At 51.7% G+C, this 70,150-nt stretch overlaps 2 protein-coding genes across 8 annotated transcripts; both read right to left on the reverse strand.

The window, feature by feature from the left end:
• Window positions 1-3,093: 3,093 nt before the first annotated feature.
• On the reverse strand, window positions 3,094-30,049 carry TMEM268 (transmembrane protein 268). 7 transcript variants are annotated; one of them, XM_041762925.1, is made up of 10 exons: window positions 29,982-30,033; window positions 29,509-29,654; window positions 25,332-25,509; window positions 20,948-21,075; window positions 18,339-18,446; window positions 16,680-16,829; window positions 12,912-13,022; window positions 10,741-10,821; window positions 8,913-9,098; window positions 3,094-5,334 (listed from the first exon to the last, which is right to left on the reverse strand). In XM_041762925.1, the coding sequence occupies exons 3-10, from the start codon at window positions 25,438-25,440 to the stop codon at window positions 5,155-5,157; spliced, it is 1,053 nt and encodes a 350-aa protein (XP_041618859.1). In that variant the 5' UTR covers window positions 25,441-25,509; window positions 29,509-29,654; window positions 29,982-30,033; the 3' UTR covers window positions 3,094-5,154. The 7 variants fall into 7 exon arrangements, with proteins under 7 accessions (XP_041618859.1, XP_041618858.1, XP_041618857.1 ...); XM_041762924.1 differs by lacking the exon at window positions 29,509-29,654 and having other exon boundaries at window positions 29,982-30,049; XM_041762923.1 differs by lacking the exon at window positions 29,982-30,033 and having other exon boundaries at window positions 29,509-29,836.
• Window positions 30,050-37,893: 7,844 nt separating this feature from the next.
• Window positions 37,894-47,201, reverse strand: ATP6V1G1 (ATPase H+ transporting V1 subunit G1). Its single transcript, XM_041763767.1, has 3 exons — window positions 47,029-47,201; window positions 43,054-43,154; window positions 37,894-39,673 (listed from the first exon to the last, which is right to left on the reverse strand). Exons 1-3 carry the CDS (start codon window positions 47,108-47,110, stop codon window positions 39,500-39,502), a joined length of 357 nt encoding a protein of 118 aa, XP_041619701.1. The 5' UTR covers window positions 47,111-47,201; the 3' UTR covers window positions 37,894-39,499.
• Window positions 47,202-70,150: the final 22,949 nt, after the last annotated feature.

Consider the following 70,150-nt stretch of genomic DNA (forward strand, 5'->3'; position numbering starts at 1 on the left):
GAAGCTATGATGAAAGAAGCTGCGCCACGGATTCCAGATGCGCCCCGGACGCCCACGCAGGAGAAGCATGAAGGCAGCTACCGCTGGATGCGCAAAGCACACCTGGTTTGCTTCACCTGTGAAGCCCAGAGCCCAGAGCCAACCGGAGCAGCAAAGGGACGGACAGCTGACTTGGCAAACACAAGCAGTGAAAGCCAAAGACATCTTCCAAAGGTGGTGGGGTGGGTCTTTTGTTTGTGTTTTGACATCTTCCAAAGTTTTAAGGAAAACAGCTGTAGTGCCCTAGAATTCCTGACATACCAAAAAGATCTTTCAAAATTCAAGACAAAACAGGCTTTCTGACGGACAAACCCTCAAATCTGTCACCAGAGGACCTGTATCAGAAAGAAAAGGCCAAAAATAGTTCTCAGTGTACTGAATACTATCCTATCCTACGGACAAATTCCAAAGGTAGTTCCAGGAAAAAGAGAGCAGTCATGGATAAACGTGGAGAAACGCAGGAAGAGATGAAGAGTAATAAAAAGTAAACGGGATAAATTTAAATGAATGCTGGCTATATAAAGCACGGATAATCACGTCTGTTGTGGTTTAAGATAGAGAATTGAGGGCGCCTGGGTGGATCAGCAGGTTAAGCACGTGCCTTCAGCTCAGGTCACGATCCCGGGGTCCTGAGATCGAGTCCCACGTCGGGCTCCCCGCACGGAGCCTGCTTCTCCCTCCTCCTGTGTCTCTGCCTCTCTCTATGTGTCTCTCATGAATAAATAAAATCTTTTAAAAATAAATAAATAAAATAAAAAGCAGAGAATTGATTCTTTCTAATTCCCCTAGTCCACAGGAGGGGTGCCTTAAATAGAAAAACTCAGATAAACTGAAAGTAAAAAGGTGAACCAAGGTAAACTGTGGAATCCCTAAGCCAGAGACAAAGTCGGTCTTAAGGCACTCGTCCTATAGAGTAAGAAGGGACACTTCACAGATACCAAAGGGCCAACCCATCGGGAAGTTTTAACCATTTGAAGTTTGCCTGCGGGCGACAACAGGCGACACTTGTCGGAAGTGAACTAAGAGACACATTCACACAACAATTTACCTGCGATTGTTCACAGCAGCATTATTCACAGGAGCAAGAAAGTACAAAGAAGGAGGATAAGCACAATAGGATATGTCCATGTAATGTCATATTATTCAGGAATAATAAGGAATTAATAATCAATCATGAAGGATAATGACACACGCTACAACGCGGATGAATCTTGAAGGTACTATGTTGGTGTCAGAAAAGGCAGACACAAGAGGACACCTACTGTATGATTCCATGTATACGAAATGTCCAGAACAGGAAAATCCAGAGATAGAAAGCACATCAGTGGCCGTCAGGGCTGGGGAACGGGGCGGGGATGGAGGGTGGCTGCTAATAGATATGGGGTTTGAGGGGAGAGGGGCAGGGAAGGTGATGGAAATGTTCTGGAATTAAATAGTGTGACAGTCATGCAATCCTGTGAATATACTAAAGCCACTGAACTGTATACTTTGAAACTGAGTTTTTGGGGGCACCTGGGTGGCTCAGTTAGGTGTGGTTAACCCTTGGTTTCGGGTCAGGTCACGATCTCATGGGTCCTGAGATCGAGCCCCAAGTCTAGCTCTGCACTCAGCATGGAGCCTGCCTGAGATTCTTTCCCTCTGTCCCTCCCCTCACTCACACGTGTGCACTCAGTCTCGCACACGCTCTCTCTCTGGAATAAATAAGTCTTTAAAACAGTGAGTTTCCTGCTCTGTGAATTATATCTCAACTTTTTAAGAACTATGTAATTAAAAAAATGTGTCAAAAGTAAAAGGCAAAAACAGAAAATCTACAACCATACTGGGAGATTTTCCTCCCCTGGTCACTGATAGAAAAAACAAACAAACCAAAATCGGTGAAGATGGGGATCTGAACCAGGCAGGTGTAAGCCTGCACTGACATGGGGCACCTGGGTGGCTCAGTGGTTGAGCGTCTGCCTTCAGCTCAGGGCCTGATCCTGGGGTCCCGGGATCAAGTCCCGCATCAGGCTTCCCGCAGGGAGCCTGCTTCTCCCTCTGCCTGTGTCTCTGCCTCTCTCCATGTCCCTCATGAATAAATAAAATCTTTAAAAAAATAATAAGCCTGCACTGCAGACACGGGTAGCAAACAGCATGCAACAGCAGCCGAGAAACGCAGTCACTGACGGAGCTGACCTTTACACCATACTGTGGACCAGACCTTGTACTTCCCATGCACAACACCTCAGTTAATGCCCCTATTCTCACACCCTCCCTTATAGGTGAGGAAATAGAGGTATAGGAGGAGGAGAGAGGGTGAGCCTCTGGCCCAGAGTCACCAGCTTGCTCTTGACCTCCCTGCTCACCATCTCCGGGTCCTGAATTTCAGAGAGACTTGGACCAGGACCTTTATTCACATAAACACACCCCATGGTGCTGGAGTAACTGAGGTCTGATGCAGACTGAATAAATATTAACTGTCAATGACCTACTACATCAATAAATATATATCCTGGGCACCTGCAGAATAGAAGACAGAGTGAGAGATTAAAAAATATATATATAGCAACAATCCACTGCGTTCTTACTCAAGCCTGCAATTCAACGTTGCAAGGGCTTTACCCTTCATCTTCACAACACCTGCCAAGGAGGTACTCTTGCCCTCGTTCCACACTGAGGAGTGCCACCCAAGGATGGGAAGGACCACTCCCCGCACCACGACCTGGATCTGAGTACGTCTAGAACCTGAGCTCTGAGCTACTCCCTCAGCGCCCACTTCAAGACACTGCATCACCTGCCAGGCCTCCACGCCTGTCCTCGACACAGAGCCTTTGAGCAGAGTGCGGGTCCATGTATGGAATCTGATCCTCACACAACCCTGGGAATGGGGCAAGGCAGAGATCACGGAATTTTTGAAATGAGGAAACCGTAGGGCAGACGCAAAGGAAGTCCCTGGGGGCGCACCTGAACGCTGCTCCGCCCACCAGGTGAGACCACTGGAAACTCCAGAGAGCAAAAGGCTAGAAGGAACACCTGGAGGAGGGTCTGTAAGCAAGCCTTAAAATGGAAAAACAGCTGTTTTGTCATTTAACATACACATGTTTATTCTGTTTGAGACTTACCAGGGTTTTATGGCTGGGTGACAAATACGGGCTTCTACAGGTCCCACTCACAGCGCGCATCTCCTCTGTGGCAGGTGAGAAGACAGCGACTGCCTCCAGGAACTACTCTTAACTAAGCACAGCTGCCCGCAGAGAAATGGCTAAAGAAAAAGGTCTAAAATGGCCATTTCCAAGGGTGGGTCTACGCACATGATTTCTCTTCTCTGGCCCAGAGAAAGCAAATGAACAGACTGGTCTCTCACGAGCAAGTCACCCGCATGATTACCTGTCATGTTCACCAGATCTGTTTGTTTTAGAAAGGAGTCAACTGGAGCTCGGACAGGGTAAGTGACGTAGCCACGCTCATGCTTCTAGGAAGCCGAGTATCTGGGATGAGAATCCAGGTCTCCCGCTCGCAAGGCCCCTGTTCTATCCAAAGGCCCATCAGGGCTGGGACATCCCGGTCATGTGAGGCTAGAGGACCCTTCTACATATAGATAAAAACATAACAGACAGGCCAAGGGCTAGCCTGGAGCGGAAAAAGCCAGAACTTTGGCTATGGAAGGGCAATTAAGAATCATCCATCCTGGCCACTCTATACCCATATATATAAAGATGAGTTAACTGAGAACTGGTCCAAGTTGCACAGCTAGAAATGTCAGGCGGGACCAGAGCCCAGGTCTGTGCTAACCTCATCATTCAACGGAGAACACAGCACAATCTGCAAAAGTTACTACGGAGATGACAAAGCACTCAACCCACTAGATTTTTTTTTCCCCCTAGCAGGTCCAGGCCCATGCACAAAAATTATAAGGTGCGATCTTTGTCCTTGAGGAGCTTTAGTCTAGCTCGAAAAACACACATGTGCCCAGAAAAACACAATTAGTAACATAAAAACCTCCACAGATGTAGCAGCTACGTTAAGAATTTAAAGGAGGCAGAGAAGCAGGGCATGGTCTATGTCGAAAGGCTTCCTGAAGGAAGGGGACATAAAGCTGGGCTTTGAAGCGTGCACAGGAGTTTGATAGATGCAACGGAACGAGTATGTTAGTCCAGGGAAGTGTTTCAACGTATCGAGAAGTTTTGTGGGAGATGAAGCCAAAATTACAGAATGGGGGCTGGGTCCTGGAGATGGGGGAGACTTTATATGCTCGGCCAGGGCTTTAGGATTTGGGCCTTTGGAATAATTGGGCTTCAAACTAGCTCAGGAGCAGAAGACCTGGAAGCCCCCAAGCTCTTCGAGGAACACCACGAGTGACAGATGATGCTCCACTCCGGGACGGTAGTAGTGTCAGAACACAGGACCGTGGCTCCAGGCCTGAAGTGTAAAACCACAACCACAACCACAAGCATGCATGCCTCTGCACAAAATACAGCCTCAAATCTGCCAGAACCGGTCTTTTCCAAACAGTCCCACCCATTATCAGCTACGTGCTGCTGGTCTCGTTCTCCTGTCCCCTGGAAGCCTGTGAGCTAGCAAGCAACACGGGGCCATAGTTTTTCATATAATATAGGGCAGGAGAAACTTAAAAGTGAAGAATGTTCTGAAAATTTGCTTCTGTCCTCCATATTAGGAATTCTAGAGGCCCAAGACAAGGTACAAAGAACAGAGTCCTCTCCAAGGCTCAGTTTCCCCATCCAACACGAAGTAGCTGAGGACGGGAGCAGCATCTGAGACCGAGCTTTGGACACGTGGTTGGGTCCTCTTCACATTTCCTGGGTTCCGCACACAATGGAAGGCATGGGAGGGTGGCCTTCCATCGGTGCTCCCGGTTCTAAGCAGCACAGAGAGTAGTTTGGAGCGGGACCAGCCTGGCAACCAGCAGCTTCTGGGGTCAGGGGTCAGCATGGGATGTCCACAGGCATTTCTGTGCAGAGTCCTAGAGTGAGCACGATACCCCCGCTGACGTGACCGACGCTCTTCAGAGAACTCCCAGATGCCTCTCTCCTCACCTGGGGCTCGCCTTCAGCCACCTGGGGCTCCCAGTCTTCCCGATGTCTCACCTTCAGGCTTGCAAGATGCTGGGTCCTCCCTAGGTCACCTGGCCAGGAATGGGCAGCACCCGGTACCCAGGATATGGGCTTCTATGAGCTGACAAGGGCAGGGAATCCTTGCAGAGTCTGTGTGTCGTATCCCCACGGCCTGGGGGAGCTGCGAGGTCACCAGGAGCCGGATGTAATAGCCACCAAATACCGCCAGGAGCTGCTGGGCCATTTCCTGGAAGAGGCAGGGGAGCGGAGTGAGGGCCACAGAGAAGCATCTAATGCACGAGGGGAAAGCCAAGTGGTCCTCACACCCCTGGACCAGCAGTGATGCTCACTGGGAAGAACCCTGCCAGGTCCTCCCCTGGGGCTCTTGGGAGACGCCTGGACTGACCCCCAGCTCTGCCACTCATCCCATGGGCAGCCTCAGCTTCCCCACCTCCAAGGTGGGAGACCTAACCGCTCGTGGGCAACAAGAATAACCACAAAAAAGCTATGGGGCCTCAAAGCTAGAGAAGTTACCACTGATCTATACCAACCGATCACACACATACGTGCACTATTTCCAGAGTCAAATGACCACAAGGCTATAAAGTGCATGAGGTCAACATAATACACTTGAATAAAAATCATTAGTAAACAGGGGTCGTCGGGCAGCCTGGGTGGCTCAGCGGTTTAGCACTACCTTCAGCCCAGGGCATGATCCTACGGTCCCAGGATCAAGTCCCATGTAGGGCTCCCTGCGTGGAGCCTGCTGCTCCCTCTGCCTGTGTCTCTGCCTCTCTCTCTCTCTCTCTCTCTCTGTCTTTCATGCATAAGTAAATGAAGTCTTAAAAAAGGGGGGGGATGGGCTGAGGGATCATCCCCATGCTGGCACCTGCTGGATTTCTTTAGACAACTACTCCTACCATATTAAGAGTTTGCTTCTAAAAAAGCAGATTTAGCACAAAAAAGACAAATACTGTATATACGAGTCTCCTTATCTGAAGCAGATAGAGAAGTAAATTCACAGAGACTGAAAGTAGAACGTGATTTCCAGGGGCTGGGGAAGAGGACAAGAGGAAGTTCCTGCTTCGTGAGTATGGAGTTTCAGTTTGGGAAGATGAGAAGGTTCTGGAGATGTCTGCTGCTGATGGTCGCACAACAAGGCGAGCGTACTGAAGGCCCCTGAGTCATACCTTTGGAAATGGTTACAGTGGCAAATTTTCTATTATATGTATTTTAGTGTAGTGAAAAAAATTTTAAACAGTAAAAAGAATTTAAAAAAAAAGAATTTAAAAAATTAGATTTAATGCACGCTCTTATCAACACATTTGTCCATTCGTTAGACTGGCGGTTGGGATTCCAGAGATGCTTCAGCCCCGTGGCGTGGCACTGACCGTTTTTCACAATTCCTTGTGTCCAGTGTGAATGTAATAAAAATAAGGTGTGGGTTATATCAGGCTGTTCACGTCAGGGGGGTTACGGATTAAGACCAGGCTTGCAGGGACGCCTGGGTGGCTCAGTGGTTGAGCACCTGCCTTCGGCTCAGGGCATGACCCCGAGGTCCTGGGATCGAGTCCTGCATCAGGGTCCCCGCAGGGAGCCTGCTTCTCCCTCTGCCTGTGTCTCTGCCTCTCTCTGTGTGTCTCTCATGAATAAATAAATTATTAAAAATAAAAAATAAAAAAAAAACAGGCTTCCAAATCGAAGGGGCTGACTGGGAATTTCCACCTGGCACCCTATGGCAGACCCTGACAAGTTACTTCACCCTGCCCTTTTCTTCAACAGTAAAACAGAGAAAAATCACAGCACCTAATCAACAGAGAGCCTCCCCACCTTGTGCTCAGTGTCACTAATATCATTATTATTATCATTACTCTAGGAAGCACAAACCACCTCGCTCTGTAGGACTGGCGCCTCCGCTGAGTCATCCTTCGTGCTAGAAACACACTGAAAACCTCAGGTAGTCTTCTATTCCCTAACTCACATTGGCCTCCCGGCCAATCTACTCTAAAATCAAGAGCGTGGGCAGCCCGGGTGGCTCAGCGGTTTGGCACCTGCCTTCAGCCCAGGGCGTGACCCTGGAAACCCGGGATCCGGTCCCACATCGGGCTCCCTGCATGGAGCCTGCTTCTCCCTCTGCCTGTGTCTCTGCCTCTCTCTCTCTCTCTCTCTCTGTGTCTCTCTCATAAATAAAGAAAATCTTTAAAAAATAAAACATAATAAATAATAAATAAGTAAGTAAATAAATAAATAAAATCAAGAGCATAAGAAGCAAAGAGCCAAGGCGAGCAAAGTGTACTTAGAACCCGCAGGGCTGCCTTTTGCCCGTGGCTTTGCCACATTCTCCCTTTGCTCTGTGACCTTGGGCAGGTCAGCTGACTTCTTATTTCACCCAACCCAATGAAGAAGGAAAAACCGTCCCTACCCAGGAGGGTATGCCGACGGACTTTATGCAAAAGAAATCGGTTACAAGGTAAGAGGGGATTATAACTATTTCTCTGTCTTTCACAGGTGCTGGTTTCCTCTTGAAATATGACGGTGTGTGGCCCATGCTGAGACTCCGGCACTGATTGCATTTTCCCCAGCGAAGTTATAAAGGGCAGCGGCTTTAAAAACATGCGCACGCACACTTGATATTCATGACAGGATATTATATCGCCATCGGTTTGAATGAATTTGAAAAAAATGATTTAAAAAACCCATCAGATTTAACAGGCTATGTCACATAAACCCGGGCATGCCACAATAAAGTACACGATCTTATCAATCTTTTCTGCTCTTTAAAAAAAAAAAAAAAAAGTTAGCGGGGGCGCCCGGGTGGCTCAGTCAGTTAAGCATCTGCCTTTGGCTCGGGTCATGACCCTGGGGTCCTGGGATCGAGCCCTGTGCTGGGCCTCCTGCTCAGCTGGGAGTCTGTTTCTCCCTCTCCCTCGGCTCCTCCCAGCTCCCCGTGCTCTCTCTCTCTCACTCTTTCTCTCTCTGCCTCTCAAATAAACAAATAAAATCTTTAAAATAAATAAAAATTAAAACGCTCGGTGGGATTCAAGTGAAGAGATTACTATATTTATCATTCTCTCTTTTGATGAGTCCCATTTGCCTGCCGGACCCCCTTCCTCCCCACCAAGGCAAAAGGGAAAGTCTGGGCTGGTTTGGGCCTTTAATCCTCAAATCTGTTGGCTGAAAAGAAAATGCAGGTGCTCCCCTGCATCACAGAACGCCTGAGGTCACGCCTTGGTCTGTGTCTCCCAGTCAGTCTGTCCTCATGGAGGACACAGACTGAAGAAATAAAACACCATGCTATCGGGTATCTGGTCTACCAGCACTTGGTCCTACCCAACGGAGAGCAGGGGCTCTCTGTGACGGGGCTCTGGGGCTGGCTGGGGACACTGGAATCCAACAGAAATGCACACGACACTTATCTATCCGACTGCAATTTAAGTAGATGGATGGACAGAGGACAGACTGAGAAAGAGATTTTTAGAATGACGCAAATGTTCACCAACACATTCACGGGTAGGCAGGCTATGACCCATCAACATGCAACTAGATATCCCATGGAAGGACCAAGAAGAATATCCAAAATATTTTTTTAAATGGGGAGGGGAAAAACCCAGGAAGTAGAAAATGATTCCTATAAACTGCTTTTTAAAGTGCTGCAAGGGAAAAAAAATAAATATGTAATGAAAACTAGCAGGCTAGAAGCTGTGTATGGCCTCTACCAATCAGTGAAGTCACATTCCCTGGGATTTACAACCTGAGGCCCCGTCCGGACTCCACAAACACCCCAGGGAGAGAAGGGGGCCCCCGACCAGCCCAGCTGCCCCTTACCCCCGGCTCAGCCTCGGGGATAAGCTGGCGAAGCTCAGTCTGCATGAATGGCCTCTCCTCGGGCTGAGGGCCGCCGGGAAGGAGGGGAGCATCCTCCAACAGGTCCTCGGGCCCCTCGGCTGTCTCGGGGCTCACCCCGGTTTCCATGACAACACACAGCTGGCTCAATCTGCTTCTCAGCAAGGACTGCAAAAGAAAGAGAGAGGGGACGTGGATGGTGTCCCTTCAGGTTGGGGGGGATGTCGGAGGCCGAGCCACTTCCTGGACTGGGATGCCAGCCTCAGGAGAGTCGGGAAGAGCCACATTCGAGGGGTCAGGTCATTGCCTACAAGGTCCCCCACAGCCTCTGATAGCTTCTAAAGCACCTTCCTTCCATGTTCTCATTTGCCCTTCGGGGCAGCCCAGGTCACAGGTATCTTTTATCTACATGGTGCAGATGAGCACGTACAGCTCAGAGGCCTTGCCCAAAGCCACATGGGAATGAATGGGCTGGGACAGGGACAAACTGCGATCTTGACTTGACCCACTCTACAGCACTCGCAGGGCCCAGGGGAAGGCTGATCCCAGGGAAGGAGCCCAGGGCTCCGAGACAGGAGGCTGCGCTGCAAACCCAGCATCACCTGCGGGCCCCGTGGCCACAATTCGGGTGGCATGGGGACTCCTCAGAGGCTGTTTCCCTGTGTGGGGGATGGAGTAAGAGCAGGCTGATCATAAATGGCAGGAAGGCCTTCTGGACAAGAGAGTCGTCTAAATACCTGGTACGTTCCTCTGCCAGAATCTTTTTTTTTTTTTTTTTTACTGGAAACAAGTGAGAAATGAGAGTCCTAAAGAATTGTTCATTTTTTAATACTGAGTCTTTGAGATCTCTCCATGATAAATGTATTATTAATTTTTTTTTAATTTTTTTTAATTTTTTTTATTTATGATAGTCACAGAGAGAGAGAGAGAGAGAGAGAGAGAGAGAGGCAGAGACACAGGCGGAGGGAGAAGCAGGCTCCATGCACCGGGAGCCCGATGTGGGATTCGATCCCGGGTCTCCAGGATCGCGCCCTGGGCCAAAGGCAGGCGCCAAACCGCTGCGCCACCCAGGGATCCCCAGAATCTTTACTAGTATTATTACCATTAATCGTCAATATAATGGTCGTGTTATCCATAAATACGTGAGCACTCTCAGAAATGTGGAAAATGCAGTTAGTTGAAAAGGAGCCTAACTGAAATCTAGTGAAGAAGTAATAATTTCCTAGGCAAAAACCACCGCTGATTCCACATAGATCTTCTTCCTTCCAAGTAACTTTTCCTTAGCTATTTTTCCAACATTGAGAAAATGCCATCTGGGGACGCCTGGGGGACTCAGTGGTTGAGCGTCAGCCTTCGGCCCAGGGCGTGACCCCAGGGTCTGCAGATGGAGTCTCCCAGGAGGCTCCCTGCATGGAGCCTTCTTCTCCCTCTGCCTGTGTCTCTGCCTCTCTCTGTGTGTCTCTCACAAATAAATAAATAAAATCTCAAAAAAAAAAAAAAAACTACGATATTGCTTATTTTTTCATGTAACTAATGACCTATCTTTAACAATTAAAAGTATAATTGTTGGGCAGCCCGGGTGGCTCAGCGGTTTAGTGCCGCCTTCAGCCCAGGGTGCGATCCTGGAGACCCGGGATCGAGTCCCACATCGGGCTCCCTGTGGGAAGCCTGCTCCTCCCCCTGCCTGTGTCTCTGCCTCTCTCTGTGTCTCTCATGAATAAATAAAATCTTTAAAAAAGAAAATGCAGCCTGTACAATTTGGCCCCTGGTTTATTTTTGTTTGCTTGCTTTTTCGCTGACGGTCTCTTACCTCTTGGCTAGTCTTCATCTCTTGAATGTGGTCAGACAAAAACTGCACGCAGTCGTCCAGGTCGAAGTAGACAAACCAGAGCTGGGGAGAGAAGCCACGCCGGCTGAGGCCCCAAGCCAGCCCGACCTCGAACCCTCCGTCCCTGACACCATCTTCCACCTCCGGCCTCGTCCCCGGAGGTCCGCCCTTCTGAGGACGAGCTAATTTTCGCTGATCTCTGGTGGGACGATGCATTCAGCCCCCTCCCAGAGTCCTCGTACGCAGCAACGCCTCCTGCGGTACAAAGTGGCTTTGTGCGCCCACCTGGAAAACGTCAAACCCCGTTCAGAAGAGGGTTCGCTTCCTACAAGGCACTGAGCATCCCAGGGAGATGCCACACCATCCTGGACACCACGTACCCATCCCGGGCTGCCACCTTCATCCTCGGGGGCTGGGGTGCCCTGCTGCCTGGGACCCCTACATGCAGATGGGTGAAACCCCTTCAGTTGCTCACCGCCGCCGCTCGAGGCCAGGCAGGCGCAAATACAACTTGGGTGCTGTGGGCAGGGGTGGGGGGACGGGGTAAAAAGTCACCTCACTGTTACCTCCCCTTCCTCCTCAATCTTGACGGTCCCCAGAAGGTCAGGGCCAACACGGCCAGGCCAAAATGCCCCATGTTCACCCGTTACCTCCGGCCAGGTCCACACAGGCCACACACATCACAACGGAAGTTCTGTACGTATGACACTGGTGGCCGTCGCCTCGCGCCCCCAGCCACCGACCGCATCCTCTGGGCCCAGATCTCCGTCCTCCCGGCGACTGACCCAGGAGGCCCAAGGTCGCATCCCTTCTGCCAACTAGTCTCTCCCGGCGTCTCAGCCCCAAGGGAAGCTTTTTATAACGAATTTCTTTTTTGGCTTTTTATTATGAAATTTCCCAAACATCTACTAAGTGGAGCAAATGAGGTCACTGGCTTCGAGCTGCCCCTCATCTTGGGGCGACGGTTCTCAGTTCGTGGCTCCTCTTGTTTCACCGTCACTCACCCAGACACCTCCACCCTTCCCCTTCCCCACCCCAGATGTTATAGAAAATCCAAGATACTGTAACTGCTCACCCTAGGATACTATTTGGAAACTGAAGTTGCTTTTTTAGTTATTTATTTTATTTTATTTTATTTTATTTATTTTTTTTTTTTTTTTTTTTTTTTTTTTTAGTTATTTATTTTAAAAGATACTCCCCATTATTTCAAAGGATGTGCCTATTCCTTAGTCACCCGTGCATTCAGCGAACACTTGCGGAGTCACCCTTACATGCCAATCCATAAAAAGGATTTGAGAACAAATGAGGCTAAAAGGATGATGTCACACTTGAACTGCCAGAAATCTTGTGATGTCACGGAGTTCAACACACACACACACACACACACACACACACACACACACACACAGTCTCAGGCAAGATCCCCTTGTGCCCTACACCATCTCGGGTGTGCTGGAGCCCATAACCCAGGGATCCAGGTAGGTCTGTGCCCTGGGGCGGCCCCAGGACCTAGAATAGGGCAGGCCTGGCACATACGAGGCTCCCCATAAATATCTATAGGATGAACTTGTGCACAAGGAGCTTCTTCCCAGGTCCCGCCCACACGCCCACCCCTGGGCTCCAACCAGGAGAGGGGCCCGGTGAGAACGCAGATGTGGCTCTGAGATCCAGCAGTCCCACCAGGCCAGAATAGGAGACCTGGGCCCCAGCTGTGTCCCAGATCCACTGTGTGACCTCACACTTGTCACTGAAGATCTCCCCAGTGCGCTTGGAACAAAGAAAACAACGGAGCCAGGTGGACGAGGCCTCAGGATCTGACTGCCTCCCCGGCCACCTGGCCGGGGCTCCTCACTGCCCATCGAAGGCTCCGGCACAGAGGAGGCCCCTTCTGTTTGCTGAACAAATGCTGACTAAGGAGCGTGGCTTAGACGGTCTCCACGCTTCCTTCCAGCCCCGCCCTGGGCAGGTCCTAGGCTGCGGGTTGGCACCCCAAGGAAGCAGCACTGGGGCAGAGAAAGGGAAGGGCTGCCCTCACCGGCCTCATTAGCAGACCCCAAGACACCATGCAGACTGGGGGATCCTGGGGCCACCTGTCCCCATCAACCCAGTCCTCACACGGGCCCCCAAGCGGAGGGCGCCCCCAGACACAGTACCTGAATCACGCTCTGGCAGCCTTCCACCGTGTCCGTCACCCCCAGCAGCACCCGGTGTCTCAGGAGGGCTCCGTTGGCAGCCGCCAGCCTAAGGTCCGTGTTGGTGTTGGCCTGCAAGACAAACGCCGGCCCCGTGGCAGACGCCCAGGCTACCAGGGAACTCGGGGGCCCTGACAACATCCACGCACTGTCCCACCGCTGGACGCCACAGGGCGATCCTGGCCTTCGAGACATGTCCATCACCTCCCCTAGAAAAATGGGACTGCAGGGTTTGGAGACAATAAATTCAATAGTGTCAGAAAGCCCTGGGTTGAGGCCCAGCCCTGCTACCTCCCAGCTGCGTGGCCCTGGACAAGTTATGCTCCTTTCCCGAGTCCTGCTTTCTTCAGCTGCAGCATAAAGATCAAGAGCATCCCTGCCACCCGGGAGCGTGGTGGGCTTGAGCTTGACTGTGTGTGTGAAGCACTTCACCCAGCGCCTGGGACGCAGCCCGGTGTGCTGACAGAGGCATCTGCAGGAGGGGCGGGGGGGATGGGTTCGAGCACGTAGGGTGTAAATACAGCACCTACTTCCCAAAGCACTGAGTGCAGCGCCAGGCCCACGGAGGGGGACTCTGGGAATCCATCTGCCTCTTTTCCTACCCAAACCAATCAGACACCATGGACCCGGTTGGCGAAGTAGATGCTAACTATGCAGGCTGGGGTGGGCAGGAGAGAGGAAGGGCGGGAGGAAGGGTGTCAGGACCCAAAGGGCTGGTTTGGGGAAGAGACCCCATCAGGATTTAGAGATGCAACTAGATGACAACCCATTCAAGGACCATCACGGTCCCCGGGAGGGCAGGACTCCTGCAGGGAGGCTTTAGGACTGTGAGAAGACCCCATGGTTGTCACAGGGATGGGACGGGCACTGGTGGCACTTAGGACGAGGCCCCGGGATGTCTTCTGCTGAAGGCCGCGTCCCATGAGAGACAGTCCCACCCTCGGAAGGGCAGTCTCCCCACCTCTCCAGGCTCCCCACTGGGTGTGAACGCAGGTGAAAAGTCTACCTACGGTTCTGAGCAGCCAACCCTGGCTCTGTTTGACATGGAAACCTGAAGTGGTTTATTTGTTTTGTTTTGTTTTGTTTTTAATGGGTGTAAAATATACTGAATTTTCCAGGGATGCCACGACCAAGAGAACAGGGGGTGATTCCATTTTGTTTTGCCCGGAGCCTCGGGAAGGGCTGTGCACCCTTTCTGAAACCTGCGCCACCAGGAGTTCAAACCCTGGCTCTGCCTCCCACCACCTGGGAGCCTTGGGCAAATGCCCCCCCACCTCTCCGTCTCCGTCCCCTCGCCTCCAGAAGTGGAGCAAAACCCCTCCTCGTAAGGACGAAAGGAGTCGACGCCCATAGAGCACTAGAAGAAAGAACCTGCAGTGCCCGTCAGCTCATGGCATCAGCTCAGAGATGATACGGAGCTGACAACACCGCTTTCCCCTGCGCCTCGTTGGCCACAGATAGTGTTAGGGACTTCCCTCAGGCTTCAGCAACGTGCTTTTCCTCTGTCTGCGACACGAGGCCGGGTCTCGTGTGCCTTCTCCAACCTTCCAACCCTGAGAAAGGGGAAAACAAGGCAGTGCCCGCAAAGTGCTCAGGCTCCCAAGGATGCTGTGAGACGGCAGGACAGGAAGAGGGACAATGTGGTCAGGAAGGGGGGCTGAGAGGTCCCGAGGGATGAGGCGCCTGTGTGGCCACAGACGGGCTGTCCTGAGCTTTGGCTGCCCCACCGGCAAACTGCACCAATAATCCCAACAGGTAACGCTTACTTACTGCGCGTCTCCGTTACACCAGGTACTGTTCTAAGTACTCTGCACGGATCACGTCATCCAATTCCCCCAATAATCTTATGAAGGAGCTACACCTTCTTTTTTTTTTAATGTAAGTTCTAGGCCCAGTGGGGCTTGAACTCACGACCATGAGATCACAAGTCACGAGCCAGCCAGGCGCCCCAAGGGGTTAACTAGTAACCCACCGCCGGCGGCAGAGCTAGCCAACCCCAGAGTTCTTCCTCCTTGTCTGGTTGGCGGCCACGGACAGCAGGTGCCGAACGCAGAGCACACAGTAGGTGCTCGTGAAACGCTTAGGATCGGGCAGCCCGGGCGGCTCAGTGGTTTAGCGATGCCTTCGGCCCAGGGCGTGATCCTGGGGTCCTGGGATCAAGTCCCACGTCGGGCTCCCTGCATACAGCCTGCTTCTCTCTCTGCCCCTCTCTCTCTCTCTCTCTCTCTCTCTCTGTGTGTCTCTCATGAATAAATAAATAAAATCTTTTAAAAAAAAAATAAATGCTTAGGAACAAGGAAACTCAGGGTCCCTGAATGAGCAAACACTGACGACAGCAGGACCACTGCACACCTGGGGCCCCCGGCAGCACCTATGAGTAAAGACACAGGGTCTTATTCACCTGTGTGGCACGAACACCAGCTGAACAGGCAGCGGGGGAAGAGGGCAGATGGCCCCCACGGACATTCTCTCAACTGCATTAACGACATCTGCATCCTTGAAGCACCTGAGGGGGCCCAGGGATGTCCCTTGCTCCTGCTAAGGCCGGACACTCTGCTTTTTCCCCTCCCCAAGAGAAGTGGCTTCAAGGCTGCAGGAGCAGCCAGTTTATTATTATTATTATTTTTTATATGCCAAGCACAAGAGCCACGGAAGCTTCAACAGAGCCCAAGGGCAGCCTTATTTCGTCAGCCTCGCCTCAAAGCCCAACAAAGATCTTTTCAGGATGATTAAGCCATAAAGTTCCTATTTGTCCCTGTGAGCACAGGAACTAAATAGAATTCATACCCCAAAGCCTGACCACATTTCCCAGCATCCCTCTCCTCCTGCGTCGGGCAAGAACAGACTCTGTTCCAACTCTGTGCGGGGGGCTGGGGGAGCCTCGGCAGCGGCTGGGGAGGCAGCGGCGGTGTGGAAGGCAGAGGTGCGGCCTCAAGGCGCCTAAGTCCTGCTCCCCGGGACCAGTGACGACACCACATTCCATGGCAAAGGAGAATTAAGGTTGGAGGTAGAATGGACGCTGCTAATTAGCTGACCCTTAAAAGAAAGGGAGATGGTCCCAGATAACCCCAGCAGCTCAATGTCATCACAAGAGGCCTTAAAAGCCAAGAAGGAGCCAGAAGACTCAAAGATGTGGGGAGAACTAGCCCCGCCATGTCTGGCTCTGAAGATGGACAACGTGGCATCAGCCCAGGGGTGCAGGTGGCTCCCAGGAGCTGGAAGAGGCAGGACATACGTTCTCCCCTGGAGGTTCCAGAGAGGACGCAGCCCAGAAGTATGGAGCTCTAAGCTAAGCCACCACCCCGCTGCGTCAGGTTGAGCCACTACGTGTACGGTCTTCCACACGCAGACCACCGGTGCCCTAGGCTGTTGGCTGAGAACACGGCTGGGGATCCAAGCGCCCTGGTCTTGAATTCCAGCTCAGCCATTTCTTAGTGTGAAAGGGCTCAGTAAACCCCAAGTGCCCTCCTCCCCGCCCCGTCCCAGACTCTCTCCAAGCACAGCTCGCTTCCAGAAAAACAACCCACAGGGATTAGGCAAGAAAAACAGAGAGGAATCACCACACACGTGATTTCATTTCTTTTAGTCGCTGGGCACATGGGCCTGCGTGAATTTTCATGGTTGGAGTAATTCTCGGAGGCAGAGAAAAGAGAAAGATGGGACCTGGGATTCTCCAGCCGGCATGCCCTTCCCGGAGGGAGCACGGCCGGGGTCTCCGGATCATCTCACCTTCCTCTGGTGTCTCTCGAAGATGAGCACGAGGGTCAGGGTCAGGCTCATGGCGGCCAGGGTCACGAGCAGCACACCCACCCAGTGGTTCCCCAGGGCAAACATCTGGCTGGTGGAGTAGATGTTGGCCCACACCACCACGTAGAAAACCTGCAAGAGGCCAGAGACAAGCACGATCAGGAATTCCAGAGCTCGAACGAAGCAGCTCCATTCAAAGGGAGACAGCCTTTGGGTGCATCCGGTGCCCTCCTCAGAAACGCAGCTCACAGGGCCAGGAAGGGACAGACCAGGGTCTGTGCGGAGCCCTTGCTCCTCGTCCATAAGCAACAGTAGAGGAAACAGGTCAGGATAGTTACTCCGAATCCTTGCTTACCCTGATTTTAAATAAAACAGAAAAGGGCAGGGGGCCTGGGAGTGAGATAAATTTGATTCAGAAACCCACACTGAGGGGCACCTGCGTGGCTCAGCGGTTGACCATCTGCCTTCGGCCCAGGGCGTGATCCTGGGATCGAGTCCCACATCAGGCTCCCTGCATGGAGCCTGCTTCTCCCTCTGCCTGTGTCTCTGCCTCTCTCTGTGTGTCTCTCGTGAAAAAATAAATAAAATCTTTAAAAAACAAAAAAGAAAGAAAGAAAGAAACCCACACTGATCCTTCAACAGCCATGTGTGGCGTTGGACAAGTTATTTTTTTTTTTTTTAAGATTTTATTTATTTATTCATGATAGAGAGAGAGAGAGAGAGGCAGAGACACAGGCAGAGAGAGAAGCAGGCTCCATGCACCGGGAGCCTGACGTGGGATTCGATCCCAGGTCTCCAGGATCGCGCCCTGGGCCAAAGGCAGGCGCCAAACCGCTGTGCCACCCAGGGATCCGCGTTGGACAAGTTATTAGCAATGCTCTGAGCCTCCATCTCCTCTTCCATAAAATGGGGACACTTACCTGCTTCGCAGGTTGTTATAAGGGTTAATCAGACAACAGGTGTAACAGCCTAGCACGTGTTAGAGGATTAACAATGCCGGTGGCCACCCGTTTTCTGTCCCCGGCAGCAGACGTGGGAGTCAAAAGTTCTGTGGGGCCACGTATACGTGCAGAGACGGAGCAGATGGGAGTAGCTGAGAGCACAGATGCTGAAACCAGACTGCCTGGGCTCAGATATTGGCTCTGCTGCATGTACCTAGGTGCGTACGTGTGTGCGCACACGTACACACATAGAGGTGGATGTGGATGCTCACATGTATGTGCCTTCATGGGTTCACATACACACACGTATGTTTACACACTCTCATGTATATGTGATCAGAGCGGAAATGGACCTACCCGTGGAACAGATCGGGGACCCAAGTCCCAGAGAGAAGACAAGTCTTTCCCCAAGCCAGACACTGAGTCCAAAGTCTCAATGGTGGGTCCGCAGATTCCGAGCCCCAAGCTCTATCCTTAGTAAGCTCCCCCTCTCGCCCCGGACATAGGGATCTGGTGGCGACTCTCTCCCCGCAGCCGCCCTACACCAAGTCCAGGTCCACATGGCCTGCTCCACCCCAGGCAGCTGGACCACAGGCCACAAGCCCCTCGGCCACACCAGCGGGCCCCAGAACACAAGGCCAGATGGGCAGCAGCACGCGGGGCCGCAGCAGGGTGGGCGTGCAGCCCCCTGCCTCCTTACCACGGCAAAGGCCAGCCGCATAGGCCTGGAGTTGTAGATGATGTATCTTCTCACTTGGGGCTCCAACAGGGCACTTTCGGCCAAGCTCCTGTACTGGTCGGCAGGGACCTGCTTGGCCATGCGAGGGAGAGACACCAATCAGCCACGGAGAACCACTCCCACCTCCTTCCTGCACGTAATCATGTCATTTCCAGTTCTTGTGATGATCATGTGGATCCAGACTGCCCTGGAAGGCAGGATGAGGAGCTCGGAGCACTCCAAGAGGCGATCACCGGACACAGCCCTAGGCACCCGGAAGGCTGGGCGCCCCTGAGGAGGTGGGACAACTCGAGATCCAGGAGGACAGCCCCGGGGGAAGCCTGCGGCCCAAGGCTCAGGACCTCACAGCGGGCACATGGCAGCCTAACAGTTAAGGTACAGGCCTTGGGGTCAGTAGCCTGGGTCCTAACCCTGGCCTTTCTGTTCATGTCCCATGTGACCTGGGGCAAGGACCCCCACTTCTCTGAGCCTCAGGTTCCCCCTCTGTCAAACGAGGGTAAGAATACCTACCATGTAGGGGCGACTTGCATGTTAAATAACGTGCCACATGTGCGGTCCTAATGTATATACTATAAAGTAAGTGTATGCATAACACGTACGCACACACGGGCACCTCGGGGGGACCTCTGTTCCTCTACTCCAGCGGCTACGTGTTACTCTAGCAGACGTGTGCATCTCAGTGTATGTGCACACAGGCCCGGTGCACGCTCCGTAGTGAACACCTGATACACGGGAGCTGTTGCCAATACTGCGTTATCAAGGACTGTAAATGCAGCCCAAGGTACTGAAAGCTCCCATCTTCCTGCTCCTCTCCCCAACCCCCCAGAAGAAAATGGCTTAGCAGATAAAGGCTCTGCAAGAGCAGGCTGCTTAAGAAAACAGAATTTGACCATTAAAGACAATATTTAGGAACATGATAAAAGAATATGTGAACTGTTCCCCGGTTAAAACCCCACCCGAAGACTATTTAAGAAGAATGTTCTGGGCACCAGGGTGGCTCCATCAGTTAAGCGTCTGCCTATGGCTCGGGTTATGGTCTCAGGGTCCTGGGATCGAGCTCTGGGTCAGGCTCCCTGCTCTGGGGGGAGTCTGCTTCTCCCTCTCCCTCCGCCCCTCCCACCGCCATGTGCGCGCTCGCTCTCTCTCTGTCTCACTCTGCACTCTCTCTCTCTCGAATAAATAAAATCTTTAAAGAAAAGAAAATAAAAGAGAAAAAAGCAAAGTGTTCCTTTGCACAAAGGCTGACAGGGAACATGGGACGAGAAGCCAGCCGCTGTGCTGGTGTGGGGTTAGAAGCGTCAATTCGGAAAGTTTCCCTTTAAGCGATAAAATGTTCATTTAGACAGTCATTCAATTCAGTTTGAGGGAAGTAAACCTTAAAATCTTCAGGGTAAAATTAGTGGTGTGTCTTTCCCCTCTACAATCAGTCCTCCCCTCGGGGAGCCTGGGTGGCTCAGTAGGTTAAGCGTCCTGACCCCTGGTTCCAGCTCAGGTCATGATCTCGGGGCTCCAAGCTCAGCACGGAGTCTGCTTGAAATTCTCTCTCTCTCTCTCTCTCCCTCTCCCTCCACCCCTCCCGCTCATGCTCTCTCTCTCTAATAAATAAATAAATCTTTTTAAAAAATAAATAAATGAGTCCTCCCTAGACAGCGCAGGGGAAAGGCCTGGTGATGCTGAGGGCTTAGGGAAGCGAGAACACCAGAGCTGTGGGTACCTTGTCACGACACCAATACCTCACAACTTACAGAACGTCTACTACGTGCCAGAGACAGTACAACGATTCCTCAAGCATTATTTCACGTCCTCTTCACAAGAAAACCCTGGGTAGTAGATCTCAATATTGCCCTCATTGTATAGAGGATGGGACTGCCACTCAGAGAGGTGAAGTCATCTGCTCAACGTCACACAGGCGGTGAGCCGCAGAGCTGGATCTGCACCCAGACCCCTGGGTCTGAGAAGCCTCTGCCTCAACTCAGCATGCTCGAGGGCACTGCATTACCAGCTAATGAATTCATGCACCTTCCCTCTTTGAATATGCAGTTCCGTCTCCTCAAATGCCCTTCGTCCTGTCTACCCAGCAAACTCCTATTTTTCCTTCAAGACGCCAGGTCAAGTATCCGCCCCTCCGTGATGCTTTCCAAACCACTGCTCCCCAAGGAGAGTTCATCGCTTTCTCCTGTGAAGGCCTTCAGTGCCCTGTACGTCCTTCTACCTCGACGTTTAGAGCCTGCTGTCCTAAGTTAGCCCAGCGTGAGCCCATCTCCCGCCCTGGGCTCTAAGAGCTGTGGGAACACAGGCGCTGGGTCCTGGTCACCTCTACAGTACCCAGCACCCGGCTCGGTGCCTGGCAAATGACAGGCACCCCAAAACACGTATCTGTTAAGTGAAGTAACTGGGAGGAGAGGACACTTCTAATACATCTTCCGTGTGTGCCCTACCACACGGAGCACAGAGTCAGTGTTGAACGAATATTTTGTGAAAAACCGGAAGAATGGATAGATGGATGGGCGGACAGGTGGGTGGATGGAAGGAAGGAAAGATGGCAGGGTCTCAATAAAATCAGCACTCACCTGAATGCCCCAGGTCTGCAGTTGCTCTTCTGCGGCGCCCAGATCAAAGGAGATGGGGGCACAGGTATTGTCGATCCGGAGAACCGTGAGGACCTGGCCATTGCGGAGCTCTGAAAGCAGACCAGAAGCTTCACCTGGCTGGGTGAGAACTACTGTGGACGAGCCCAGAGCCTGATGACATCACCTCCTCTGGGCTCTGAGGTCCTTCTCATGGCAAGGAGGTGGCATAGTGGCGGTCCCTGAGTCCCTACGCGAGAAGGACTGAACTTCACAAGAAACCCCCACGGAGGCAGAATGGGGACCAGAGCGTGGAGGCTACCTGGACACCGTGCAAGACCATATAAGGAAGAACATGCCAAGAATGAGAGCTGTCCACACAACGAACTGCAGGTACAGCGGTCCCCATCACAAAAGATACTTAAACGGAGCCTGAACAACTAACGACATGGGGAAGGTGACGCATCAGACATTTGTAGGATCACCGCAAAGGAAGCTCACCCCAATACTACACTCCCAGTGGCCTCAGCGTGACTGCGGTGGGCAGAACAATGAGCCCCCAGAGATGTCCCGCCGTGCTCCCCAGAGCCTGTGAATCTGTTACCTTACGCTGCAAAGGAGACTTAAGGTTACAGATGGAGTTAAAGTCACTAATCAGCTGGCCTGAAATTGGGAGAGCCTCCTGGACTGTCTGGGTGGGACCGATGTAATCACCAGGGTCCCTAAAAATGGAAGAAGGCAGCGGCGAAGCATCGGGAGTGATGTGATGGGGGTGGGGAGCACAGAGACGGGAGCGGGAGCGCAGCTGCCTTTGGAGGTGGAGGGAGCTTCAGGGCCCAAGGAGCGTGTGTGGCCTCTAGAAGCCGGAAAAGGAAACGGATTATCCCCCCTGAGGTACTTACGCCAGGGCTGCAGCTCAGTGAAGCCAGCGTCAGACCCCCCCCCCCCCACCTCCTGAGCTGTGTAAGAGGATGGATTTGTGTTTCTCCAGCCGCGGTGTGGGTGACAACTTACCACGGCGACCACAGGAAATTAATACACTGCCTTACTGGTCACCCCGTCCCCAGGGTATCTGCAACTCACTCAACATTTCAAAAGCACCAAGTGAATTAAGTCTGACCTCAAAAAACACACCACATCAACCCAGCCGGGTCACAACAGCACCCAAACCCTCCGCGCCACCCCCACGGTCGGGTCAAGAGCCAAGGGCCTGGGGGCGGGCAGGGGAGGGGAGCAGCGGGTGCTCGGGCCACGCAAGGCTGGGGACTGGACATGCTGGCGCCCCTTCTGTGGGCAGGGCCAGAAGATGGAGCAGCAGGGAAGGCAGCAAACCGTAAACACGTTATGTGCTGGCCAGAAGCGGTCACCTCGGGTGCCGGCTCTGGGCAGTGCCTGAGTCCTTAACCCAAAATGACTCAGTCCTACCTGCTTGGGAATTCCCGGCCCACCCATCCTGCCCCTCACACAGCCCCTCGCTGGGCCCTGCCAACTGGGCCAACAAGACATCTCTGGATCCCACACACCTCTTGGCGCGCACACCCCAAGCCCAGGCCAGGTGACCTCCACTCGCCCTCGCGTCCTTGGGGCAGCCTCCTCACTGGTTTCTCCACACCTACTGCTCCTGCCTACAATGCACCCTCCACACAATAGCCAGCACACCTACCGGAAGAGACCCAAGATCCTCTAGGGTAAAACTTTCAATAGATTTCGGTGCTCTCCTGACCAAAACCAACCCCCTCACTGCACTCTCCCAGCCCTCAGAAGCACCAGCCTCCTGCTAAACTCACCTCAGGCCACTCAGCTCTGTGTCTCACCACACCAGCTGCCTTTGTTCCTAGAACACGCAGCATCTCTCCCACCCCAGGGCCTTTGCACATGCTGCTCCCATTCCCTAGAGCACGTCCCCCGGGGTTCACACACTTAAATCCGACTCATCATGAGTAGCCCAACTCATTAACCACCTTCTCAGGGAGTCTTCCCTGACACTATACCCTTAACAGATCAAACCCCCAATAAGCCTACTCAGAACTGCTCTTCTCATCCAAGATAAGTACGTATATTTGCAATTATTTTGCTTACGTGTGTATTTAACTAGTTGATCAGAGTCTACCTCGCCCATTAGACTACATGCTCCCCCAGTTCCACTCACCACTGAATCCCCTGAGCGGGGTTCAGTACCGGGTATACCACAGACACTAAATAAAGGTTTGATGTATAGATGAACTGACAGGATAGAACTCTGGTCCTCAGTCCCAACAGGGTTCTTTTTTTGTTCCCTGGGGTATCACCTATGAGCTCAAGGGTGACACAGTATTTGATCCCCCTGCTAAAAAGAATTTTATTTGCTTTCCTCCTTTTTTTTTTTTTTTTAAGTCTTTGCAAGAGGTGAGGGGTGTGGAGGCCAGGTGGCGGGGCAGGGAAAGCACAAGCTAGATTGGGTTTGGACTCAAAGCACAGCCCGGCCTCTCGCTCGCAGAGTAGCCCTGCAGAAGTGACCCAAATCCCTGGCCTGCTTCCTCCCTCAGAGGGGGAATCGTATCCACCGCAGAGGATTTTACTGAGAGGTAAGAGGATGAACATAAATGCCTGGGACAACGTAACAGGCCACGACGGTTGCCAGCGTAAAAGCTTGTCAGGACTCAAAAGTTGCCAACAGAGCAACCCACGCACACCATTTACTTGTGTTCTTACCCTCCCACACCTGCGCCAGAAAGGATTTAAGGTGACTTCATAAAAAGAAAACACGCAAAGATAAAATTACAAAATTATATTTGAAAACAAGCAAATGAGAGAAATTGGACAGAAAGAAAGCAAAGGCAGAAATAAGATAGAATCGGATAAAAACAAGAAGAGCTCCCAGGCATGGAGCCCTTGCTGGGCACCAGGCACAGGGCTGGGGCTTCTCGGTCCTAATCTCCTTTGATCCTCCGAGAGCCCCTCAGACAGGGACACCACCGTCGTGGAAAAGGGAACAGGGCCTCTGCACCGCGGACAGACCTGCCCAAAGTTACCAGGGGAAATGAAAGTAAGAAAGAGAAGAAGCAGGGCCAAGGCAGTGCCCAAAACGCAGGCGGGCACGCCAGCCAGGGCCACAGGCTAGCCCTGCATTTGGTGGCACAGAGGAGAAAACCCACAGGGACCGGGGGCCGGGCCTGCAGGACACCAGCTGCTCCCCTGGCCTGGCTCTCTGCACACCCGGGAGACTGCGGGCCCCGGCCACGCAAAGATTTTCCGAGGTGTCTTTGTTTGCCTTTCAAACCAAGTTCCTGGATTCTTGGCAATCATCTCTCTCATCTGTTCCTTAAACTGGGAACAGCAAGTCCCCACTTAGAAACACTTTTTTTTTACACCTAGATAAGAAAAAGAACTTGGAAAGCTACCAAAGAAGTGGGCAGGCACACACGTGTGAGCGTGTGTATGCATGTGTGCGTGCGCGCGCGTGTGTGTATAGCAAGGAGAAGTTTCCTACAAAGGAGCAAGAACTGGCTTGCCAAAAACCAGTGGGGCAAAGTCTTCAAAGTTCTAAAGGAAAATTATTTCATCCCGTCTTCTTCTACTGGGGAATGTGTGCGCGTGTGCATGTGTGTGCACGTGTGTGCATGTGTGTGGGTGTGTAAACTGCCTCCCCAGTAACAGTCGTAGAAAAGGAAACCTTTGTTCTTCAGTGGTCGGGTTTCAAATGGTCTAGGTAGGCAGCCGCAATTCAAGATGCCCACCCCCAGCCACCCATTCTCTCCGTTCGCTTACTGAGCGTCTGCTGGGGGCCGGGCGTGCAGATGTGTGTGGGTGCGGGGACAGCAGGACAGCACCGTGCCCCTGCCCTCGGGGAGCTTACATTCTAGTGGGGAAGCTGGCACTCGACTCATCGCACAGGCCATTATTTCGGAGCAGGCTAAGGGAAGTGCGGTGGAGAGAAGCAGGAACCCATCAGGGAGGCCTGACTTAGGATTCCCCACAGAAGGGGAATTTGAGCCGAGCTCTGAAGCACGACTAGAAATTAATCAGAGGAAAGGAGGAAAGGAAAGAGCCCAGCAGGCAGGAGAAACAGCAGATGCAAAGGCCCTGAGGCAGCACCGCGTGCCGGGGGCAGAGGACACGGGCAGCGGGGGCCAGAAGGCAGGCCTCGCGGGCTGCTGCCTGACAGATCTTCACCCTAAGCCCCGTGGGAAACACGGAGGCAGAAAGTGACAGAGTCTGTTCTGCATTTTTAAAAGCTCTAAATGCCATATAAGTAGAAGGGGCAAGAAGAAGAGAGCAGCTAGGAAGATAGGGCAGGAGGTCCAAGCGCAAGGGGACAGAGAGAATGGGTACAAATGACAGCACCCCCCCCCCATGTGTTAGTGAGTCCAGCTCGCATCCTGGGGGGGGGGGGGTGTCACAGCCTTACCTTGGCCCCAGCCCGGAGGACTCCCTCCAGGCAAGGCACTCCAGCCAGGGGGGGCGGTGGGCAATGGGCTGGCAGCGGCGCCGGGGCCCGTCCGTGCTTCGCAGGCCATCGCCGGGCGTCTACTTCCCCTTCCTGGAGCCCTGGTTCATCCTGGAGCAGCCGGCTGGGCTTCACTTGCCTTCGGAGAACAGTGCGAGAAGCGACCTCAGGCCCGGGCAGGCCGGCTCCTTGGCCCTCTCCAAGGCCAAAGTCACCCCAGGGCCACGGAGCGCCGCCGAGAGCCTCAACACGGACTCTGCTCTCTCCAGTCAGGCTGAGGGACACTCTCGGGAGTGAAGAGCAAGAAATAAGACCCTGCTCCGGGGGAGACCTTGTCCCTGGGCTGGGGTCTCCTCTGCTCGGACACGCGGGCACTCACCGGGAGCCCATGAGCTGCCCAGGCATCTGGGGCTTCCGTTCCACTCCCGAGAGCAGCCCAGGCAGCCAGGCCCAGGACCAGTACCCTCATCACGGGGAGGCTTGTTTATGCAAAGCTCCCCAGAAGACGTGACAAAGTACAAGTGAAAAAAATCAGGATGGTGGGAAATACAGATCTCACACACACACACACACACACACACATTCATAATAATAATGATAATGATAACAACCACGAAAAACAAAAATACCCAGATTTTCAGGCAATCAGAGTCCCTGGCAGAAGCAGTGGAAGTCTCTGCTGAAGAGCATGGGCTCCGGGTTCGGGACTAATCAGGCTCCACAACACTTCTGCAATCTACTAGTTACGTAAGCTTGGGCAAGTGGGTTAGCCTCACAGACACCTGCCTCCCTCTCCTCAACGGTATCTTCCCCACAGGGCTGCTACACAGACTCAGCGGGATGATAAATACACAAGGATGGGTGAGGGCATCTAGGACCAAGGGGGCATCCCAGGAATACTAGCGTTGACCGTTGCTGCTTGGAAGTTTGGCACCGTTGCATTGCCTGAGCCAAGAAATTTGGTTTTGAGCTTCCAGGTGGCCAAAGCAAAACTAGAAATGCTGTCAGAGGAACAGTTTCTGTTACCTACAAAGAGACAGGACACAGGAGGGTGAGGAAAGCAATGCATCTTCCTGGCATCTAGCTCCAAAAGATCTCAGAAATGCTTGCAAAGCCTGGGGAGCTGCTCAGAGACAGCACGGTGACCATGAACATGGCCTTAGGACACCTGTGTCAGGAAAGCAGAAATGTCCTTCGTGGAGATTTTCTCGATGCCAACGCGGAGTCTCCGGTGCCACACACTCTGGCTGGAGCCTGCACGCTTACTCGTTCTGTTATGTGTCCACTCGGGGCCCTAAGAATCACCCATCACCGAGGAAAACCACGCCTAAGTCCCTGGGATGACACGCCGGCCTTGCCAACCATCTCGGTGAAAAGTCCACTAGAACTGGGTTTTGCGGCCATGGTACCTGACGCTGGTGAAAACAAGTGTCCAGTCGGCACACGTCTACTTGATTACAAGCTGCTGCGGTCCCCTGAAGAGGGGAGCCTGACTCCCAGACCCTCCCCACCCCCCATTTCACTCAGTCTTTTAGAAAGGACCAGCTCTACAAGTGCATAATGAAAACATGGGGTCCCTTGTTCAAAAATGACTCAGGGATTTCGAGCAGAGCGTTAAGCCAGGTGTGGGGGGCATGGCTTTCTAAGTGGGGAGCCTGTGTGACCCCGCCGACTGCAGGCACCTGAAGCCAGCTGTGACATTAACCTCCAGAAGATCACTTGGGAGCCCCCTCCACCAACCAGGAATATACAAAAATGAGCCTTTCAACTAACAGGTATCACACACCTGCCCTGTACCTGGCTCTGAGGCCAGAAAGCAACAAAATGTCAGGAAAAAGCAAGGACTTGAACACCCAAGAGCCTGGATCTGAATCCCAGCTCAGCCACTCATGCGCTCCGGGGCAAGGTACTCAACCCCCTGAGCCTTGCTGTCCTCATCTGTAAAATGGCTTCAGGGAATCCTACCTGGCATAGCTGCACAGGGATAACGGAAGGAGACACAGGCATGACAGCCAGTGGGTTGGCTGGAAGCTGTAGGGCCAAGAGGGGAACTCAGGCCACCTGGCTCCAGAGTCCAAGCCCATAATCCCTCGGTTCTGAGCCCCAGGACCCATGTCTGGCTGTCTCTGAGCCTGTTATTTAACACATCTTTAAAAAAAAAAAAAAAAAAAAAACAGTTGAGAGAGGCTACATCTCCCAGGTGTGACAGGCAGCAAAGTCCTGCTGGCCTCAGAGAGGCCATCTCCCCCTCCCCTCCCCCAAGCCCTGCCCACAGCAGGCATCCCTAAATACTGCAGAGCATTACCAGTCAATGGCACCACCCCTTACTTCCTTCCTCTTATCTTGCACCCCCACCCCAAGAGTTAGCATAAAAGCAACAACAGCAGCCCAAGGAAGGTTGCCCTGCCCTTGGCAATCTCTGAAGCCCTTCCCTGCCTCCTCTCGTCACCTCCTGGGCCCATGAGGCAAATATAATCCTCAGGCCCATTTCCAAGGCAAGAAAGCATCTGTTTTCCCAGACACCCCAGAGATGTCGTAGCTAGCAGCCTACAGCCCAGAGAAGCTGTACTGGAGTCTCAGAAAGGCCTGGGGGACCCAGGAACGCACCCACCCTCCTCCAGGCAGGAGGGACCACCCACAAGCCAGAGCTGCCCAGGTACCCTTCCCCCGTGGAAACTTTCCATTAGTTGCAAAATCTCACAAGTAGGCACTGTCTTGGAGAAGAAGTCCCAGCGCCGCAGTCGGCCCAGTTAGCCTCCTGCAAAGTCTCCATCAGAGTTCATCCACTCGTCTGAAGTAACAAGTGGTGGCTAAGAAGCACCTGTACAGTCCTGCTGTTTCCCACCCGTGTCACCTGGAGCAAGTCACTCAACTCTCTCTCTCCCTCGAGTTTCTTTACATTAAAGGCGGATAATATGGTAACTGAGGCTAAAAAAAAAAAAAAATCCAGGCACATCAATCACTCAGAGAGCACCTGGCAAATAGGAATCACCCAAGGAATACAGCTGTCACTAGTTTTCCTCCACAAACGTTCCTGAGGAACCGTCAAGTGTCAGGCCCTGTGCTTTCTCAGCTCCGACAGCAAAAATAAAATCTCAAGCCCTTGGTCAGCCCTCCGTGCTGGGGATCCCATCTGGTGGGAAAGATGAACTCAGAGAAAGAGGACTGAGAGAGATGACCACACAAGGTGGTCGGAGGGGACGGGAGGGGATGGGAGGAGGGCTTTGCAAAGGTGGAGACGGGCGGGCGAGAGAAGGATCTCGGAGCAGAGCAGCAGAGGCCGGGATGGGTCCACGGAGCGCCCTCTGCACTCACCCTGCAGCCCCTGGACCAACCCGCAGGCTGCAGAGTGTGGAAGTCGTGGGTGTTGGCAACGCCGGCCCAGGGCAGGGTGGACCCGTCACCCTCCAGTGTGTCCTGGCCCACCGCTCGTCACCCTCCAGTGTGTCCTGGCTCACTGCTTGTCACCCTCCAGTGTGTCCTGGCCCACCGCTCGTCACCCTCCAGTGTGTCCTGGCTCACTGCTTGTCACCCTCCAGTGTGTCCTGGCCCACCGCTTGTCACCCTCCAGTGTGTCCTGGCCCACCGCTCGTCACCCTCCAGTGTGTCCTGGCCCACCGCTCCGCTCAGCCCTGCAGCAGCCCCAGGAGGACTGGGGGGCCGGGGCCAGACCCCAGGGGGGAGGCAGAGCCAGCAAGTGAGCACAGCCCGAGGCTCAGTGGCTCCTGCGCTTCCTTTGCTGATCCTGCATTTCAACCAGACCTTCCAGTCGTCCTTCTTTTTTTAATAAGCTGGTGAGCCCCTGCAAGCAAGAGTGGCATCCCTAAGCCCCGCTCAGCAGAGGTCTCCGTTTCTGGGGACAGAATGCCGGGTCTCCCCGGGAACCAGGTGCCTCCTTGGGGTGGACGCGGGAGGCAGAGAGAGGAGGGGAGAGGGAGAGAGGGAGGGAGGGAGAGAGGGAGAGAGGGAGGGAGAGGGAGAGGGAGAGGGAGAGGGAGAGGGAGGGAGAGAGGGAGAGGGAGAGAGAGAGGGAGGGAGAGAGGGAGAGGGAGAGGGAGAGAGAGAGGGAGGGAGAGAGGGAGAGGGAGAGGGAGAGGGAGAGGGAGAAGGAGGGAGAGAGGGAGAGGGAGAGACTTACTTTTCGCAAATCGGGTTTTGTTTTTGTTAGACTGGAAAGCCCCAGCAAAAGGCCGCAAGGGGGCCTGTCACGGAGGCTGCAGGGTGGAAAGGCCTAAAAAGACGGCGGGCCCTAGCTCTCCATTTTGCAGATGAGGAGAGTAAGGCCTAGAAATGAAAGTGAACCACCCAAGGTCAGAGAGCCTGCCCGGGTCGGAGGCCGAGCGCGGCCCGGAGGGAGGTCGCGGCGCGGCGGTCTCTGCCCTCGAGGCCGGCCCGGGTCTCCCTCCGCCGGGGGCCCCGCCCCGCCCCGCGCCGCCCCGCCCCGCCAGCCGCCCCCACGCCCCCCACGCGCGGGAACGCGGCCCCGGGCGCTCGGAGGGACGCGCCCCGACCCCAGCCCGGGAGCGCCCCGCCCCCCCCGCCCCCGCCGCACGCGCACCCGCACGCGCACCCCGAGCCCGCGCCCGCGCCCCCGCCCCCGCGCACACTCACCGCCGCCGCCCCCGGGGACGCGGGAGGTCGGGGCCGCCGCAGCCCCTCCGCGCCGCAGCCTCCGCCGGGATCCCCGCCCGCGGCCCCGCCCCGCCCCCGCCCCCGGCCGGGCCGCCCCGCGCCGTCACCCGCCGGGAGGGAGGGGCCGCCGCCGCCGCCGCCGCCGGGCTCCGGGCCCGAGGGGAGGCTGCGCCCTTGCATCAGCCGCGCTCCCTCCGGCCGCCGAGCACGTGCCCGCCCGCGGGGACCCGGCCCTGGCGCACCCCCGCCCGGGCCCGGCTGCGGGCAGCTCCCGGGAGGCGGGACGCGGGGCCTGCACACGCCGGCGGCCGCCCCAGCCCCCCCCAGACCGCCCCAGCCCCCCCCAGGCCGCCCCAGCGCCCCTCCCCCAGCCCCCCCAGGCCGCCCCAGCGCCCCTCCCCCAGCCCCCCCCCAGGCCGCCCCAGCCCCCCCCAGGCCGCCCCAGCACCCCCCAGGCCGCCCCAGCACCCCCCAGCCCCCCCCAGGCCGCCCCCAGCCCCCCCCAGGCCCCCCCAGCGCCCCCCCCCAGCCCCCCCAGCCGCCCCTGCGGCGCCCCAGGCCGCGGGGCCGCACACGCCGGCGGCCGCCCCAGCCCCCCCCAGACCGCCCCACCGCCCCCCCCAGGCCGCCCCAGCGCCCCCCCCAGGCCCCCCAGCCGCCCCACGCCCCCCCCCAGCCGCCCAGCCCCCCAGGCCGCCCCAGCACCCCCCCGCCCCAGCCCCCCCAGCCGCCCCAGGCCCCCGCCCCAGCCCCCCCCAGGCCGCCCCAGCCCCCCCCAGGCCGCCCCAGCACCCCTCCCCCAGCCCCCCCCAGGCCGCCCAGCACCCTCCGCCCCCAGCCCCCCCCCAGGCCGCCCAGCCCCCCCCAGCCGCCCGCCCCCAGCGCCCCCCCCAGGCCGCCCCAGCCCCCCCCAGGCCGCCCCAGCACCCCCCAGCCGACCAGCCCCCCCAGGCCGCCCCAGCCCCCCCAGGCCGCCCCAGCACCCCCCCAGGCCGCCCCAGCACCCCCAGGCCGCCCCAGCCCCCCCCAGGCCGCCCCAGCACCCCCAGGCCGACCCAGCACCCCTCCAGGCCGACCCAGCACCCCCCAGGCCGCCCCAGCCCTCCCCCAGGCCGCCCCAGCCCCCCCCAGGCCGCCCCAGCCCCCCCCAGGCCGCCCCAGCACCCCCCAGCACCCCCCAGGCCGCCCCAGCACCCCCAGGCCGCCCCAGCACCCCCCAGGCCGCCCCAGCACCCCCAGGCCGCCCCAGCCCCCCCCAGGCCGCCCCAGCCCCCCCCCCAGGCCGACCCAGCACCCCCAGGCCGACCCAGCACCCCTCCAGGCCGACCCAGCACCCCCCAGGCCGCCCCAGCCCCCCCCCAGGCCGACCCAGCACCCCCCAGGCCGCCCCAGCACCCCCAGGCCGCCCCAGCCCCCCCAGGCCGCCCCAGCACCCCCAGGCCGACCCAGCACCCCTCCAGGCCGACCCAGCACCCCCCAGGCCGCCCCAGCCCTCCCCCAGGCCGCCCCAGCCCCCCCCAGGCCGCCCCAGCCCCCCCCCAGGCCGCCCCAGCACCCCCCAGCACCCCCCAGGCCGCCCCAGCACCCCCAGGCCGCCCCAGCACCCCCCAGGCCGCCCCAGCACCCCCAGGCCGCCCCAGCCCCCCCCCAGGCCGCCCCAGCCCCCCCCCCAGGCCGACCCAGCACCCCCAGGCCGACCCAGCACCCCTTCAGGCCGACCCAGCACCCCCCAGGCCGACCCAGCACCCCCCCAGGCCGACCCAGCACCCCCCAGGCCGCCCCAGCACCCCCAGGCCGCCCCAGCCCCCCCAGGCCGCCCCAGCACCCCCAGGCCGACCCAGCACCCCTCCAGGCCGACCCAGCACCCCCCAGGCCGCCCCAGCCCCCCCCCAGGCCGACCCAGCACCCCCCAGGCCGCCCCAGCACCCCCAGGCCGCCCCAGCCCCCCCAGGCCGCCCCAGCACCCCCAGGCCGACCCAGCACCCCTCCAGGCCGACCCAGCACCCCCCAGGCCGCCCCAGCCCCCCCCCAGGCCGACCCAGCACCCCCCAGGCCGCCCCAGCACCCCCAGGCCGCCCCAGCCCCCCCAGGCCGCCGCAGCGCCCCTCCCCCAGCCCCCCCCCAGGCAGGCCGCCCCAGTACCGCGCCAAGGCCCCGGCCCCGGGCTCCAGCCCCGCGACCCCCCCACGGCCACGGCCACGGCCACCCCGGCCTTCCTGGAGGGCACGCGCCGAGCCCCCGCGGACGCATTTCGACCCCGACAGACGCTGCCCGCCGGCCGGGGCCTCCGAGGCCAGGGGCTCCCTTGAGCGCCGGCCAGGGGCGGTCCGGGCAGTGCGCAGCTCCAGGGGGGGTTCGCTCACCTGCCCGCACCGAGGGCGCCGGGTGCCTCGGGAGCGGGAGCGCCAGGCCTCGCGCTGGGCTGCGCTGCACAAGGCCCCTGTCTTAGTCTTGTTTCCTAAAACACAATGTGGGGGCGTGGGAGCGAGAGCCCCTGGATGCTGGAGCTACACTACGTGCTGATGGGCCACGGACGGGATCCTCTGACAGGCGTGTGGCCTGGTCGGCTCCTGTCCCACCGCCTCTCCACGGCTCACCTCCTCCGTGAAGCCCGCCTGTTCCACCCGGCTACCTGGACCCCACGCTCATTGCTTGTCACTGCGGCACGAACTGACCCTTGGACACGTGAGTCTCCTTGGCCAGGGAGGCCCAGAAGACATGGGCCTTTGGGGCCGGCTGTCCGGGCTCCAGCACTCCTGCCCGTGAACTTGCAGGCCGAGCTCACCCCTCGGAGCTTCAGCTCCCTCTTCCGTGAAGGGCATCGCTGTCTGCTAGCCTGATGGTAGGGCTTGGAGGATGAAGGGCGTCACGGGAGGTCTTCAGTGGGACTCAGGCGCGTTCTCGGCCAGCCAGGAAAGCAGCCCTCGCCTCTCTGCCAGTGCGGCGCACGGGAGGTCCCAGCACCATGGCATGGGGGAGACGGGCCCCACAGGGTAGAGAAAGGCGAATAAAATCCAGGGGACGGGGACTAGTCTAGTGGAGTTCTCTGGGAAGCGGACTTGGGTAGCAGGATCTCCACGGATTCACAAGGCCACATGTGGGGCCCCCTCCCCTCCCCGCCTGCTCCCCTCAACCCCAAAAGCCCCTAAGCTCCAAGAACACAGAGTATTTCTCAGTTCCTCCTAACCCCCATGCCCTCTCTCACTTCCAGTTCTCAGTGGTTGCCATCCCTCTGCATCTGGAAAGTAACCCCAAACCCCATCCTACCTCACCACGTGACTGCCAGACACAGTCGCAGGTCTCGGGTGAAAGGGCCCTTCTTCCAGGAGCCCTTTCCTATCCCGGGGCCCCGGCCAGTCCCCCCGTTCTGAGTCGTCCTCGTTTACCCTGCAGCCGCCCCTAGCCCGCGAGGTGCTCGTTGCTAACATCACCTTCCCCAGAGAAAGTGCCCACCTTGGGGCTCAGGCTACTTCTGCCCATGCTCCCCGCTGTCCCCAGGCTCCTGCCCTCGGCGCTTGCCACACGCGTCCGGAGTAGTGAATGAACGGCCGCGAGTGAAACCATCAGGGCTTCAGCTGCAGATAAATCCAAATAAGCACCCGCTCCGGCCAGTCACCATTACTCAGTTCACCGTCTGTCCTGTCGTGTCTGCAAGGGTTAGAGACTCGTGTGCGAGGGCGGGCTGCGACTCTCCGCCAACCTGGATGAGGTGCGAAGGAACGAAGCTCCTCCGAGCATGGCAGATGGGACACGCGGCGGGCGGGGGGCGGCTCAGAACCGCTGGGTACGTGATAAACGCGCTTAGGAATTAGAGCTTGTTTTTGAAACTGGTCTGTTACATATCACTGACTTCCTCTTTTAGAAACCTGCCACTTAAAACCTTGCCGTGGCCTGAACAATCTCAACGGAGTCATAGAGGCTCGGGGTGGGAAGCTAGACAGACCCGGGTTCAAATCCAGACTTCGCCGCTAACTTGGCTCTGTCCTTGGGCACAAGTGACTTCAGCACCAAGCGCATCAGTCTCCTAATGTGTAACTGGGAACAATGATACCTAGCTCAGGAGACACTGGGAGAATTAACTGTGTATATAAAGCACCTGGAATTTTTTTCTGGTATAAAACGTCAGTAAATGTGAGCTATTTTTAAAATTATTTCCAAAGCATTAATTCCGACAGAATTTTCCTTGGCCGAGGACTCCAGGACGTGGACTCGCAGTTGCGCAGGGAGCTCTCGGCGGCGGGACACACGCAGGTAGGTTTAAGCAGGTAGGTCTAACCGCCCTGAGAGCTCGGAACCCAACACACAGCGGTCCTGGTCAGGAGGTGCGCGGGCAGGAAGACAAGTCACACGCTGCTTGCCGGGAAACTGGGTCAGAACCAGACAAGAAATACTCTGAATTCCTGCCCAGAAGGCCTGGGGTGTCCAGGCCGTTTCCACTCTGCTGAAGAGCCACTGACGGATACAAAGAGAATAAAAGAGGGAGAGCTCATGTCGGGTTGGGAGGGGCAATGGGAAGGACTCAGGCTCTCAACTAGGGAGCTCCACCCTCTGGTCTTTGGACCTTTATAAACTGCACATGAGTAGCCAACGCAGTCACGTCCTTGGAACCTCCAGCCTAGCTTCTCCCGTCTTGTCTTCGGGGCCCTTTCCTCCGCGTGTTCCAGAATGCCGCCACTATTCCCTCCCTTCGAGGAGGAGAAAAGGGGGGGGAGGCTGTGTGCCCCTGGCCCCCCAAGCCCACCCATTCCTAACTCTCATGCCCTCCAAACAGTGAGCCTTGAATTAACATCTGACCCAGAAGTTCTTCAAAAGCCAGAGATGAGGGCAGCCTGGGTGACTCAGCGGTTTAGCGCGCCTTCAGCCCAGGGCCTGATCCTGGAGACCTGGGATCAAGTCCCACGTCGGGCTCCCTGCATGGAGCCTGCTTCTCCCTTCTCCTCCCTCTGCCTGTTTCTGCCTCTCTCTGTGTGTCTCTCATGAATAAATAAAATCTTTAAAAAAAAAAAGCCAGAGATTGTAGATGTTGACATGATCCGGCGGCTTCCTCCCCCAGAACTACTGGCCAAATCTTTCAGTAAAGATGGTGCCTCTCCTGCCTCTCAGAGCAGCCTACGCAGGGGAAGGGGAGTGGAAGGAGCAAAACCCAAGCTGCCTGCCTGCATGGAAGCGCTTCCGGTAATTTCAGAGCCACCGAAGTGGTAGGAGCTAGTTGACAGGAGAACGACACTCGGAGGTCTGCTGGATTGCCCCTGAAGGAAAGAAGTGCGCAAGGTGAGAGACGAGGAGCGTGCCAGACTCCTTGGAACAGGTCCCCCTCACCGAGCGGCTTCCCTCGACTCCTGGTACCGCCAGCCTCCTGGCGGGAAGACCGTGTGCCAAGAACCTTAGCTACAGGCTTTGAAACTTTAGTTGGGGAGTACTCCACCCACCACAGGCCTCGGGAAAGCCTGCAGGTAGGTTGTCCCTTGCAGCCGTCAGGCTGACCCGACTGGACTGGACGCCCACGGTCACTTCCTTACTCTGTGACCAGGAGCATTCTGTAGGCCTCAGCTTCCCCATCCGTGAAGTGGCATCACACACCTGAACTGCAGGGCCCTCGGGTTCACACAGGTGCCTGGAACACAGGCTCCCTCACTCCAAGCGCAGTGATTCCTCGTATGGCCTCCGACAAACTGCCTCACCTTTCAGAAACTCAGGGGTTTTTTTCCCCACCCATAAGGCGGGAAGGTATGTCCTGAGGGAATTTGTAGGGATTACACACAAGGTCTGACTTGCTAGAAGCCATGTTATGCCTTCTGTCAAGGAGAACTTCAGTGGGTCTGAGTTATGGCACCAAATAGAATGGCCAAAGAGTTTCTGTGCTTGTAATGGGCAACAGTGAGGGCATCCTTCTAAGACAGCGGTTCACAGGACATCCAATTGCCTGGAGGAGGGGCACTTGGCTGGCTCAGTCGGTAGAGCATGCGACTCTTAATCTCGGGGTCATGATTCCAAGCCCCCGTGCTGGGCAGGGAGCCAACTTAAAATTTAAAAGGAGAAATTGCCCAGAGGAGCAATTAATCTAGGATGCGAGAGCTGTAAAGTGAAAAGAATCATATAGGTGAGAAGCATAAAAGGGGAGACACATCTGCTCGGTGCTGAGCACACACAGTGGTTAGGCACAGATGCTAAGCTAGACTGCCAGTCCCTGTCTTGGCTCCCGCACCGCTCATCCTCGCACCCTCACTGCCTCATAGCCTAGATTAGCTAATGTCGATGCAGAAGCCCTCAGAACAGCAGCCAGCATGGAGGAAGCTGTGAACAACTCCAGCGGACATTTTTTACTAACCGAATATCCAAGCATGCCTGGGCTCTCCCATCTTAGGCTCCTTGCAGTTAGGTTGGCTCATGCAACCCACGCTGGTCGGTGGGCTGAGAACAGGTGTCACGTGTCCTTTCAGGAGTGAAGCATGTAAGAGCTGGTGGTGCATGTTTGCCAACTTTTCCTTCCCCTGCCTCTGCAATCGTGGAAACCACGTGCAAAGGGGAAGTAAACTGAGTCACTGAATGACTGCATGGAGAACAGCTGCCCTGTGGTGACTAAACCTGTACCCGACATCATAAGAAATAAACCTTTATGAAGCCGAGGTCTCAGTGTATCCTGCCCTGACAAGTAACAGCTAGTATTAGACGTATAAATCAAAGATGATTAGGAGGGGGAAAGGAAAAGCATGTTTTAGAAAATTAGGAAACATTTGCTGAGCACCTGGTATGTTCCAGGAATCACATGTGGTACTTTGTTTTTGAGAATTCTGTTGTTGCTACAGGACAGTGGTTCTTAACTGGGGGTGGTTTGGGCCCCCAGGGGACATCTGACAACGGAGGTATTTCTGGTTGTCACAACTAAAGGGACAGTACAGGTGTCCAATGAGTAGAGGCCAAGGACACTGCTGAATGACCTTGTAAATGAACAACGCAAAAAGCCCTCCCACGGCAGCCCAGACCCTCTCTTCTGAGATGAACTATTAGTGCCATGTTCTACCTTCCAGTACCTTCTGCAAATACAAGTAGAGGCATGTGAATATCCTTTTTTATGCTCAGTGGGAACAAATCACACATTGTTCTACATATATGTGTATCTTGGAGGTCATTAGTTCATCCCATGTCAGAACCAACATTATCTGCCTTAGTGGTCAAAGAACCAAACAGATGCTAGTTTATCATGTCCGGTCACAATAGAAGGGAGCTCTTAAAACCCAAGTCCTGGCCCCACTCCCAGCAATCGATTCAACTGGCCTACTAGCACCCAAGCACCCATTTTCCCTGAGTACCGTCAAGCTGGAAGGCTAGAGCTAGTCCCCCTGTGCTCTTCTACAGCCTCCTACCCCTGGGGATCTCACTCCCTCTATTCCCTTCCCTACCAGCCTCAAGCATGTTCTTCTCACCTCCCTTAAACCACGCCCTCCATCAGCCACCACTGCCACTCTTCCCCTGCCCCCTCCCCTTCCCAGCCAAGTTTCTCCACTCACTGTACATTCCATTCACTCTTCAGACCACTTCAATTCCTCTCTCCCAGATCACCAAGCTCTGTTCAGATGTTATCTTTCCTCTCAATTGACCCTAGATCACATTTTTTAAGTACTTCCTTATGTCGCTTCTTCAGCTCTACCAACATTCAGCTGGTTGGCCTGAAGGGAAGAGTCAGCAGAAGCATATATAAGTACAACCCTACTAACCCAGGATGAAAATGTTGGTGGCCAACAGGTTAGATACTGGTTCTCAACTGGTGAATGTGGGTTTTGCTTCTTCATCGTCCTCCAGTTTGGGAAATCTGTATTTACAATAGACAGAGGTGGGGTTTCGTGCATCAGGAATAAAGTCCTAACAAAACTGGGTACAGTGTGGAACCATGTTAAGATGCAGATGTTTATTAGATATCCAAATCAAAATAGCAAATAAGCAATTGACAACTCTAGAGTTCAGGAGAGAGAGGCTGGATATAAATTTTGGATCTTCAGCACAAATATTTAAAGCCACGAAAAGGTGGGTTTCAACAAGGAAATGAGCGTAGAGACGTCCAAGAACAAATCCCTGGAAAAAGAATCAGAACTAAAGCAAGAGACGGAGGAGCAAAGTAGCACATCCCTGCAAAACAAAGCTAACAAAGTGGGTTCAAGAAGAACTAGTCAACCCTGTCCAACAGGACTGAAAGTCCAGTAGGAAGAAGACTGGACCTCTCAATCTGCTCATCACTGCTGACCTTGACGTGGTTTCAGTGGAGTGGGAAGCTTGACTGGAGTGCTTGAACAGTAAAAACTGGAAAAGCTCATCTAGAAAACTCTTATGAGGAATCGCACTATAAAACGGAACGAACGTGGCCTGCAAGCAACCCATCGTGAGTCTCATAAAATGTGATTCCTATAAGGGCATCTACTGCTCTCATGCTATTTCGGAACAAGCAAGGAAATCCCATTCATGTTCTCTCTCAACTCTGTGTCTACTAGAAATTATTTTGCAGCCAAAGACTTTCAGCTAACAGAGTCACAGAGCATTTAACTCTTACAGAGCTAGTGTGAAGCTCCTATAGGTATTACACATATCATTTAGCCCGCCAGGGAGGAATCGGCTTGGTAACTGGCCCAAGGCTGCACTAGTCCAGCGTGCTCTAGAGAAGAGGCAAACTGCAGACTTACTAGTCTGATGCTGTTTTTCGAACCGGATGTTGGGCGAAATCACAAGTGATTTCCTTCCTGCTTTATTTTCTGAGTATGCATGCATATGTGTATGTGATACATCTGCTAATTTAATTTCCTACGTGAAATTCTGCAGAACATCTAGGTCAAAGTGTACTCTGCATCATCAAAAAGGATGAAGGGGGGGGCGGGAGGGGATTGCATGCCAAAGTCCTTACTTTTAAATGATTATCAGTACACCAAGTAATAACATGTAACAAGTTCCTGAATTCTATCATCTAATAATTTTGATTAAGAGAAAATAAAAGCAGCCCAAACAATTATACTAGTATTTGCTGTTCTGCCCCTTAGCCAGAAAGGACTATTTTAAGGCTGGCTGCTGCTTCACACAAGTTACAATTAACTATTTACTACTTTTTCATAGATAAAGCCCCTGACCTTCAAGAAAGCTTTAGGGAAAAAAATATTTAATCCCTTTCTTTCTTTTAAACAAAAAAAAAAAAAAAATGATTTTAACTACATCTAAGAAAGAAAAAGTACCGATATATATGTTGCTTGAGCTTAAAAGGCATAGGAAAACAGAACGTATGCACATTAAATTTCTAAGAAATAATGAGGTAAAAGAAGAAAATCTTTGGATAAACTCTACGTTTGTACAAAGAAGCTCGATTTGCTATTCTCCAAAAAGTGAAGGGACCTACACTATAATATACAGAAATAATTTAATGCCTTTTCACAAGGATGTAACTCAAGCTGTGCTGAAGCTTCATATTCCAGGAAGGCATATAAAATGCCAATCTGCTCACAGAGCTGCTTCCTCCTCTCCTATCCATTGATGCGGTAGTTTTCATGGATTTCTGGCCGGATGTCACAGACAAAGGCCAAGAGGTTATCCAGGACTTCATCCCTGTTCTGCTGGAAGTAGGTCTGGAGGATGGTCATCTTCTCCTGGGTCTCCTTCTCCACTTCAGTGCTGCAGCTGCCATGGGATCCCAGAGCCTAGAGTCGGGGGAGGGGTAAGGACACATAGGGAAGGTCAGGTCGACACTCAGGCTGGTCCAACTTCCTTAGTTCTGGAAAAACCCAGTCTCATTAGTGAATACAAATCATCAGCAACAGGCAACGTAACCTTGTGACTGAAGAGCATGTGGGAAGGTGGTGTTCCCAGTTAATGGGAGCAAAAATTGATGCAATCACTCTGGTGGCCAACCTTCAAACATCAATCAAAGGTAAACTGCACATTTCCCCTACTCAGAAATCACCCGAGAGAGCAATATATTCATTCTATGTCAAACGTATAGCCCTAACCAAAGACTGGAATGAACCTAAAGATCCAATAACTGAGGACTCGTTAAACAAATCATGGGGTACCTATTCCAGAGAACATTCTCAGCTATAAAGAAAAATAAAGTAGATGTGTGCTGCAAAACAGAATGAACTGTAAAATATGCAGTTTAACGGGGAAAAAGCAAGATATAAAATGGTGTCAGTGTGGTTGGTAAATGGGTTTGTGTCGTTTTAAAAGGGAGAGATAAATGAGATTATTAAAAAAAGAACACCTCTTAAAAAAATAAGGGTGGAAGGGGATGCAATTTTGAAGAAACAGTTTCAACATTACTAGTTAACGTTCTAGCTCTTATATTAAGCACTGGATTCACCAGTATTATGTATACATGACATCTATTCTTTCAAACATAAATACTCGGGAATCCCTGGGTGGCTCAGTGGTTTAGCACCTGCCTTCGGCACGGGGCATGATCCTAGAGTCCCGGGATCAAGTCCCACATCAGGCTCCCTGCATGGAGCTTGCTTCTCCCTCTGCCTGTATCTCTGCCCTTCTCTCTCTCTCTCTCTCTCTCTCTCTCTCTCTCTCTCTCTGTGTCTCTCATGAATACATAAATAAAATCTTTAAAAAACAAAAACAAATAAACACTCTAGAAGAATATGCAAGAAATTATTAATAAGTGACTATTTCTGAGGAGGACTGCAGGTCTGGGTGGGAGGGAGACTAACTTCATCGTTGCCTATTTTACTGCTTGAATTTTTTGCCATATTCACATCTTATTCTTTCAATCTCCATTCACAATTTTAATAGATACTGACATATATACTTTAGTCTTCACCGTATAGTCAGCTTTCCATCAAGGGTATGCCTACTTTGTTAGAATGAGACCTTGATCAGGTTCTTCTTCTTCTTCTCCTATAAGCCCTTCATTAACAAGTCAATAAGAAAGGGAGAAAGCTGTAAGAATACTTTTCTTGGAGGCCATCGGGAGTTCAGGCACTGTCAGAACTTAGCAAGCCCAGGAAGGCAACCCAGCCAGAGGCAGAACAGAGATGAGGGCCTAAGGCCCTGTCCAGGGAACAGCAGCCCCGGGGCACCAAGAGGGAGTGGCTTGGGCCTCAGGCAGGGAATGTGCAAACGTTGTTGAGGCTGCACAGGGAGGGATGGAGTGAGGGGTTCCCGGAGGAAGCCCAGAGCACTGTGTTCCCCTGCGTGGGCAGACACACAGGAGAGCCAGTGCCTACATGCAGTTTACACGCAGAGAGCCGGAAGAGGAGTCCCCTGGCAGGAACGGGGGTAGGGAGGGCTCCTAAGAGCTTGAGGAAGTAGCTTAGGGAAGTCTCCCATCAGGTTCTTGAAGACGAATCTTTTTTGTGTTTGACCCTTTCTATCTTCTGAGCTGCTCTTGCCTCTTTCCATATGTATTAACAACTATGTCCCTTCCAAGCTGTACATGCTCTTTAGTGCACAAGGTGAAAGCATTCTCTCACATGTCACCTAGTCCTCCATAACCTGTAAGGAGGCCATCACTCCCCTTTTCACAGATGAGAAAACCAAGGCTAAAAGAGCTCAATGTGAGGGATGCCTGGGTAGCTCAGAGGTTGAGTGCCTGCATTCAGCCCAAGGTGTGATCCTGGAATCCCAGGATCAAGTCCCACATTGGGCTCCCTGCATGGAGCCTGCTTCTCTCTCTGCCTAAGTCTCTGCCTCTCTCTCTCTGTGTCTCTCATGAATAAAATCTTAAAAAAAAAAAAAAAAAAAGAGCTCAAAGTGAACATGCAGTTTCCCGAGTTCAAACTTAGGACTCTTCATCCTTTATTGTTACTGTAACTGCTCATATTGGTGGAACGGGGGCATTTCCTGTTAGCTCAGTTGCTCTTATTATTAAAAGGTCCATAACCCAGTAATTTGGGGGAAGGAGGGAGGAGAAAAGGGGACAGTACCTCTATTCCATGAATATAAACTATATGCCAGGCCTCAGTAAGTTGTCTCAAAGCCGAAGGGGTTACAATGAACATGCTAGGAAACCTCAGAGCTCATGCTTGCATCACAGCACTGATCCTGTCTCTAGAAGCAACTGCAGCATCGATGTACAAATTAGAGGAGGCAGCTGCCCTGACAAGAGTGCTTCTACACTGTCTTGTGGGCAGTCTGGCAGCTTACAGCACCGATCTGCCCCAGTTCGAGTCAGACACATCTGAAGTCTTAATAGCACTCAAACAGTCCAGTGCAAAGATGAAAGACACTTCTGCTACTTACTGCAATGAGAGAGGCATGTGGCTTTAATCACTGGACTTGGGCCTGAGAGGGTGTGTGCCTGGAACCAGTGAAGGTCACAAGGTAGACTTGAGAATGAAGCCCACAAAGACATGGGCCGAGTTGAACGATGGAAATAATGTCCTGAGAGATTAAGCTCCTGGATCAAAATAAAGTTAGCCTTTCACCTGAGTTTTTAATTATGTACACCAATAAACTTCACTTTGCTTAAAACCTGTTTGAATTGTTTTCTATTACTTGTATCCTAGAGTCCTGACAGTTTCTTTTCTCTGTGAAGCCCTCCGCCATCCTCCCCCTTTCCAGAATTTTCCGTTTCATGATCTGTTGTTGTACTGTTATTGCATGCATCTTCTGCTTCATAGCCCAGCCTACCCTGTTGCTGAGTGTCTCGACTACACTGGAGTGGCCTCCAGCTGGCAGATGTTTATGACCACCACAGCCCTTCTCACAGCTGTAGGTTTGCATGACCTGTACTTTGTTACTGAGTCGGACTAGACTGACCATCAGACTTTAAACTAAGCTCCATGAGACAGGGACTGTGTCTATCTCTGTTCACAGCTGATCCCCTAGCATCTAGCACAGATTAACATGTTCAATAGATATTTGTGAAATGACTAAATGAACACTAGCACTCAAAGTTAGTTAAAAGCTGATCACCTAGGAGACTCAGCCTGGACATGCAATAGCCAAATTTTCAAATTTCAATTTTCAGAATCACAATCTCCAAGCTGTGCTGGATATTTTGAGACCCTGGGGAAAAGGGGAGAAGAGGAAAGCCTCAGGAATTAAAGCAATAATGAAAATAAGCCAGGCCCACCGCAGCTTCCTTGGCCTTGAACTCCTTCTCTCTTTGCAGACGGTATTGTTCAATTTCAGCCTGAGCTTCTTCTTTGGCCTGCTTCAGCCTCCGGTTCTTTCCTGTTTTCAAAGGAAAAAGCTACATCAAGAAGTGGTTAAAAGACAAGCAGAAGAGGAAGGAGAGACTGAGATGGTAAATTCTAACAGTAAACAAGGAAAAAAATTTTAAGGTGCAGTCCCAAGAGACATGCATGGGAAAGAGGGAATACAGAGCTAACTGCCGGTACAGCTTCCTGCCTCCTTCAGGCTGTACTTAACTAGGAAGTGACTAGGTCAAAAGGACAGTCTTCCCAAAATGATACGGTAAATGATGGGAAAAATTCTGGAATGTGTCAGAATATTCTCTCCATCTCCACTATTAAGAACCAACATAAAATGGGTGACATTAGCCATCTGGGGGAACTCCTCCTCTTCCCAACTAGTAAACACCTAAGTAGCTTGCTGATGACAACCAGAGCTCTGCTGAGAAGCTGAGCAAGACTAATATGCTCCCAAGGGACATCAACCTAAAATGTAACTGATGAAACAGATGATGTAATATTGGAAACTAAAAACCATGCCTGTGCACTAGAAAATTAAGCGATGAAAGGGATTTTGGAAAGGAATCCTGAATGGGGAGCACTGGATAGTCAAGACTGCACAAGCATCTAAGAAGCGAGGAGACGCAGGTGCTCTGGTTTCTTGAAGAAAATAAACACACAGTTGAGAAAATTCTCTAGATGCCATGGGAGCCTGTATGAAAACAGGCCACAAGACCAACCAACACATATTCTTTGTTTTGAATCTAGGCTTGCTGATCAAATTTCTCAGATACTCAAATTAGTTAGGGGGAGAGGGGAGGAGAACTTAAGACGATCAACCTGAGCATTTATTGAATTTAGAGCAAAGACATCCTACATCTAAAAGCAAGCTTTGTTAGACATCAATGTACATAATTTCCCAATTCCCACTCAACCCACAGGCGTGAATGAAACTGAATTAAACCTTCTGTCTCCTAACGAAGAACAGGATTTTGGCTGTATAATGACCCCACGACATCAACACTCCTTGATGTTTCTGGTACAACAATCAACAGATCTAAGCACCCAGAGACTATCTCTGCAAGTGTAGGTTTACTCCAGTATTATTTAGGGCCCACTGCTGTCCACGTGAGCCAAATTCCCCTTTCCTCCACGTGCCATCCTCCTCATCGGCTACGTTCAAAGCTGTATTTCAGAGCCGAAGATCTTTTCCAAACCAACAATCTACAAATAACGTTTATGGCCCAAACATTATGCTACCTCCACCTAATTACACAATACCACTCTTTTTGTCACTCTCAATTCCCACAGCTCTCTGAATAAAGATAAAATCATGCTCTGCCCATCATACCTTCAAAGTTCATTTCTGATGGGCTTCTCTGAAAACCAAAACTAAATATTTGAAAAGGAAATCATATTTCTTTTAAACCTTATTTTTGAGGGAGCGAGCATTTTGTTTCTACTCCCATGAAATAAACTGTAACCCAATTAAGTTTTATGGTCCAAAGCAATGATTTCATGAAAAACTGAAGTTCTGTCACATCGTGCACACACTTCCTCTTCCCAATTCCTCACTGGGCAAGTCAACCACAATTACTGATCAAGTAAGGCAGTGATTCTTTTCAAATTACAGCTCTTGTCAATACTTCTGTTCCTAAGTACTACAAATTCTGAGATGTATTCTAGCCATAAACTTACTCCTCTAAAACAAACTCATTCAGTAAATATCAAAAGGCTATCTGAGAGACACAAGATCCTGCACCAAGCTTGAAGAGATAAAGAGAAGCGTAAAACGTGACCCCTACGTCCAGGGCACTCAATTCTTCTTCCTATATTCCCAGTATTTGTTCCTGCCCCTCCCCTGAATCATCTCACATGCCTCCCCACAGACACAACTTCTGTTACTAAGGAGCCATCACAGGACATGCTCTGAGAAGTCATTCTGGAAATAGCTTATCAAGGGCGTGATGAGAAATATTCTGTGAAGAACACAGAACTTTCCAGTGACCAGACCAAGAATAAAAGGCTTGTTCCCACCCCCAGCTCCCTCAAAGAAAACTTTTCCTCTGAAGCACAGAGCCTCACACGGCCCCTAATCCATAGAGTACAAGAGCCATGCTTGAAATCTACTTGGGTGTGGGATAAAATCCTAAGTCTTGTAAGGGGAGAAACACCAAGGAACTACTAACAGTAACACATCTTGCTATGTTATCCTTGCAAGGGAAAGAGGCCTCTAGGCTGCTTCCCAGGGCAGGGTCAAACCATTTCTCACGCCTCGCGTCACCCAACTGTATAACAGGGACACGGAGACCTACCTCACCAGGTGGGGAAACGAATACGTACCCTTAAATGACACACAGTCCCTGTAATCCAGGAGCTTGGTCTAGCGTCTGAGCCACCTAAAGAAACAAGGCATTGCACCGCGAAGACAGAAATAAGCTCTTAGGAAGGGCTCCTGGCCTAGCTGGAGCGGAAGAGGACAAAGCAGGGAAGGCTTCCTGGAAGAACTGCTGCCTACATTCTGAGATCTGAAGGACTCCTAAGTGTCAGAGAAAACAGAGTGGAAACTAAGAAGAAGCACCTCCAAGCAGAAGAGCTGTGCAAAGGCTTGCAGGTGAAATAAGGCGAATAAGGTGGTTCAGGAGGCCTGGAGGAGAGAACCTGAGAGGGAGAAGGGAAGAAAGCTAGCTCCTGACCCAAAAACGCTGCCCCCCCCCCCCAATCAAGGAACCTGGGCTTTATTTACTCTGCAGGCCCTCAACATTTGAGGCTCCTTAAGGCCGCGGGGAAGTCCTATTCGCACGCCCCGGGAGGGCTCGGACTCCAGCAGGGAGAACACACTTGGACTTGGGAGGCGGCAGCGGCCTTCTTCCGCTCACCAGTCCCGGTTAGATCCAGATCCACCTGCGAAGTTCCTGAGCAACCTTCCACTTCTCAACTCTAACCCTGTCTGTCTCACCTGCCACTACCCGGCCCACTCTCTGCTCCCCTCACCGGGACTCCGAATACCGTGATGATGGAAACGCTGGTGCACCCGGCAAGGCCTCTGGCACATAGTAACCACGGGGAAAAAAGAGGAATTAACAAATTAGGCTGGCACCGGAGCCTCAGAACACCTAGTGTCCCGGCCTGAGATGCTAGGTGTCGGGATGGGGGGTGGGGGGTGTGAACAGCCATAAACACCTGGGCGACTGGCTAAACACCGCGAGGGAGGGAAGACGACAGAGAGGACGGTTTCTAGGCCCCGCCACCGCGAAGAGGACGGTTTCTAGACCGAGCAATCGCGAAGAGGGCGGTTTCTAGGCCGAACAACAGCGAGGAGGGCGGTTTCTAGGCCCCGCAACCGTGAAGAGGACGGTTTCTAGGCCGAACAACAGCGAGGAGGGCGGTTTCTAGGCCCCGCAACCGTGAAGAGGACGGTTTCTAGGCCCCGCAACCGCGAGGAGGGCGGTTTCTAGGCCGAGCAATCGCGAAGAGGGCGGTTTCTAGGCCGAACAACAGCGAGGAGGGCGGTTTCTAGGCCCCGCAACCGCGAGGAGGACGGTTTCTAGGCCCCGCAACCGCGAGGGCGGTTTCTAGGCCCCGCAACCGCGAGGAGGGCAGTTTCTAGGCCCCGCAACCGCGAAGAGGGCGGTTTCTAGGCCGAACAACAGCAAGGAGGGCGGTTTCTAGGCCCCGCAGCCGCGCACGAGACCGCGGGCCCGAGCAGCGAGTGACGGGGGCGGGGCCGACGCGCTCCGCCGGAGCAGCCCCCTCCCGCGCGCCCAGGCCCCCGCAGGCCCCCGCAGGCCCCCCGCCGCCCCCGGGGACCGACGGCGCCGAGCCCCCCCGCCCCCCGCCCGCCTCCCGCGGCCCGGCCGCGTCCCCTGCACCCCGCGCCCCGCCGGCTGCCCGTCCCACGCCCCAAAGCTCACGCTTGCGGGCCTCCGACACCTTCTCGGCGGCGCGCTTCTCGGCCTGCAGCAGCTGCTGGATGCCCTGCGACTGGCTGGCCATGGCGGCGGCGGCGGCGGCGGACGCTCCGGGGCCCAGCGAAGCGGCCTAAGCCGGCTCGAGCGGCTCCCCCGGGTCAGCTGACCCAGCCGCTGGGATCTGCGCCTGCGCGCTGCGCCGACGCCCCGCCCACCGTCACGTGACGGCCGCGGCGCCGGGTCAGCTGATCGCGCTCGGGCGCGGGGACTGGAGCGGGAAGGGGCGGGGCGGGGCCAGGGGCGCGGGGGGCGCGGCTGCGCCTGCGCAGGACCCGCCGGCGGCCCTCCCCTCCCCCGCTCCGCAGGTGCCCGGGGCGGGGCGGGGCAGCGCGCGGACCGGTCCCCTCTAATGCCCCCGCGCCTTGCTCGCTCTCCCCGCGCTGCAGCTTTGCGTTGGCGCTTACAGGAGGACGAACGTTAGGACCATCTTCCCGGGCCGGGGGCGGAGCGCGGCTCGGCGTGTGCGGCGGCCCCGCGTGCCCCGGGGAGGATGCTCCCCCTTCTCCGCGCCGCTTTCCCGCTCCGAGGGCGGAGCAGGCCGCGGGGTCCCCGGTCCCGCGCTCGGCGGGTGCACACGCGCGCGGCAGACAATCAAAATCAATAGGAAGTGGTAGACTGAGCAAGTAATGAAGGGGAAATGCAGAGCTCGTTGGCCAGGGGGCGCGGGGAGGTGTCCGAAGGCCTTCCCGGGCCTTCCCAAGGAAGTGGCGTTGACAAGGAGGTCAGACCCCTGACCCGCTCCGGAGCAGCTCTGGAGCCACGCTGCGCCCTCGGGCCCCCAATAACCAAGCTGAGTCCCCGCGAGGGTCTGCAACTTGCCCAAGCCCCCCCCCCCCCCCCCCGTCGGATGGGGCACTTGGACGGAGCCAGGCTGGCAAAGCGGAGCATCTGATCCACTGCGCTCCTCTGCAAGTGGGGAGCCTCTTGCGGGCTGGGGAAGGACCAGATGGTCCCCCGGAGTCCGCCCTCCGAGCGCCAGGAACGAGGGATGCCAGAACTTCCCGACAGGAGTGTCTCTCTGTACTCAGGGAGGAGCTGGACTCATGACTCAGGACATCTTCGTTTGCTTGAAGTCAGACCTGGGGTTGGGGAAAGAGCTAAAACCCAGAACACCTGTTCTTTTCTGATGAGGGAAGCAGCGCTTGACTGGTCCCTGGGACTGTTAAGTCCAGTCAACCAATTCCTAGGAAGATTTGTCATTTTTCAGTGTTCTAAGAAAGTGTGCTTCATCCAGTCCACAGAGGACAACACATACTTCCAAGAGTGGCAAGAGGATTAGGAGATGATGGTAGCCGAGAAGTGGAAATAACCCACAGGCCTGTCAGCTGATAAACAAAAGGAGTCGATAAGCAAAATGTAGCACATGCGCCCAATGGAATAGTGTTTGATCCTAAAGAGGAGTGAAGTGTGCGATCGAGACAGGCGGCAACCTGGATGGACCTTGGTTAACCTTATGCTAAGTGAAGAGATGCAGGCACAAAAGGCCACAGGTGCAGCTTCACTTACCTGAAATGTTCAGGACAGGCCAAGCCACGAAAACAAAAGTGGGTTAGTGGCTAGCCAGGAGAGGGACGAGGAGCGATGGCTAACTGGGTTTCTTTGTTGGGATCACGGAAATGTGACAGATGGAGGTAGTGGTGACAGTTGCACGTCTTGTGAATGAATGTACTTAAAATGCCAAACTGCCTGCTTTAAAAGGGTGGATGGGACGGTATGTGAGTTATGTCACAATAAAACTCCTACAGAGAGAGAGAGAGAGAGAGAGATGAGGAGGAGGAGGAGGATGTGAAGCCCTTGCACTTGCACGGTTTCTAGTCTGTAGTAAATGCCAGGAAATGGAAGCTGTTGTTTTTATCTGGCTAGAGGGTAATTGTTTGATTTACAAACCTGGTCCTCCTCGGGACTTAACAAAAGCCCTCACACTAGGGTTCCTCTAACAAACAGCTTCCTGAAAGCATCAAAATATCTACATGTTCCAGATTTTTTTCTTTTTTAAAAAAAAAATTATTTTTATTTATTTTGCTTGCAACGTTTCAAAATTTCACTGTATAGAGCAATACTGGACAATCCGCCCTCTGAAATGTTCAGACTGGTTGGTATTTTCTGGTTATCTGACTGGGTGTTGGTTGTCAGAACTTGGGTCCTCTGGGGAGATGTCCCGAAATAACTAAGAAATGAGGGTGAAGCAACTGCCCTCCAAGGGAAGCCTTGAAGTCCTGAGCCTGCAGTCCAGAGCAAAGATTCACAAAGTTGTCTGAAGGTTACAGAGTGGATCCCAGACTTTGTACCCCTGATGAGTGAAAGTATTAGCACATCTAAGAAAAGACTGCCCGGTCTGATGTGTGGCTGTTCAAACACAAGCCAGAAACAAGGTGAAGAGCCAATAATGACCTTCACAGGTCCCAGCTCAGCGACGACCAAGGGAGGTGGGGCCTCTCATTGCTTTGCCTGAGGAAACTAGACATCTGGGTTCAAATCCAGCTCTGTCCTTTACTTGCTGGGTGACCTTGAGCAGACTACCTCACGTCTGTGAACCTCAGACTCCTCATATGTTCAAAATGAAGTTGATGGTAGTATCATAGGGTAATCGTGAAGGTTAAATTAGTTGATACATGTAACTGGCTTCGAATGTGCTCACTACTAATGACGTAGGTATCTGAATCCCTGTGATAGTGGCTTCTCAAAGAAAAATAATCAGTGGGCCTTTTATCTATCAACCTAGTGAACTTAGTTAATGGAGGTTTGTCTAAGACAAAGTCACGGCTCTAGAGAGACTTTGCAGGGCCAGAGCTTACAGTTGAACAGGTTGTTCACTGCACAAGACAGTGAGACTAAAATCCAGCCGTTCCTCTACCCACAGGGAGCACCTTTCTCTAATTCATTCAGAGGCTCCATGTGACCAAGTAGTAGTCCTGTAACAAAATCCAAAGTGGGGGCCTGACTTGCCCCATAGGAAACTCAAAAAGGAACTAAATGCCCCAGCCCCACCTAGGTTCCTGCTATGAGACAGCTTCCTGGCCTCTGCATATACATTTTCCACATCGGAATGCTGGTGATTAATAGCCCTTACTCTTCCTTGACTTATACTGAAAATAATTCTAAAAAGCCGAAGATTACACTCTCAAATCTCACTGGTGTTAGGGAATATTTATACTCCAGTGAACCGTTATCTGCGTGTTGCTGTGACAGTGGTGGGGTTCAGGACATGCCAACCCAAAATACGGCATCTTGACATATTGAATATTTTAAACTGAAAGAATTTGAGAATGAGCAGGTGCAGGAAGGACTCTTTGACCCTCCCTTGAAGCAGGTCATGAGACCCCCATGTAAGAAATGCCTTCCCTATATCTCTATAAGGAAAGGAACATCCTTATCTCCGGGACATCAAGAGGCCTTAAAAGGAATCAGGACAAACAGGCCATGCTAAATTTCCTCCAGTTTCCTACTCTTGGCTCATAACCCCTTTTATCCTAACACATTTTCCACAACTTTGCACTCTTCATTCCAACTCAGTAATAGAACACTCAGATTTAAGCACTTCCTCTGGTCTTCATTTCCTTATGAAGGCTCCCATGCCACGTAAAACATACCTTAAATTTGGATGCTTTTCTTTTGTAAGTCTGTCTTTTATTATAAAGACCCAGCCAAAACTCTGTGTTGGGCAGAAGAAAGAAATTTTTCCTCCCTTACAATAGCATTTACTTGCTATTTCCATCTCTTCACAGACACAGATCTAGGATCTGCCTGGGTAACATTTATTCCCATGCTTTCCTGGGGCTGAGAAGCATGTCTGGAAAGTGGATCAAGGGACAAAGCATCACAAATTATTCCTAGAAATTAATTACAAATGGGTCTGAACAAAGTCACAAGCACAGAGATGTTAATAGGGATCATTTATTTTTACATTTTTTTATTTTTTTAAATTTTTATTTATTTATAATAGAGAGAGAGAGAGAGGCAGAGACACAGGCAGAGGGAGAAGCAGGCGCCTTGCAAGGAGCCCGATGCGGGACTTGATCCCAGGACCCCGGGATCACGCCCTGAGCCGAAGGCAGACGCTCAACCACTGAGCCACCAGGTGCCTGCAATGTGGCTAGTCTTCCTTGAAACGTGCCCTCAGTATAAAATACATAACAGATTTCAAAGACTTTGTACCATCAAAATGTAAAATATCTCATTAATTATTTTTTTATTGATTATAAGTAGGCTTGATATTTTAAATAGACTGGGATAAATAAAATGTCTTCTTAAAATTAATTTCACCACCTCATACCCATTAGGATGGCTGTTCTAAAAAATGAGTGTTAGCAAGGATGAGAAGAAATGAGAGCCTTTGTGGGGTGTTGGTGGGAATATAAAATGGTGCAGCTACTGTGGAAAGCAGTGTAGCAGCTTGTCAAAAAAAAAATGAAAAGTGAAATTATCAAATGATCCAGCAATTCTATTTCTGGATATATATATCCCACAGGAATCAAAGGCAGGGTCTCGAAGAAATATTTGTACATCCTCGTTTATCGCAGTGCTATTCATAATAGCCAAAATGTGGAAGCAACCCAAGGGGCCCTGAGCAGATAAACAAACCGTACAGGGGAATGTTGTTTAGCCTTACAGAGGAAGGAAATGCTGCTACCTGCTGCAGCAAGGATGGAGCTTGAGGACATGATTAAGTGAAATAAGTCCGTAAAAAAGACAAATGCTGTGTAGTTCCACTTATCTGAGGTCCTTAGTCAACCTCCTACAGACAGAAAGTAGATCGGTGGCTGCCAGAGGCCGGGGAAGGGGGGGACAGGGAGTTGTTTGATGGGTAGAGAGTTTTGGTTTTGCAAAATGGAAACGTTCTGGAGATTGATAGCACGGCCGCGGGTGCTCCCCGCTACTGAGCTGTACGCTTGAGAATGGCTAGGATGGTACGTTCTGTGTTACGTACATATCCCTACAATTAAACATTAAAAAATTTAAAAAAAAAATTGAATTCCACCTCGTGTTTTACCTTTTTTCAAATTTGCCGATAGGAAAATTGAATATTACACATACAGCTCACGTTGTGTTTCTACGGGTGCTGCCTGAGAGGAAAAGAATTTTGATCCCCGTGGGTTTTCATTTTTAGGAAAAAGAGTAAATTAGCCATTCATTACAGTCGTTGCAGAACACTTGTTTACTCAAAATTTAATAGTGCTTCACATGTCGCGTTGTGAAACAATTTCTATTATAATGTTGATAACCCCAAATTTCAAGAGATTACAGATTTATGTAACAGTCACTTGTCAAACACGTAGCTGATCATCTTGAGGGGAAAATGCATCAAAGGCATATGTACGGTTAGGGAAGTTCTTACTATATATATATATCATGGAAGATACAGTTATTTATCACTTTTTACATATTCCAGAAGACATTCAAATGAAGAGAAGTCACTTCAAAGTGGTTGATAAACTTCTGGTGGTCGAGGCATCCCTGGGGGGTTTTAACTAAGGAACCTGATCCATACTGAAGAGGATTATGTAACCAGACAAGCTTGAAGTGTCTATACAGGGGTGGGGTTGAGGTCAGGAGGGATGGAGAGCCTTCGAGGCAGAGAACACAACTCGGACAACAGTTTTCAGGCAAAAGAGTGCATGGAACATTCTAGAAAGAGCAATGAAGGCTGGAATGCACAGGCGAGAGGTAGAAGCTCTGAGGTGAGGTCCGAGGGGCACCTGGGGGCTGGATCAGGTGGGATGTAGAGGCCTTGCTCAGGACTTCGATCTTTATCTCAAAAGCAATGGGAAGCCAGCAGAGGGGACAGGGATGCATTTGTCTTTGGAGAAGATTGTTCTTGCTGCATCTATGTGTACTATGTGCGAGTCGTTTTTGTTTTTATTTATTTATTTACTTATTTATTTTGAAGGTTTTGTTTCTAAGTAATCCCCACGCCCAACGTGAGGCTCACACAACCCTGACATCAAGAGTCACGTGCTCCACACCCACCACACCAGCCGGGCGCCCCCGTTTTTATTTTTTAGATAAATGAGGCATGCTATGTAATTAAATGTAGTTTAAGTTTTGGTGTTTTGCGTGCGTGTGTGAAATCGATGATGTTAAACTTTCTCTGAATCCTGTGATCCTGGAAGACAGCAGCAGTACAGAAATCTCCCTAACCTTCGTTTTCCAAAATCCACCCCCCCACACACACACCCATCCTGTGTGTTCCTGGACATGACTTACCCAGAAGAACCACTCTTCCCCATATAATTTAGATAAGACTCCCTGTACACTGGTTGTCATGACTACCACAAATTTCCAGATGACTCCCTCATTTACCTGTGACAAAACCGAACACAGACGACCCTCCCACTTCCCATTCTTTGTCTCACCAGTGATTAAGATTAGAATTGTTTGTCCCCTCCAAAACCAGCCAGACATAAAGATAAACACTTCCTGTTCAGCTGGGTGAGACTTCCCCTGATTGCAAAGCCATCCTAGCTCTTCGTCACCCTTCCTATAACTTGTCGACTCCTCCCTCTAACTCTAAAGCCACCCTGCTAGGACACTTTGATCTTCACACCTGGATGGCTCTCTCTGCTGTGATGGCTCGAGCAAAATATCTTCTTAATTCCCCTGTGCATTTTGTCTCTGACAAGATCCTCCTGATAAACATTCGTAAATCAGAACCTCTCTGTTTGGAAACTATGATCTTAGGTACCCTAATGTACACTGCAGCCAGGATGGCTTTAATTCAGTTAAACACACCATTCGTTGAGCATCTCCTATGTGCTAAGCACTTTGCGAGGCTCTGGATGGTGGGATGAATAAACCTGCCAGGAGCAATATACAACTACCTCATAAGTAAATTGTCATCACCAGACACAAGACGAATACTGAAGATGGGATTGGTGTTTAGAACCAAACCAGGATTTAGAAACTGGCACCAGTGGAATTTAGAACTCCTGGCTCCAGGGGAGAACACCGAGGGATATAGAAGAGGATGCTCTTTATATGGCCCCAGTTGGTGAGTGCATGAGACACATGCTTGAGCTGTGTGTTGCACACCTGGCTGAGTGGGACAGCCCTGGACCCTCACATCCTCCTGGATCTCTAGGACAGTGACAGTGGCAGAAACAGAGCAGCTCCATGACACCTGTCATTAGCACAAACTTAAAGGTAGCCTAAAGGATACCGGCCTCATCTCCCTGAAGCAGAGGGGGCTGGAAACTGAGTTCAACCATATGGCCAAGAATTCAGCCAATCATGCCTACGTGATGAAAGCCCAATGAAAACTTTGGATACTTAAGTTTGGATGAACTTCCCTGGTTGGCAATACTCTGAGTGTTGCCTGTAAAGGAGGTAACACCATCCACGATTCTACCTAGAGAAGACAACAAGAACTGCATTTGGACCCCTTCCAGACCTGTGTACCTTTATTTTGGCTGGTTCTGATTTTTTGCTGTAATAAAACTCTAATCTTAAGTTTAAAAAAAAGTGACCAGGGCAGCCCCGGTGGCACAGCGGTTTGGCGCCGCCTGCAGCCTGGGGCGTGATCCTGGAGACCCAGGATCGAGTCCCACGTTGGGCTCCCTGCATGGGGCCTGCTTCTCCCTCTGCCTGTGTCTCCGCCTCTCTCTCTGTGTGTCTATGAATAAATAAATAAAATCTTTAAAAAAATTGTCATCACCACAATTTTCATTAAGCCCTTAGGAGAACCTTTTGAACATGATATCCTCAAGGGGCGCCTGGGTGGCTCAGTCAGTTAAGTGCCTGCCTTCGGCTCAAGTCATGATCTCAGGATCTGGGGATCAAGCTTCAAATACCCACCATTTGCTTCAACGTTGATGGACCTGGAGGGTATTATGCTGAGTGAAGTAAGTCAGTCGGAAAAGGACAAACGTTATATGGTCTCATTCATTTGGAGAATATAAAAATCAGTGAAAGGGAATAAAGGGAAAGGAGAGAAAATAAGTGAAAATATCAGTGAGGGTGACAAAAGATGAGAGACTCCTAACTCTGGGAAATAAACAAGGGGTAGTGGAAGGGGAGGTGGGTGGGGGGTTGGGGTGACTGGGGTGATGGGCACTGAACGGGTCCCTCGGATGAGCACTGGGTGTTACGCTATATGTTGTCAAATTGAACCCAAAAAAATTTTTTTTTAATTTAAAAAATAAAAAGATTAAAAAGAAAAAGCTTCGTGTCAGGCTCCCTATTCAGTGGGGAATCTGCTTCTCCCTCTGACTATCCCCCTGCTCCTGCTCTTGCTCTCTCTCTCTCTCTCAAATAAATAAAATCTTTTTTTAAAAAAAAGGAAAATGATATCCTTAGATAGGCATTATTATCTCAAATAGGCATTATTCTGTTTTCTTAGGGTTGGTTTTCTCTTCTGTGAAATGAAACTAATAGCGCTGTCCTACAGGAATGTTGCAGGGCTGGGGTTGAGCGGTCAACGAGATAATGCACGAAATGTTATCCTGTTTTTATGGACTATGTTGGAAAACAGTTTGGTCTTCTGGAAGGAGAGGTCATTGTCTACAAGAAGAACCTAGATCACCTTCAATGCCTGCCACGCTCGCAGCTCACTTAGGAGCCAAGTGGCCAGAGGCAAATCCTCGCACACAGGCCATCATGCTGTTGCTCATATAACCCTGCAACCCTGGTGTAGCAGATGCTGTCATTGCCCCCGCCAGCTACCTGCGAACTTCTAGCGGCCTCTCGCCCACTTCCAGGGGTCTGTATCTGCACCTGTCAGCCTGAAGCCTTTTATTTTCTACAAATTAAGAGGGTAGTTCTTCCCAGGTACAGAGTCAGCTGGAAGTGGCCAGGAATTGACGTCCCTGGGGAGCAGCCCTGACCCAGTGACGCTGGGGAGTTGATGAATTAATACCTCTATTCCCTTGACCTTTGAGTGGAATAATTCGGAGGCAGATGTTTTGTGTTGGGTTTTCCCTAGGGAATTAACTCCAGCCTCCCACTGCAGTAGCTAGCTCGATAATGTACCTCCCCTTCCTTGGGCCATTTTTATACTCCCTTACCAGTCCGCCCTGCACCTTCCCAGTGAAATCTTGTGCTCAATTCCCTGCTTCAGAGGACCCACGCTCACCATCGGTTTCAACTGATTAGACGAAGATTCAGCCTTGATCTAAGACAGCCACCCCCACCCTTGGCCCAGAGCTCCACTCTGTACAGGGTTATGATTAAGCAAGGCCACCTGATTCTTTTTCCCAGGGAGCAGAGAAGAAATTAAAGGAGGAAAAAGGAGACAGCAGCAGATGAGCTGGATCCTGGGAATTGGTGGCCCGTGGCATCCTGAAGGAGGCCGATGACGGCTTTGCCATCCCGAGGGATGCACTTTCCTGGGTATGTGCATGTCTCTCTGCAGTGTTTTTGTTTTTGTTTTTGTTTTTGTTTTTGTTTTTTGGTTTTGTTTTGTTTTGTTTTAGGATTTTATTTGTTTATTCATGAGAGACACAGAGAAAGAGGCAGAGACACAGAGGGAGAAGCAGGCTCCATGCGGGGAGCACGATGCAGGACTCGATTCCAGGACCCTGGGATCACAACCTGAGCCGAAGGCAGACACTCAACCACTGAGCCACCCGGGTGCCCTCTCTGCAGCTTTATGCCAACTTCCATCACCCGAGTCAAAGCATGGTGATCCTCACAGTTCCAAGAAGTCCGATTCCCATAGATGTCAGGGTCGGACAGTCTCAAGTTCAGATCCATTCTGTGTGGTCTTCAGCAAATTGCCTAGACCCTCTGAGCCTCAGTTACCTTAGTTCTAAATGGGACAATACTAACCTCCTTGCAGGTTTTGTAAGGGTTACCTAAACGGATGCTAAGCAAGCTGGCACAGTAGTTTATTGTCAGTAAACATAGTATTGCCCCTTACCTGAGATCTTCTACAGGTACTGGCATCTACAAATAGTTCCCGTCTCCCGGTCACCATGGAGACCCCAGACAAGCTCATAAATTTCCTTTAATGAAGCTGAGATATTTTCACTTTTCCCTGCTGTGCTTGTCTGTGTCTTGGATAGATTAAAAACTCCCAGAGGAGTCACATTTTAAGAGTATGCAGTCTGGCCATTTATAATCCACATCATCTACTGTGATATGGGCAAAAACAGTCAAACAGGAAAAATAGAAAAGGCTTGATTTAGTCTTCTCTGAGCACAGAGCCACCTCTATATCTTAGATGGTTCAGGGAACATCGAGAGGGCAGGAATGAGAACAGTTGTTGGGTGGTTTTAGAAGGAAAAGCAGCCTTTGGCCAGTTGGTGTGATTCAAGAGACCACCAAGCTGGCTGCCGGCCTTGATGCCTTTCACTCCACCCTCCTTCCCTTCAGGTTTATAATTCATTTCAGTTCCTCTTGAGTTCCTGATCGTAGCAGGTCCTGAGTGAAGCGGGAGGGTCTCAGCTGTGAAACTGTCCTCGGACCTGACCCAAGGAGCTCACCGTCTGCAGCGTCATTTTCCTTCTTCATAAGATGAAGGCATTGGACCAAGTGATCTTTAAATCCCTTCTCACCTTGAAATTCTGTGATTTTTATGGCTATGACTATGAGGTCGACTCTAGGAGGAAGTCTTGTGAAAAGAGGCTTTACCTGAAGATAAAGATAAGGCTGGGAGATAATGGAAATATCATGGGTTTTTCGAAGAATCTAAAATATTACCAGAATCTTTCCCTAAGTTTAAAAGACCATCACATAACTAGGACCCCAGCGTATGAATAAGCTGCATCCACTGCTGAGCTTTGGAATATGTCGGGGCCAGACATCCGTAGTCGGTTCAGATTTAACATTTGTTTTGAAATGTGAATTTGTCCCAATGCCACGGACAATTTGGAGAATAATTTGAGCATAATACAAATGTTTATTTCATCCCCAAGGAGCGCTAGGTGAAAGCAGAGCTCTGCAAACTCCTGAACCAACTTTGTGGTATCATATAAAACCCAAAATCCGGACCAAGACAAGGAGACACTTTATTTGAAAGGTTTTTGCAAGGGAGGTGGAGAGACAATCGCGTTAGGGAGGACACCCCCGCTGTGAGACCTGCAAGGCTTTCAAAGATTAAGGAAACGGATCTTTTCTTTTTTGGAGAGAAGTAATCAAGGCCCGAAGGAACCAAGCTTGGAGAGAAGGATGGAAGGCTGGCATGATCAAACAGAGTGGCTCAGAGGACGTCAGCCTACCCTCAGGGGGACCCTAAGGAGGGGCTGTATGCTGGCTCAGGTTGAGGGTGGGCCAACCAAGCTCAGGGACCTGGGGAAAGGAGAGGAAGCTTAACCAAAGGTTGGTTAACAAGCACTGTGTTCCGACAGATCACTGAGACAAAACAACTCAGCTAATCACTTATAAGGTGAAAAAAGGGGGGATCCCTGGGTGGCGCAGCAGTTTAGCACCTGCCTTTGGCCCAGGGCGCGATCCTGGAGACCCAGGATCGAATCCCACGTTGGGGTCCCAGTGCATGGAGCCTGCTTCTCCCTCTGCCTGTGTCTCTGCCTGTGTCTCTGCCTGTGTCTCTGCCTCTCTCTCTCTCTCTCTCTCTCTCTGTGATTATCATAAATAAATAAATAAATAAATAAATAAATAAATAAATAAATAAAAAAATATATATAAGGTGAAAAAAGGGAATTTGGAGGGTCTGTGTCTGGCCTTACCGTAGGTTAACAAGAGGTCATCTGTGAGCCTTATCTAAATCACATGGGAAGTATGGTTCTCTGCCGTAAGCTATTTCTGGAACACGGAAAGGAGAAGGAGTTCTCTAGACTTCCCTGTTTTCCAGGATCATAGGACTCCAGTTAAGTTTCACATTGTCAGTAGGATTACACAAAACACATACATACACCTCAAACGTCACCAGCTGCCTGAGTTCTTCCCCCCAATCTGAGGTTACAGCTCTGTCTCAGATAACCAGCACCGCCCCCCCGCCACCACCACACCACCATAACCCACAAGCTGTAGCCTTTCCCCACTTGCATAAGAAGTTTCCGGTCTTTCTCAAGGTAAGGGGCCATGTGTACTGCTGTGTATTATGTATTTCTTAACCATTTAATACGTGCAAGATTGTGATCATTTTTATTAGGTGCCTTCTTTCCTCTCTTTCTTTCTTTCTCCTCTCTCTCTCTCTCTCTCTCTCTCTCTCTCTCTCTCTCTCTCTTTGTGTGTCACTGAAAAAGTTTTCAAATGTTGTGCCCTAAACCCATTTCCCCCATCAGCCCTGTGGTTTATAATTGCAGTTTTTCATAGCACGATGATTTTCAGGAGTTCACGTCATATCATAGCAAAACTGACTGTATTGACTATGGGTCCAAGGAGCTTCCTAGGACAGCAAGCACCCCAGAGCAATGCTCTTGAGTGAATGAAGCACATTCGAGGGGACGCGGTCTCCCACATTCTCTGTGGCACAACACTCCACAAGGCCATGAAGGTTTCATGTCTCAAGATAGTTGGGTCGGGTGGGGGCTGAGATCCAGGGCTTGCTCTGCCTGCCGAACCCATGGCTCTGCTCAGAGGGAGTTCCTGAACCCACATGTGAAAAAGCAGGAGGAGAATTTTAATTGCATTTGGAATTGGAGTGAGTTAATTAAATGAACAAGATTGTATCTTAAACACCAAAATGAGACCCTACTAATAACCTAATGAAGCGCTTCGAAACCTCATAGAGTTAATTCCTTTTCTTCTCAAACTGTTCCTAAAAACATGATGTTTATTAATCGCTCATGGCTCAAGGAGGCAACTGGGCCAGCTCCGACTGCCCCAGGCCCCATCCAGGTTGCACCTGGATCCAGGGTCCCTGCATTTTCAGAGTCCAGTATGCCATGAATGGCTTTGACCTAAAAAGAAGGCAAAATTGAGAATCTCATCACAGTGAAATCATGGGACCATGACTCAATGGGAAAGGAAGAGAGGGGGAGGGAAGGAGAGGTATGCAATAGTTGAAACACCTATTCAAAGAAATAAAGCTGTCTCTGTATTAAGGTAACCACACATCCCAATGTACCCAGGATAGTCCTGGTTAATGTGATCCCTTTTATTCCCAAAAAGGTTCCACTCACCCTATTTATATTCCAAAGAATTGAGACTCCCTAATAAATATTTGGTGAAACTGTGGTGAAATGAGAAATAGGTGTGGTCTTTGTCCCTGGTGTCTGGCATAGACATCCTAAATGCCTTGCAATTTCCTGAGTGATTAGGAGCTTCTTCTTCTTCTTCTTCTTCTTCTTCTTCTTCTTCTTCTTCTTCTTCTTCTTCTTTTTCTCCTTCTTCTTTTTTTTTTGCATCTTTTGTTATGCACAATGACCCCTTTTCAACCATACCCGAGTTTATGCTAATAAGATGAGTCTTTGGTGGGCCCCTAGAGAGCTTCCGGAGGGAGACTGGTCCCCAGAGAAACCAACCCTGTGATTATAGGGTTGCAACTTTCAGCCTGGGGACCCACCCCTTGGAACCCTCCCTCTGAGAAAGGAGAGGGTCTGTCTATTACGTTCAATCATCAATAACCAATGATTAACCATCATGCCTACAAGGTGGAACTTCCACCAAAACTCCAAAACCCTGCGATTTGGGAGCTTCTGGGTTAGTGAATATATCTAAGTGCCAGGAGGGTGACACACCCCATCTCCTTGGAGACAGAGGCCCCTGCACACTGGATCTTTCAGAACTTCACTCATCTACCTCTTCATCTGGCTGTTTCTTTGTGTCCTTTATGATAAACAGTAATAATAGTAAATATAGCAGTTTCCTGAGTTCTGTGAGTTATTCTTAGCAAATTAACAACCCTGAAGGGGGAGAGTCCGTAAGAGAGAGCCCCTGAATCCGTAGCCAAGCCAGACAAAAGTGGGGGTAGCCTGGGGCCCCAGACTTTAGCCTGGTTCAGTCTCATGGGCCCGAACACCGAAACCAATGGAGTCTCTAGCTCGGGGTGGTTTATGTCAGGATGAGATTGAAATGTTGGACACCCTGTTGCTGTCAGAGAATGAGAGACAGCCATTTCAAGTGTTCATTCTCGGTCCCCCTAGAAGACCTAAAGTCCCAGACAAATGGTTTGGGACAGACCTGAGTGGCAGACACCAAACCGAAAATCGTCCTTCCCCCTCCTCCACAAGAGCAGCAGTGATCCTGGGCCACCCGCACCCCCCCCCCCCCGATACACATCAGGGCTGCCACATTGTACACTTCCTTGGGTGCCATTTACTGTGTTTCACGCCAAAGGGCAGACCCCATCTTCTTTTAGTTCCTAGGAAGGAGGACCTCAGGATCACATTTCTGGCACCCTCTCTATCTGATCACCCCTGACTCTACATCTCTTAACAATTTTCTTTTCCCCTCCTCAGGTAGTAGATGAGAAGTTTTGCAAACCAGCTGGCTAAAGAGATGTCTAACTGTGCAACAGGGTGCCAGTGCCCTGTGCTTGTCTTAGTCTTCGGGAGGGAACAAGAGAGTCTCCCTGCCTGAATGCTACGCTATCTATGAGGCCAACCACCTCCACCTCCCTCTGCCCCCTTCTTCTATCTTTTGTGGGGGGTGTGAATCAATTTCATCTTTTCTCAGTAATATTTGTGGGGACACGCACGCTCTGAGGAGGACCTGTATCTACTATCACAGCAAGTGACGTGGTTAACACATCTGCCAGAGTCCTGCTGCTCACAAGGAAGAGAGCTGAGGCTACCCAGGCCTCTGTTCGTAAGCACCTGTGCGACTCCACAGGAGCCTTCAAGAAATATTAGGTGAGATGTCACTGGGCTCTGGGGTCCTGCATTCAAAATGGAATAGCCAAAAAAAAAAAAAAAAAAGAATAGCCATTCATTCATAGACACAGTTGTGTGTTCATGCAACAAATATTTATCAAGTATGGGCCTGTATTGGGCACTGGGGATTTCAATCTAATCTAATAAAAGAGAAGGAAGAGGCGATCTTATTGGCCTGGTCCAACAGTATTACCTACTTGGAGCCTTTCTCGATCTCTCCTTCACCACCACCTCCTTCTCTGAGCCCTGGTGGTAAACCAGGTTCATGCCCCTAATAGAGACCTAAGGTTTCAGGGCTTCACTTTCAGCCCTTAGGAATGCTTTTTGGCTGCAACTAGCAGAAAACCCATCCACCAGTGGCTTAAATAAAGCAGACACTTACTTCTGTGTCTAATAAGACAAGGAATCTGAGAATCCAGGGTAGGTCAGAGGTCCAGGGAAATCCTTCAAGACCCCAGTCTCTTCCCAATTTTTGGTTCCTTCTTCTTAAGTTGTTAGAGTTTTTTGTTTTGTTTTGTATTGTTTTTTGTTGTTCATTTTCACGCCCATCATCTCAAGGTCATACTATGGCCATCACAGGTGTTAAGTCCTCACACAACATCCTAAAGAAGAAAGAAGGGCCACAAGCAAAAAGGCTTTTCCTTCTGAAGTTCTGTCTTTTTTCTAGGAAATGAGGGTCACAAGCAGACCTCCCCTCTGATTTCTTTGGCCAGAATGGGGGCCAGAAACACTCATAAAGAGGGATGAGACTGCCAGGACTGCCTTAGACATGTGGTGACTTACCCCGGGGCTGGGGAGGAATCACTGCCCTTAACTACACCCCAGGGAAGGAGTGGGGAATGGCCATTGGGCTCTGAAGCTGGCCAACCTGGACCACCTGGTTCCCTTTGCTGGTCAGTCCCTCAGAGCCTCTGCATCTGCAATGCCTGCACCCCTCTTGCAGACACCCAAAGTGGTGGCTCCTCCTCTTTTCTCTCTCCCAGGAATACTGCACTTCCCATAAGGAGCTGGATAGCACTTGATAAATGTTTCTAAGGAAATGACAACCAAAATGGGAAAAAAAAGGGGGGGGGTTAGTTTAATGGAGGGTATGGGGAGAAGAATTTGGGAGAAATGTGTTCCATTGACTTAGTGAGCAAATAGAACCCAAGAGCAGGAGTTCTTTGCCAGGAGACCATGACTGAGTGTCATGACCCCTTGAAACTGTACAAAGCATTTTGCATCAACGCGTGTATGAATTTCAGATGGCGTGTGTCCTTGGTTTCTATGGAATCCTGAAGGGTTCTGTAGCCACCAGAGGACTCGGAAGCCCCACCGCAAATGGCCTACAACACCACCTCCCAAGCACCCATGTGCACACCAGCTGCCAGCGTCCTAGAGTGACCTGTAACCTGCCTGGGCAGAGCACCCAGAGCTCCCAGGACGCCACTGGAGTCCTACGACTTTCCTCCCAGGGTCACATACTCCATCTGTTCCATTTTTAAGAGGCCAGTCCAAATGGTGTTATTATTCTGTGTCCCAGCACAGCCTGGAAAGAATCTCTCACCGTGACTCACCACTACCGGCTCCTGAACAATGGTCTGTGGGCTCCATCACTCACGCTTGCTGACCCACGGGACTGGGAAGAGCTGGTTCTAGGTGAGTGGTCGTGTGGGCGGAATCCTGGGGGCAGGGGTGGGGGTGGAGGTAGAGCCAGTATCCACCAAGCACATGTACTCTACCCATGCGGAGGAGACAGGAATTTGCTTATAGATGCTGGAGGCTGGCGAGCTACCTGGCAAGTTCCAAGCAGCCTGTGCATGGCCCAAAGCTTGTACATGGAAGTGGGGGACTGAAAGGAGCCCCTTGCTTCCCTCCCTCGGCAGGCAGCTCCTTCCCACCCATCGGGATGGAGAACAGGCTGCTGTTGAGTCGGCTTCGGGAGGCTGGCTGAGCTAACTGGAGGGTGGCACCCTCTCCCCGTCGTTCAGGCTGAGACCAGGCCCGGGAGAGGTGCCTCCCTTCAGCCTCTCCCGTCTGCACCTTGGTTAAGCCCTGGACGTCTTACGTGATCTCGGAAAACGTGTCTGGTTCTCAGTTGGTTTCCTTAAGGAGAAAGTTATAGGGCTGGTTTTTACTATTGTTTCCAGTTGGCTCTGATGGCATGAGCTAACTCGGGGAGGGTTCCAGTGAGGATCCCGGGAGGCCAGGGGGAGAGGTGCCTGGAGCACTAACGGAGGGCAGGGCGGAGGAAGGGGGCCCGCCCGGGCCTCTGGGCAGCTCCTACCTATGGCTTTCCAACCAGGCTGCTCTCTCCAACCAGAGAGCTTCGCCAGTATCAGGATTTACCCCCTTACCTCCTGACTCCGAACCTTGCAGAGGATGGGACCAGCAGCTCCACCTTTAGAAAGCTCTCCATGAAATTCTGGAGCATCTGGTGTTGGGACCCAAGATCTGAGCCCACCCAGCATGCCGCTTGCTGACCGTCCCTTTCTAGCTGCTCCATGGCCTGCACCAGGCCAGCACAGGCCCCACTTGGAAAGGAAAGGATAGGCCTCCTGAAGCCAGGAATCTCTCAACGCAATGGGGTCCAGAGCTCAGCCAGGTCCTCTGAGGGCAGCGGATCTCCGGCTGCCGGCTACCCCAAGGCCACTCAGCCCGCACACATGCGTTGCCCCGCACCGCCAGTCCCCTCTGAGAGGCACCAACCCCAGGGGCACAGGCCTATCAAGATCCTGCGTGGAAATCCATCTGCCATTTAGCTGGCGATAGACACGAGACCAAGAGCAGTGTACTTATTATCACTGGAGAAAAAAAAAATTGAATGGGTTTTTGAATAACCACGGAATGGCTCGCACAGTGTGCAGGAATTCATTATCAAAGTTGGCTCCGCTCCTCGCAGACGTGCCTTTGGCACTCTCGGCTCTGAGATTTGCATTCCTAGATGGAGGAGAGGGCCGCAGACAGCAGGCAGCTGAGACGGTGTGGGCAAGGGAAGGCTTCAGAAGCGGCCCGGGGGGTGGGGGGCTGGTTGCCTAGGAGAAAACCTCTATCAGCTGGAATTGTTTAGTTATAATGGCAGAGTCTATGTGGTCTCAGGGGAAAAAAAAAAAAAAAAGGTATCTATTAGCATTCGTGGAGTGGCCCAGAGTTATATCTGATTCGGTGTCGCAAGGAATCTTTCTCCGGCTCCTGATTCCGCTTTCCTCTGTGGGGGCTTCGGTCTTGGCCAGGCCCACCCAGCGTGGCGGCAGAGATGGTCACTGTGGCTCCGGGCGGATGGGCTACCGGCTTAGCCTCTCCAGGGAGAGAGGTCCTCTCTGTCCTAGAACATCCAGCAAAAGACTGGAAGGGCCATCTCACTGGCAGGTGTGACATCTCGGAACAAAGCCCAGCGGCCAGGCCTGGTGCTGACAGGTGAGGTGAGCTCCACTCAACCCATGTGAACTGGCAGGATGGCAAAGGCTTCTCAAGGGAAAATCGGGTGCTGTTATTAAAAGGGCGAGGGCGGATGCTAGGGAGGCACTCGGTGTCCTTCCCAGCCACAGCAGCAATGAAAAGCGCTGGCCCTGCCTTCTCCCACGTTCTATGCTCATTTTCTACTACAGATTTTTCTAGATCGTTATTTTTTTACTCTCCCCCACTGGTTTTGTGCTTTGGGGGAGCAGCCATGACTCCTATTATCCTGACACTAGTCGCTCAACATCTACTGTACAGCAGGTGCTTAATAAACCCTAGTAGAATGGTGTAAATAACACAGAACTGGGATTTTAAAATTCTGGAATTTTATCTTGATTCTGTCCCCAACTTGTATGTAAATTTGGAGGCAAGCCTTCTTCTCCTTGGGCCTCTTTCCGCTATACTAGGTGAGGGGTCAGCAAACTTTCTTTGTAGACGGCCAGAGAGTAAATATGTTAGGCTATGTGGGCCACAGGGTTCCCAACTACTCAGCTCTGCCATTAAAACACAAGAGCAGAAAAAGGCCATATGTGAATGAACAGGCATTGCTGTGTTCCAATAGCATTTTATTTACAAAAACAGGCAGTGGCCCACATTTGGCATCTCTCTAATATGTGATTTTTTTTCCCTTTCCTTTCCCTATCTCTGTGTGGCAGTCCACTCAAAAATTCAGCAGCTTTAAATAACAGCAATCATTTATTTTGCCCATGAATCTGCAATCTGGGAGACTTGTCAGATATACCTCCTCTCTGCTCCAGGCAGTTGCAGCTGAGGAAGCTCCACGGAAGCTGGAGGAGCCACTTCCAAGACAGTTCGCTCACATGGTTGGCAGGTCGGTGCTGGCTGTCCGCTGGGAACTCACGTCGGGCAGGCGGCCGGGGGCTTGATACTGCTTCATGCGGGCTTCTTCATGGGGTTGCCTGGGCCCCAAAAGTTGTTCTCATCCAACAGTTGGGAAGTAGAAGCTGTCAGAGTCTCAAGACCTGAGTTCAGAAGCTGGCGCAGTGGTGGACTATTGGCCAAGTAGTCACAGAGCCCACCTGGATTCAGGGGGAGGACCCACAGTTGCCACCTCTCGCTAGAAGGAATGAACTGCAGGGAAAGAATTTGCCGCCATTTACAACCTACCATAGTGAACTCTAAGGGCCCTGCTAGCTCAGGTGTCCCGTGGCTTGAAGGCTTGGAGTCCAGGAACAACTGTCCCATTCCCTACACTGACTCTGTAAGAGCATCACCGTCCCCCATACCTGAATCCCTCAGGTCCTTCCACCTTCATAAGGTCCCTGCAAGCTGTCCCTCTTCTCCATCCCGGCCACCACCACTCAGAGCAGCCTGGATGTTGCAGTGGCCTCTTAATGAGTCTCTTGGTTCCCGGTCTATCCACATCCGCTTCCAGAATTATCCTCCTAAAGCACTTCCTTGGTGCTCCCTAGTCAAAGTCGTCAGTGACTCCCTCCTACCACCTTGGGTTCCACTTCCTTTTCCAGCCTTACTTCTGAATCCTTCTTTTAGGCTGAAAGGTCACATCCCTTCACCTGAAATTTCTAATTCCTTCTTCCACCCTTCTTGCTCCTGAAATGTAGCCCAGCCTTTTAGAGCCAACTTCCAAAAACCCCTTGATGCCTTTCCTAATTCTTGGACTCTAATTGTATGGTTCTCATAGAGCACGGGGCCTTCACCAGTCCTCGCCTACTGGTCTCTTTGTTGCTGTCAAATCTATGTCATTGGATGAGCTTCCCTCATCCCATTATAACACATATACTTCAATCACTTTGAATTATTTAGGATCCCTGAAAAGATCGAGCCTTTTGTAGTCCTGGGACCTTGGCCTGTGTTCTTTCCTATCCCTACAATGCCCTCCTTGCTCTGTCTAGTTGAAACTCAGCTCTAATGCCACCACCTCCATGAAGCCTTCCCTCAATCCCTTCCTCCCCCACAACTGGTTAGGATGCCCTTACTCTGCACCCAGGGACCCCAGTGTTTCCCTTGACCATAGTAGCTATCACCCTGTGCTCATGACACCTTCACAAAAATGTCTGTTTTCTACTAGACTCTGCTGTCTTAGAGGGCAGAAATTTAGGCTTTTTTTTTTTCTCTAGCAATGCCAATGCCTGGCACAGAGCCTGGCATATAGTTGGCATTCAGCAAGTGTTTATTGGATGGATAAATGTTTGCTCATTACTTTTTAGGCAATTTTGAAAAACAGAATAATAAACATTTAAAGTCCAATAACACACTGGGGGAAAAAAAAACCCAAACAGTTGTTAAAGACATGATAAAGAGCTCATATATCTATATTACAAAGATCCTTTATAAGCCAATGAGGAAAAACTTAACCTCTGGAGAACACTATGCTAACAACACAAAGTAGGAAAAAATAAGCACAAATGGCCAATAGGCACATGGAAAAAAAATGTCCAACAAAGCCTTACAAATTAAACATTATCCCATTTTATGTTTCATATTAGTAAACATGAAAAGTGGCAATACGTGGTTGGAATGAGGTTGTGCGGAAGGGAGTACTTTGATCCACTGCTAGTAGAACACCTCAGGCTCATTTTCACATGCTCTAAACATCTTTCACATGTGCAGCCCCTCCTAAGCCACCATTCTGCTCCGAGAATTTTAATTCCAGGGAGTTAATTGGTAATACATGTGCATCTTCACATCCAGGTCCCATTAATTCCTCAGTATTTTCGGATTGATCGCTCTGCCTCTGAGAACAGACTGACACTACAGTCGCAGGGGCTGACAGTATTTACCGCTCATGGAATCGTACCAATTTAGGGCCAAGAGCAGAAACTCCCCTAGTTTGGTGGTGGTCCAGTTATTGGACAGCAGCCTGGGGGAAGCATTTCTAGGGTTGCTATAATGAAGTTGGTCATGATTTATATAGGGTCAACAAGTTCCATCATCTGCAGTGCCAGTTGGAAAACACCCAGCAATTACTTGAAAGATCACTTTGGGAGGGCAATCCTGGCTTGGCAACTAGAAAAGAAAAGTATTTATTGAGCACCTTCTATGTGCCAAGAAGTTACTCCCATGACTTCATTGTAGCTCTTCTTGGGCAGCCATGATTGTCCTATTTTACCGATAGAAAGACTAAGATACAGTGTTAAGGAGGAAAACTAAAATATGAACCAGGCATGCCCCACTCCACAAGAATTGCCCCTAAATTGCTATGTCCTTAAGAATTCAGCGCTTGGACATGCCGTTCATTGTTTATGCAAAGGAGATTGAGCATAGCTATTCTGGTCGTTCTCCATAAAATTGCGTTGAGTGAAATATCGTACAACACCCAGACACCCACGTTCCGTAGCCTCAAATCATCTCCCAGGTACATAATAATAGCCTATCATTCAAACGGGGAGGGAATAATCCAATTCTGAGCAGGAAGGGTGGAACAGGCTACTGAATGGATTCTTGCTTGGGGCATTTTCTTTAAAACAAGTTCTAAATCAAGGTACCTGAACATATTGTGGTAATTGACTGGGGACAGACTGCCCTGCCCTGGCAACTTGGAAGGTCCTCTGAAATTATCCCTTTTTGCACATTCTTTTTTTTTTTTTAAGGAAATAATAAAATTTATTTTATTTTTTTTAAAGATTGTATTTATTTATTCATGAGACACACAGAGAGAGGCAGAGACACAGGCAGAGGCAGAACCAGGCTCCATGCAGGGAGCCCAATGTGGGACTCGATCCCAGGACTCCAGGGTCATGCCCTGGACGGAAGGCAGACGCTCAGCTGCTGAGCCACCCAGGGATCCCTTTTTTGCACATTCTGTAAAATAAACATGCAAGCCCCAATGTGCATTTGCATCCACACCATAAGCAAACAATGATTACTTGGCTGATGCCTCACACCTCCACCCGAGCCACATGTATTGGTTTTTCTGGCCTCTGAGGGGATCTATGGTGGATGTACTCGGACTGCATTGAGGTCTAGGACTGGGGTCTGCAGCAAAGAGGAGGGCAAGGAACCATTAGACTAGTTAGAAATGACTTAGGGGGTCTTTTGTTTTATTGTTAGTATTGTTTTGGGGGATTAGTTCAATTCTCTGTTAAACTTTCCAAAAATACTTGGATTTGGTTTGTTGGAGGTTCAACAAGTACATGTATTCAATTTGGAGGTTTTTAAAATTTGTTTAGGTTTGTTTTTGCTTGCTTTGAGTTCAAACACCTGCTTCAGGGACGCCTGGGGGGCTCAGCGGTTGGGCATCTGCCTTCGGCTCAGGGTGTGATCCCAGGGTCCTAGGATCGAGTCCCTCATCGGACTCCTTGCACAGAGCCTGCTTCTCTCTCTGCCTGTGTCTCTGCCTCTGTCTGTGTGTCTCTCATGAATAAATAAATAAAATCTTAAAAAAAATACCTGCTTCAAAGGTCTGATGAAATGAATTATAAAATCATACACAGACAGACACCCAGCAATAAAGCCAAGCAATATCGTTGTAGCTATTCTTGATAAAATGTAATGGTACCACTCACATCAGCTGTCTTCTTTTATCTTCTTGGTATCCCTGCCAGTCCCCACTCTAGAGATGGGGAGTTTATTGTAAAAAGTGGTTAACTGACTTGTGGCTTGTCTGACATATCCAGTGGTTCTCAGTCTCCTTGTGGGAGAAGATGCCTTTGAAAACTGGAGTTTGGGGCAGGTCACTTGGAGGGAAAAGACTTAAAATGCAGTAATTATGGTATAATGGCTGCCAGAGTGGGAGAGCCATTAAAGGATGCTTTAATGACTGCTTCCTGGAAGGCACCCCCACCCCTCAACTATGCCCTTCACCACCTACACTCCTATAGTGCCCTGACCAGGCCCCATATCTAGCCCTGCATTGTCCCATATGGCAGCCACTAGTCACATGCCACCAATGAGCACTTGAGATGCAGCCGTTCTGAACTGAGATGTGCTGTAAG

Source organism: Vulpes lagopus, chromosome 7, assembly GCF_018345385.1.
Source record: "Vulpes lagopus strain Blue_001 chromosome 7, ASM1834538v1, whole genome shotgun sequence".
Lineage (NCBI taxonomy): Eukaryota > Metazoa > Chordata > Mammalia > Carnivora > Canidae > Vulpes > Vulpes lagopus.

Excerpts from the sequence above, each read along its gene's own strand:
- TMEM268 (XM_041762924.1), bottom strand. The coding sequence starts at position 25,440 with ATGGCCTGCGAAGCACGGACGGGCCCCGGCGCCGCTGCCAGCCCATTG. Across the intron at positions 16,830-18,338 it reads TGCGGCTGGCCTTTGCCGTG|GTTTTCTACGTGGTGGTGTG; the intron begins GTAAGGAGGCAG and ends GGCCTCTTGCAG. Across the intron at positions 13,023-16,679 it reads TCGAGAGACACCAGAGGAAG|GCCAACACCAACACGGACCT; the intron begins GTGAGATGATCC and ends TTTGTCTTGCAG.
- ATP6V1G1 (XM_041763767.1), bottom strand. The coding sequence starts at position 47,110 with ATGGCCAGCCAGTCGCAGGGCATCCAGCAGCTGCTGCAGGCCGAGAAG. Across the intron at positions 43,155-47,028 it reads GGTGTCGGAGGCCCGCAAGC|GAAAGAACCGGAGGCTGAAG; the intron begins GTGAGCTTTGGG and ends CTTTGAAAACAG. Across the intron at positions 39,674-43,053 it reads TCAAGGCCAAGGAAGCTGCG|GCTCTGGGATCCCATGGCAG; the intron begins GTGGGCCTGGCT and ends CCCCGACTCTAG.